At 45.0% G+C, this 72,089-nt stretch overlaps 1 protein-coding gene and 2 pseudogenes across 2 annotated transcripts; 2 read left to right on the forward strand and 1 right to left on the reverse strand.

The window, feature by feature from the left end:
* Positions 1-6,632: 6,632 nt before the first annotated feature.
* LOC136463892 ((+)-delta-cadinene synthase isozyme XC1-like) lies at positions 6,633-12,271 on the forward strand (annotated as a pseudogene).
* A 1,401-nt stretch (positions 12,272-13,672) lies between these two features.
* LOC136494660 (glucose-6-phosphate 1-dehydrogenase, chloroplastic-like) lies at positions 13,673-16,761 on the reverse strand. 2 transcript variants are annotated; one of them, XM_066490834.1, is made up of 8 exons: positions 16,436-16,761; positions 16,188-16,366; positions 16,004-16,098; positions 15,470-15,584; positions 15,124-15,329; positions 14,885-15,034; positions 14,384-14,734; positions 13,673-14,299 (listed from the first exon to the last, which is right to left on the reverse strand). In XM_066490834.1, the coding sequence occupies exons 1-8, from the start codon at positions 16,680-16,682 to the stop codon at positions 13,840-13,842; spliced, it is 1,803 nt and encodes a 600-aa protein (XP_066346931.1). In that variant the 5' UTR covers positions 16,683-16,761; the 3' UTR covers positions 13,673-13,839. The 2 variants fall into 2 exon arrangements, with proteins under 2 accessions (XP_066346931.1, XP_066346936.1); XM_066490839.1 differs by having other exon boundaries at positions 13,674-14,299; positions 16,188-16,342.
* Positions 16,737-19,053, forward strand: LOC136463903 (uncharacterized; annotated as a pseudogene).
* The last annotated feature ends 53,036 nt before the right edge of the window (positions 19,054-72,089 follow it).

Consider the following 72,089-nt stretch of genomic DNA (forward strand, 5'->3'; position numbering starts at 1 on the left):
GAAGAAGAAAGTACTTGCATTTAGTTGAGGTACTAATCAAGCTATGATGGTCATATTGATGTGGAGGATCAAATCTATATTGGACAAAGTGTTGGAAGTGACTTGATGCATTTGGAGTTATTCATATTTGATGAATGGAATCAAGTCACGTGCTCAAGATGGCTATGCTCAAGTGTAAAGATCAATATCAACATGTTGGCAACCTTACTTGATGAAGATTGAAAGAGACGACATCAATTCAAAAGAGATCAACTCAAGCGGTATAAATTCGTTTTTCTTTTGATCTTGAGTTTGATAGGTATGCCGTACTATTAAGAGGGATGCATCATGTTGATAGATAATTATTCATAAGTGCTCATGCCAACCTATGTGAGTTTTAAGTGTTTGAGAGACAAAAGAGCTAACCTATTTTTTGCTGGTCTGGCGTGTCCGATATTGATACCGCATGTGTCCGGTATTTGCCCAGCAATGGTAAAGTTGTTGTTCTCGGGTTGGTTCGTCGGGAGTTCCGACAATGGTTGGGACTTCCGATGTCTTGTGCTTTAACTGACTTAGAGAGTTCACTATCCTGGTCATACCAGACATGTCCGGTATTCATACCAGACATGTCAGGTATGGACGGCCAGAGGCCAACGGCTGGTTTTCAAATGCCTTGAGGGTCGAGAGTTTCGACGTGAGTCGGGAATTCCGACGGTCGAGATTTCTAACATGCGTCGGGAGTTCCAACACCTCACACACTTTAACTTAGTTACCATAGTTTTTAAATGTGCTGAGGGTCGGAAGTTCCGACGTGAGTCGGGAGTTCCGACGGTCGGAAGTTCCGTCATTCACCGGGAGTTCCGACGCCTCACAACGTTACTGTAACTCAGTTACTGTTGGCGCAGTGTAAGCCATACCGGACATGTCCGGTATGGCAACGGCTATAAAATGGCTAGTTTTCCAAGGGGGCTATAAATACCCCCAAGCCTCCACCTTTGGAGGCTACTGATTCTGCTGGTTGCAATACACATTTTTTAGCCTTGCCAACTCTCCCAAACCCTCTCTTAGTGAGTGTGTGATCCAAATCGTAAAATCCATTTGTGGGTTAAGAGAGAATTTGAAAAAGAGAGAAAACCACCACTTGACCACTTGTGCATATTGTCTATTTCATTATTTGCATTTGTTACTCTTGGACTCTTCGGTCCTAGATGGCTAGGCGTCGCCGAAGAGCACCCGAGAGATTGTGGTGTGCCTCGGAAAGTTTGTAACGGTCGATTCCGCCGCCTCAGAATCAACTAGTGGAAGGAGGAAAAGGAGTTGGAAAAGACTCCGGCTAGAGTGACCTTTGTGGTACCCTCTAGGGCTGACCTTTGCTGGGTCGCCCGTAGCCCCCTCAACAGAGAGTAGGACTCGAACGAGTCCAAACTTCGATAAAACAAATATCGTGTCTCAATTCGCATTTCATTTTATATTTGTGTTGCTCTAGCTCTTATGCAGGTTCTCTGTGTATCTTGTCATCTCTATTAGGTACCTGCAGTTTGGTTGGAAGATAGAAATCGAAATGAGCAAGTTTGGGGCTATTCCACTGAAACCGTGTATACCGAACACGTCCGGTATCCATACCGGACATGTCCGGTATTGGTTCCTGTGCCAGGCTATTCTTCAGAACACGTGTGTACCAGACACATCCGGTATACCTACCGGACATGTCCGGTATTTGAGCTCAGTGCTGAATTTATTTGATCTCTGTTCTAACTTTGTGTTGCAGGGTTGTAGCTTCTAGATATATTCTTTATACCTTGTTTACTCTGTGACTAACTTGTGAGGGGTGGTATTACTCTTAATTTGTAGTTTCCATTTTGGAAACTCCCTTTACTAATCATTTCCGCATTTAAAGGTGTTAATTTTCAGAAACGCCTATTCACCCCCTCTAGGCGGCATCCAAGGTTCTTTCACAATACCACTTGAATTTTTTTGAAAAGTGATTTTGGTATTTATCATGGGCTGGCCTTGCTTTTGGTCCCTCAAATTCTCTCCCTTTGGAATCAACCACCAAAAAGAAAGACATTAGTATCACAAGGGAGGGTCAATTTTGTGACCCTTTATATGGAATGGAATTGATCACAAAACTTAACTCTCATATTACATAGACTAAGCTCCCCATATATGTATGCATACATATGGTGGAAGGCAAATCATATGCATAACCGACAATTTAAAGCACAAGGGAGTTTAATCTATATATTGTACGAAGAAAGCATATAAAAATAACAATTGAAAGACAATAAATTGACATCGGTTTAGAGACACCACATGTAGACTCTCAATTTGGCTTGATAGCAATTTGTATGATATGTCATACCACATGAGGATATGAAAATACCACTTGTAAGTGATCATCTATGCTTAACTGCAGGGACTCCATTTTCCTTTCATTGAGACTACTACACACATGATAAGCTTACAAAGAGTGTTACTCTCAAAGATACCAACTTGTAGAGTAACCTCCCCATAAAAGTGTGCATACAAGTGTTGAATATTTGTAGGAGACACCTAGACTTTAAGGTCAAAATACCACTTGAACGATGATACTCACTCTGTCCCTGAATAAATAGAAATCCTACCTCAAGAATTTGTCTACAAATAAATCAGTCTTTAGGAGGTTGAATGGTCCACTAGCCCATTTATTTTTCTCAAAGTCTCCTCGCAGCATTTACTGTACTCCTTCCCATCTTCCAATCCAGTGTTGAGTTTCGACAGTTTGATGCGAAAGGTCCTAAATGGCTAGAGGGGGGGTGAATAGCCTAACAAAAAAATTATAAAGCACTAGAGCAACTTGTTAGTCAACTAAATGGTGATAAAGTGTTTTGCTCTAGCTCTACTAAAAATGCAAGCCACCTATCCAATTCTAATAGCTATGATCTCTAGTTCACACACAAGAGGGCTAAGTTGCTACTTAACTAATTAGAGAGCTAACAAGAACTAGATACAACTAGCTAGACAACTAACTAGCTAAACTACAACTACCACTACACAAGAACATCAACAAATGTAAATACAAGAGGAGTAGTGGGGTATACCGAACCGGGCAAGTGTCCAATATGAAAACCAATGAGACAAATGACACACTGATTTAACCCGAGGTTCGGTTGCTTGCCAGCAACTTACGTCCTTGTTGTGATGATGCACTCACTTGGTGGTTCACGCGCTAATAGGCACACACAAGCCTAGCCATACACAAAGGCAATGTAAGAACCAACACAAGATGAGGGTACACAAGTCATGAGCATTCCACTAGAGTTGCTTTTGGCGCTCCATCGGGAATCAGCACAAGAACCCCTCACAACAATGCCGGGTGTGGCCATGAATAATCACCAACTTGTGCCAAGACTCCTCCACTGCTCCAAGCCATCTAGGTGGTGTCAACAACCAAGAGTAACAAGAAAATCATAGCAAGAACAATCCCCAAGTGCCACTAAATGCAGTCACTCAAGCAAATGCACTTGGAATCACTCAAACTCACTTTGGATGCACAATCAAGCAAGGGGATGAGTGGGAGAGGTTTGCTTCAGCTCACAAGGATGTATCAATGATCAAAATGTCCAAGAGAGTGAGCCCAAGATGGCAAACATCTATTTATAGAGCCCCTAATAAGGCTCCACTAGCCGTTGTGCCCATGAAGGGCCATCGGACTGAGCTCAGGACTCAAAAATCAAGACCTCCGAACCATGCACTATGGGTCCGATGCCTCCTCGCGACCACTGCTCACGCGCCACGCGTCCTCGCCTTTGAATTCAACTGTGCCGCGCTCCAACAGCTCGATGTCGGGCTCCAGAGTAAGCACCGAACCCAGCGGCCGGACCAACCGCCCCTAGGGTTCAGCGTTGTCTAGTAAGCTCATGTGAGCTGAAAACCACACTGGACTTAATTCGGCCTATACCTCCGAACCAAGCTTCACTGAGTCCGGAGCATTTTGCCTACTCTCTGTCTTGCGATAATTATTTGGGCAACCTCCGGACGTGGACGCCATGGTTCGACGCCCTTTTGGCCTGAGTTCGGCGCTCACCAGCTATACTATTGCGCCCAACTAGACCCTCACTCCATGGTCCGTTTGCCCTGGTCTATCAGGGTCCGACGCCTGCGCACAAAGTACCCTAACTTAGGGTTAGGTACTGGACCCGCAGCCCATGGGCCAGCTACCTATCAACCAGGGTTTGGCGCCCCTAAGTCGCCTCCTTTCAACTTCTTTTGTTCCACCCTTGCTTCCATATGCTAGCACCACTGTCTTCCACCATTTGTGCATGTGTGTTAGCATTTTTTCAAAGCATTTTCAAGGATTAAGTTTGCACACACTAGGTCCTAATGCATATGAATGAAATGACATCACCTAGTGGCACTTGATAACCATTTTTCCCATGATTATTCTCTCTTCATAGTACGGCCATTTATTATAAACCCAGCCACACTCTCCGTAGTGTCTTGTCCGGCAAAATAAAAATGGCCCTATTGCATGTACCTTTGCCTTGAGCCTATTTTTGCTTTTCTCTTTCTTCTTTTCAAATATGTTGGAGCAGTTGATTTACCATCTTGTGGCCTTCTCCATCTCCATGAGTGCCATCTAGCTCCATCACTTGGTTTTGGACCAACCTATCTCAAATCCACGACTAGAGCATAGGGTTAGTCCAATAGGTTTTATCAATTAACCAAAACCAAACTAGGGCTTTCAAGATGTGTGTAGTAAATGCTATAGTTAGTGTGCTATTGGAACAATCACTGATCAGTGTGCAACTACTCTAGTTAACAAAGGGTAGTATGATCTTTTCTCTATCATACTAATCTTTCCTAAACTTGCTAGGAATCTATTTATTCAGGGCCTGAGGGAGTATCATATGATGGTGAGTATCACTTGTGGGTGATATTTGGGGAAATGTATCTACCGTTTGAACTTTAGTACATATAAGATTAACCAATTATAAAATGAGCTATGTGTCGCGTGCTCCTAAACAATTTAAACCATGCAAGTTTGCTCCAAGGGTAAGAGTGAACCGAGCAACCCTACCATATGATTTACCTAGCGTATGCAAAACAAGAATTTAAACGTGCACATGTAAACCTAGGCATAAAAGAAACTGATGCTAACTGAATTTGCAAGAATTTAAATCTAATTACCTAACATGAGAAGGAAAATTGGGATCCGACAGTTTTCACAAACCCACTTGACAATGACATTATCCATCATGATGCACCCCCATGCAATGCATCCCAATTTGCTAAGTCTCCAAATTCTCTGAGGTCCATAGTTTTTACTAACCCACTTTGCAATCGAAGGTGGCAGCATACTTGTGGTTCTTGCGGATCTAGCTAGCTATATTGCTGGTGCGTCGACTGGCTCAACTGGCCTCCTCGATGGCTTTTTTTCCTATAACAGAGATGTGCATACGATACCATCTCTATAAATGGTGGTTAGTAGAGGCGTTGAATCAGTGGGGGTGTCTTGCCCGCCTCTATTTACCCTTTGTGACCAACTCTGTAAACTGTTATTGCTGTAGTATACATAATTGTTCCTTAGCATCCATATGACTTATGTAAACCTGTCTAATACACATCTTGGCACACATGTTAGACCACATCATCTACATTGATAGAAGTGGTGGCGAAGCTATGGGGGAAGCCTCCCCCTTTATCTACTATGGTCCTTGCCTAGGAGCACCGCACAGAACTTCATGACAGCTATTGGTCCAAGTGGCCATTACTTACCGTGGTGGTTATTTCATAAAAAAAGCATTCATGCTTTATTATAGTATAGATTATTACATTGCTGTCTAATTGCTATTCTTTATCTCATTTTGACCGGACTATTTTTTGTGTCTTTTATATTGATTAATGTTTAGACCCAATAGCTCTCCTATATACTCCGTATTACCTCGTGTTTGTAACATTTATATTGATGGTAATTAGCATTGTTCAAAGAATTTTCCAAAGAAGAACCCAATATAAATAACCATTGTTTTATTTTTTGTTTCAAGTTATTGTAACTATATTTTCATCATTACTTATTATTTAAGTCAATAATACACACTTATTGCAAGTTCAAAGAGCTTAACCATGCATGTAAATGAAAATTCATTTTTAATTTATTAGCTCCAATAATATTGAACACATATAGCTTATACAACACACATACATATTGTGCTTATACTCAACATATATAATGAATAGCTATAAAGAGAACTTTCCAATTCAAATTTGCATAAAATAAGGCGGCGGAATCTATGCATCTAAAACATTTGTGTAGGTTAATTATGAGTCAGTCCCATAGCTAGACAGTGAACATATAGAGATAGCGTGCTTTGTATATATAGCAAAACTTATTATTTAGATCAATACACCGGTAAGTAGCTAGAGCTGGAGCAAGTGTATTGACTTAAGTGATAAATAATGTGTGACGCATAATAGAATTACACAATCTTACCCGGCCTGATCGTCCGGGCCACCTGCAGTTCCTTTGTGTGTGTGTTTTTCCAACAACGCTCCTGTCCTGTCTATAAAAGGCTCCTAACTAGATAGTGTGAAGCAAACATCGACAGCTCCACCTCATCGATCACTACTAAGGAGCAAGCTTGTGTCCTCGCGTACGTGTGTGAGTGAGAGAGATGGCTGGTGCGAGAGAGGACGATAGCAGCAGCAATATGGGATGCAGAGTGATCGCCCAGGGATACAAGCTAGGTTGTGGACGAGGAACGTCACGCCGTGGACTACCGGCCTAGTGTCTGGGGTGATTACTAATTCATTAAGAACCCTACACTACCACATACCTATGAAGTACACATATATAGAACTCAAATCACTGCACTACCACATATTTTTCATGGAAATTAATTTATACTTTGATCGTTATTTTACCCTAAAATTTGCGGTTCGTTGAGAATATATTTTGTTGTTTTGAACTGAGAACGTTCTTTCCTGCCGTCATATCTTATTACTACCATATTTGCAATATTATTATTGGCGGCTATATATATAGATCTTCCTTGCTCTCACAATGCATGGTGTGTTCCAATTTAATCATATATACTACAGAAGTCGGTGGAATGGATGAAAGAGAGACGCGATGTAGTAATCAACGAAACCAAGAAGAGCTTATTTTGGCCGGCAAGCACGATGATCCCATGGCTGAAATGAAGCTAATCGATGCAGTTCAGCGTCTCGGAATTTCTTACCATTTCCAGGACGAGATCCATGCGTCACTGCAGAAGCTCAAGCCCATGGAGTTCAGCAATGAAAGCTTCCATGAAATATCCCTCCAATTCTGGTTATTAAGGCAAGAGCGGTACCACATGTCTTGTGGTAATAATAAATCTCTCTCCCCTTGCCAGCGCACACACCACACCACAGCACATATATATTGATTTATATATATATATATATATATATATATATATATATATATATATATATATATATATATATATATATATAGGGAGAGACTATTCAGTAGCCGGCTACAAAATAAGTTATTCTGTAGCCACCTTCATTTACCATAATTTTATATACTAATTTACCATAATGTCAATACATATTTACGATAGTTGGGTTACTATAACACATGGAGATATTTACCATAACGTTATAGTAAACCACTTAGTAAGGAGTTACTATAATTTCGTAAATTAATATAGTAATTATCGTAACTCAAAGTGGCTACAGAATAAGTTATTCTATAGCCAGCTGCAGAGTAATAGTTCTATATATATATATATATATATATATATATAATAATAATAATAATAATTTTCAGCATTTTATATAAATGTTCAAGATTATTATGGTTTCTCTCTTTTTTTGAGAAGGTATTATGGTTTCTCTTAAACCTGAGAAATTAAAAGAAAACCCAGCCCATAACTCACTGATGAAGGCCCGCTGGCTGCTATGAGCGGGCTTGGACAAATAAAACCCTGACCATGGCCCAATATTTCTGTCCTGTGTGGGAGCCTAGGCCTAGACATGAGTGCAAGCATGCTATTGTGAACCGAAAAACTGGTTTGTGGCCAAGCTAGCGTTTTTGTCATGGAACCAAGTATCAGCAGTTTGATGCTTGCACGCTAGTTTGAAACTTTGTACAATAGGCTAGCTACTCCAATGTTGTCATGTTATATCATCTGTTATGATTTTTATACGAGTACTATGTTTAAACATATCTTACCGTATATGGTAGAATTAAAACTTGCACACTTTTTACATACAAGGTATGAGAAATAAATAGTATATTGATAACTAAGAAACCACCGGTTTTTAATTGGACGCCAATGCATGAACCATGGCCTAACCAGTTTGACCTCATGTCGGGCTTCTTTTCCATGTCTATAATATGGCGTTGGTCGATATTGAATATCCTAGTGTGAACTGTGAAATACACCATCATATATAGAAGTGATTACAAACAACAAATATTATGTTTCATAAATAAAGAACTAACTTAAAATAAAATTGCTGTTTTTGAGATGTATTCCAAAGTTTCGTGGACAACCAAAAGAACCTAAATGTCAGCTTGCGTAGTGATGTGCGAGCATTGCTTGCACTAGGCACTCCAAATGAACAATTTCTCATTCAAGCTCAAAGGCAAACTGCAAGTCTTCTAAGATCAATGGTTGACCATCTTGAAAAGCCACTAGCAGATAAAGTACGACATGCTGTTCGAACACCATCTTTCCGGAGGATGAAGAGATTGGAGGCAAGACTATATATCCCTCTATATGAAGAGGATAAAGAGGATTGTGATGAATTGATACTTGAACTGGCTAAACTAGATTTTTATTTGCTCCAGCAAATTCATCGTGAGGAAGTCAAGGAAATATGCGAGTAAGTGCATTGCAGTAAATTAAAAATGTGCTCAATATATACGAACTTGTAGACTAGCACATTCCAATAGTTTTTTTGTTAGCTTTGTTGTCTATTTAGGCTTTTGTAGATCTGAATTGAGAAATAGATTTCCAATAACACAAGAGTTTTTTTTATCATAAAGGTGGTACCATGGCTTGGACTCCCCACGAAAATTATTCTACGCAAGACATAGGCCAACAGAAGCTTATTTTTGGGCATTAGGAGTATACTATGAACCACAATATGCCAAGGCTCGAAAGTTGCTAGCGAAGTTTATAGCAACAATTACACCATATGATGACACTTTTGACAACTATGGCATTTGGGAAGAGCTACAACCATTTGCTGATGTGATGCAGAGGTATGTTATTCTATTTTTCGAATAATCAAATGTCACACAATTGTTGTCCTCCATCTTAAACAAAATTGCTCAATTAACCTGATTGTTATTTAAAAAAGATTTGTAAATTATGTGTGTTTGGCCGTGTAATACTAAAAAAACTATTTGCAATATTTTTGTAGTACTATACGTATCTAAATATGATTTTATCTTGTATTTTTTATTGAACACTCCTATAGGTAAAGATGAAAGCGGACGTTCCGTCCGCAACAGTATACCGTATTTTCCCTCCGTTTTTGTTTTTTGCAGGATAAACGGAAACGGTACCGAAAATGGGACGGGATACAATGGGACCGGGACCGAAAATGGTTGAGCGTTTTTTCGTCCGTATTGTCGGTATCCCGTTTTTGACCGGGATATTTCCGTTTTCATCCCGTTTATTCATTTACCGGGACAAGCGTAGAGGGCATTGAGCCGAGCTGTGCCGTGAGCGGGCGGTCAGCCAGACTTGCTTCTACGTTGTTCGGCTGCATGCAGAACATAACGTTACTCGTAACTCGTGCATGTATGTATTTAACAAAAAAAAAAGAGTCTCGTACATGTATGTATATATATGTATATGTTACGCAAAAACATGTGTCAAATGTCTCTTTTTTCTATGTGCTATGCGTGAAAGCTGCCTACCATAAAAGGGTTAAGCACAAAAAGATTAAGCAAGGATATACACGTGTATTTTAGCAAGTGATGTACACGCAAACGTATCTGAAAAAAATGTTACAAAAAATGTTTAAAAATCATCTTAGCATGATATGTCACTTTATCACAAACATAGGAACAATTTACATCATGCATGCAAGTTAGATCTAATAGGATATGGAAATTAGATCTAATTGGAAGATATTTTACCTATTTTGCTAATATATATATTTCTTCATTCTATTACCTCCTAGAAGGTAATATGCGATAAAAATCATCTAAATTGACGGTTTACATTTATTTGGGAGTACCGTAGCAAGCCCTTTGCTTTGTTATACGTGGCATGTAGTTCCGGCTTAAGTTCCCGCATACCGTTCGTTTCCGTCTATTTTTCGATCGTATTTATTTGTTTTCGCATTACCGTTTATCCCGCTACTGTTTCGGCTCCCGATTGTCCGGCTCCTGCTCCTGTTTTTGTAAAAAATTATGAAAATGAAAACGGTAGAGCTATTTTTCGTACGTTTTCATCCTTACCTATAGGTGGGACATGAAGGAAGCTGAGGGTCTCAATGAATGCTACAGTGTTTTGATCGCTTTATGTTCGGTACTAATATTTAAACCATATTAGTGTTGTTTACTCCAAAGGAATCTCAAGACGTTTGAATTTTCTATTAGGGTTGTTACGATTATATTATCAATATAGATATGTCAAATGTTATAGTTAAAATGTATAAATTCATCTAAAGAAACAATTTATATAAATTATATGTCATGGATCTTAAGAAAATATTAGATAATTTGTTAGTATCATTTATGAGTTGTTAAGGGAATTTTTTTCATGATTGTGAACATAACATATATATATATATATATATAGAACTACTATCCTATAGCTGGCTGTAGAATAACTTATTCTGTAGCCACTTTGAGTTACGATAATTACTATGTTAATTTACGAGATTTACAGTAACTCCTTACTAAGTGGTTTACTATAACGTTATGGTAAATATTCCCATGTGTTATAGTAACCCAACTATCGTAAATATGTATTGACATTATGATAAATTAGTATATAAAATTATGGTAAATAGAGGTGGCTACAGAATAACTTATTTTGTAGCCGGCTGCTGAATAGCCTCTCCCTATATATATATATATATATATATATATATATATATATATATATATATATATATATATATATCCCTCATTCATGTATGTGCACTTGATCTCCATGATGGCACAACATGTATGTTTACTGATCGTTTTAATATATTTATATTAATAGAGGGTAACTTAGAAATATATTTTATAATAATAAATGTTGGTAATTTAGATGGAGGTTTGATAGGATATTTTAAGTTTTTAATAATTGTAGCGCATTAGTTTCACATGGTCCTAGGATGCTAAAAATGATTCATATAAATAAGTAGTTTATTTCTTCACAAAAACCATTGAGATGGTGTACCAAGGACTAGCCAAGTGAAATTACTGTTCAGTATTGTAATTGTGTGTATTTGAGTAAAAATATGAAAGCTCTCTTCTCCTCACAAAAAAAAATTACTAGCCAAGTGCACAAAGGGAATTTTTTATAATGTTTTCTTCCTATTTTGTTGGTCTTTTGGGATATATAGATCAATGAAGTATGTAAAGGCTATCTGACTGAAATTGGCTGGAGAGACAACAAGTACATTCCTCCTTTTGTTGTCTTTGAAGAGAATGTTACAGAAGAAATTCTGAAGTGGATGTCCAAATTTCCACAAATTGTCAAGGATTCATGTATTATATCTCGGCTCATGGATATGACATTGTTGCCCATGAGGTAATTTTCTACTACTTCACTCAAAATTCATAACAGACAGTCAATTGTTAATGCAAATAATAAAATAATAGTGCCAATAATCCGTATTGCGATATCTACATGCATATATTTAGTACAGAATATTTAGAAAAATATTTATATGATAAATATTATTATTGAATTAGTTGAAGAGCACTGTACAATTCATATATATGCAATACACCTAGCTAGAATCAGTCATCCTTTTCGTTTTTCCAGATATTCTAATAACCACAATCTTCTTGTAGTTTGAAACAGAGAGAAACAATGTTGCTACAGCTGTAACTTACATGAAAGAGTATAAGACAACAAAGGAAGAAGCAAGTGATGTGTTGTGGAACTCAGTAGAGCATGCATCGAAGAGTATGAATCATGAGTACCTCACTTGGACTTCAATACCATCTTCATTGCTTATTTGTGTAATTAACCTTGCACGAATGATGGAGACGACGTACAAGGAGATAGACGGATACACGGATTCAAAGCTACTGAAAGAGTGGATATCCATACTCCTTGATTAACCGATTCCCCTCTAGGGTACCATCCTATGAGTGTTTTCATCCATCACAATAATAAAAGTATCTGGTCCACAAAAGCAAATTTGGAATTTGGTTCAAGAGCATCAGTTCTTAATTAGTGGCTTATTTCACTGTTGTTCAATGTTATGGTTCATGTTCTTGCAGTTCTGTGCAAGCTGTGCTAGTGTGCTCTAGTATGTGTTATGTTGCGGCTACTACAATTACTCTGTGTCCAATATAATAAATATCTAGTGATTGTTTAGTTTCCCCTAAAATTTAGTCCCTATCACATCAGATGTTTGGTTATACGTATAAAATATTAAATATAGACTAAAAAATAACTAATTGCACAGATTGCGACTAATTTGCGAGACGAATTTTTTAAACCTAATTAGTCCATGATTTGACAACGCAGTGTTACAGTAAGCTACAGTAAACATGTGCTAATGATGGGTTAATTAAACTTAATAAATTTGTCTAACGAATTACTAAAGACTTCTATAATTTGTTTTATTATTACTATCCGAGCACTCTCATGTGACACCCCAATATGACACCTCTAAATTTTAGTCCCTGGATTTAAATACAACCATAGTACTTATTATGTACCGAGTCCCCTTGCCATATTTGTGTTTATTTGATTTGATTGGATTGGATACACTACGTGTCCTGTTGAATTTTCAGGATGGACGAAATACTAGTTGGCTTTTGGTGGTCACCAACAATAAGGCGATGGTAGATTAGAACACAAGGCCAAATCGATAATCAGACGGCAATACTGAACAAGGCTGCTTTTTTTTTTTGTTTTATTTGAAGAAGAATGTTGCATCTAGGGATGAAAACACTCGGGATATATCCCACAGCATTTCACGTCGTTTTATACATTTGACCTGTTCGAATTCTTATTTTTGAACAAATTCGAAATCAATACCAAATACGATATACCAAATTTGAAAACGGTTAGGTGTTGTGCCAACCGTTTTCTACTTTTCCGGTTTTTACTCCGATATCCCGTTTTTGGCCCACTGAAAGTTTAACCTTAGAAAATTTATATATTTTTCACACAATCTCGAATGAAGATTTTTTTATATAAAAGTTGTTGCTCTCGACGAGATCTATAACTTTCTAGATTTTATTTTTTATTTAAGATCGTTAAGATGTTTAAAAAAGTAAATAAAGTTTTAACAGTATATTAATCGCGTACACACATTTGTTGCTTTAGAAAAATCATATCTTTCTTATATGGTGTCAAATGGAGATACTTTTTATATGAAAGTTGTACAACTTATTACTTGTTATGCATTTGGCCATGCACTTGTTAATTGTTATACATTTTGTCCTATGAGTCAGTATTATGTATTGATTTTTTGTATATTGACCATGTTCAACGTAATCCCGTAAGTTCGTGTTCGTTTTCGTCTCCGATTTTATCGTTTTCACTTTTGCTTTTATACTCCAATGTAGAGGTAAAAAAAGGTCGAGGGATTTTTCGACTGCCGTCCGTTTTCATCACTAGTTGCAAACTGCACTGCACAGCTACGAGGTATACGAAGCGTCGCGAATCGATGGATGGATCTTTTCTAGAACTAGAAGGCGCTGTCATCGCTGGTGATGTCTCCCCACCTGACGTTGTAGTTGGCGGCGAGGTAGTGCGCGCCGACGGGGCCCCTGCTGCCGTAGGGGTAGAGCTCCGGCGCCACCTTCTTGTCCTCCAGCTCCCTGAGCACGGGCGTGAAGATGGCCCAGGCGGCATCGAGCTCGTCGCTCCGGATGAAGAGGCGGCGCTCGCCCTCCATGGCGTCCAGCAGCAGGCGCTCGTACGCGTCGGGGATCTCGCGGCGGTAGCGCTCGGAGTAGAGCAGGTTGAGGTTGCTGCGGTCGAGGCGCATGCCCAGCCCGGGCACCTTGTTGTTGATCTTGAGGTAGATCGCCTCGTCGGGCTGCACCCGGAGCACCAGCTCGTTGGTCGCCTTGTCCAGGTCCGTGCCGATGTTCCGCCGGTACAGGTTGCCCGGCACCCGCCGAAACTGCACCCGGATCTCCGCGCTGCAATGCAATGCATTCCGGTCAGTATTTTACAGATCAACTTGCTTGCTTTCAGTTCAGTTCAGCAGCAAGAATGCACCGTACCGTCGTGTGTGCAGCGCCTTGCCGGCCTTCATGAGGAACGGCACGCCGTCCCAGCGCGCGTTGTCGATGAAGAGCGCGGCGGCGGCGAAGGTGGGCGTGACGCTGCCCTTGGGCACGGTGGGGTCGTCGGCGTAGCCCGGGTAGGACCTGCCGCCCTTGGAGTGGTCCTTGTACTGCCCCACCACCACGTCCTCCAGCTTCAGCTGCCGCATCGACCGCAGCACCTTCACCTTCTCGTTGCGGATGTCCTCGGCGTCCAGGCTCACCGGGGTCTCCATGGCGAACAGGGCCAGGATCTGCACCAGGTGGTTCTGCATGATGTCCCGGATGATTCCGTAGTTGTCGAAGTAGCTGCAGACAGACATTCAATCCAACGCCATGAGCTCATGATCGGTTGATCGACCTTCATTGTTTAAAATTGTACTGAACAGTGAACACTGAGTTTGCAATGCATGCATGAACATGATGAACTGAAGAAGGCATTGCAGAGTGCAGACAGACCCGCCTCGACCCTCGGTGCCGAAATCTTCAGAGAAGATGAGCTGCACATTTCGGATGTAGTTCCTCGACCACAGCGGCTCGAAGACGAGGTTGGAGAAGCGGAGGACTGAAAGATTCTCAACTAGTTCCTTGCCCAGATAGTGGTCGATCCTGCAGATCGTTGCAATTATTGTTCATTTCGTACGTTTAGTCCAAGATAAAGTGACGATCAGAAACTGTTCGTCATATGCATCACTTGCCTAAATATTTGCTCCTCGGCTAAGTACTTCTTCAAGGACCGAGTGAGTTCGCCTGAGGACTCCGAGTCGCGGCCGAATGGCTTCTCCACTATAAATCTCGTCCACCCGCTTGAAGATGACGCGGTACGGCTAGCGGATCTTACGACATCCACAAATATGTTTGGTGGGATCGACAGGTAAAACAGCCTGTTCGGTAGCCTGCCTGCCTGACGACACACACACATAGAGTGGCCATGCATGAATTCTTCATAAGCATTAGCATGGTCATTTCACATTGGCACAGAAAGCAGCATCTTCTGACAACCTTAATTAGAGGCCAACTCAGGTGATGTTATGTTGGGATTACCTCTTTTTCTTTAAGCTTTCTGTCTAACTCAGCAAACCCCTCCTCTGAGTTGTACTGCCCAGACTGGTAGAAGCACCTCTTCAGAAACTGTTCCATCTTGTCACCGCAGTTCTCCCTTTCAGTCAGACAGTCATTCATCAAATAGAGTTTGCATCATATTCAGAATACAACTTTCATTTGGTGATTATGAATAATGTATACAAAACCCAGTGTGAGTTTCGAAATTAGTTGGAGGCTCGAGAAGCTTAAACGAATTACAGTACATCGCAGACTGAATCCTGAACTGCATTCCTATTCCTTTTTTAATGACAAAACTACTAAAGCACATTTGAACGCGAAGCTAGTAATGCAATGCCACAGTACAGAGCACCATTTCCCCTATTTAGCCAGCCAATCAGATAACTGATGGTAACATAAAAACTGAGGCATGGCGAAAAATTCTCGTGTACAAATCACACAGCAAGAACTGAACCGTTCAAGTGTAGCTACGCCGAATGAGTAAATAACAGTGCAAAATATGTGAACAGACAGTACCTTTTGTCGATTCGACACGTCAGAGTCGTGCTGATCATGTTCCTGAGCTCTTCGTCGCTCATCTTGCTACGGGCATAACCAAAAACTGTAAAATGCTGCACTGTCCATGGTTACTTGTCTGAAACTCCAAAACAGGCAGGTTCACAGCCGAGCAGCAGAGCAAGCTCAGTGACGACTGACGAACCTCTGGAAGGCAGTCCTCGTAGAACAAGGCGAAGAGGGCCGGGAAGATCTTCTTCTTGGCGAGGTCGCCGGAGGCCCCGACGACGGTGATGCTGACGGTGCTCCCTCCCTGATACCCCTGTGCTCCATCTCCCGTCGGCATCCCATCTAGCACCTCTGCAGCAAGAAAGCAAAATAATCCTGCATACAGTCAGCCATCACGCTCGCACATACAGTAGCTACTCCAACGGCAGGCGAGGCGAGCGATACCATTGCTGGTGCCGAACGAGGCACTGATCTGCGGGCGCCCATTGGAGGACCTGGCCCTGAGAGGGCACGTTCTTCTAGTTCTAGGGACGACGATCCTGAGAGGCGAGCAATGGTGGAGCGGCTGCCTCGTCGTCGCTGCTGCTGCCTCTCGTGGGTGAGCTGAGACTGAGAAGGCGGGCGGGTGGAAGCTCAAGGCCGCCGTGGCGGCCATCGCATCAGTGGAGCGGGAAGGGATGGCTGCGAGCATTAGTCCGTTTGGATCGACCGGAGAGATGGTAGATTTGGATATCGATTTTCAGGGATGGACGTTGATGTTCTTGGCGAGTGCTTTGTGAACAATGGTGACAGTTGGAGGTTGTGGTCCAGCGATAAGTGGTCACGGATAATGCGTCCTCCAAGATATTTCCTTTTTGGGAAAATTACGTTCTAGTCCTTGTTCAGTACTCCAATTATGATTTTGTCCCTATTTTTTAACTTTGTGTTTTTGTCCTTGTTATTTTGAACTGAACTGTCCGTCTGCCCCTGCTTTGGATGTCCATCAGATGCCCATTGAATAGATGAATTAAAAAATTCCAAACCCGAAGAGAAAAGTCCAAATGCCCATGACCCCTTATCCCTTTCTGGCTGTTTCTTAACTCCACCAAGACACCGACGCCATCGTAGAGGGAGCGGGTGGCACGGTTCCAGGCGGCGGAGCGTGCGGCGGCTCGAAGCAGCGTCGGCATTAGGGCGAGCGAAGTAGGTGCGGCATCGAGGCGACGTGGGCGCGAAGCAGCCCGGGACGCGGGGGCGGGCGTTGCGGCATTAGGGCAGGCGGCGGCGGTGCCTGGCCGCGGCTGCCGGCGGCGCCTGGCGACGTGGACGCGGAGCGGGCCGAGGCACAGGGGCGGGAGGAGCGGCATCAGGGCGGGCGGAGCGAGCGGCTCCGGTGCCTGGACACGGCTCCCGGCGGCGCTTGGCCGTGGCTCCCGGTGGCGGCTGGTAGCGGGTCTCCGCGCCGCCTCCTCCCCTCCTTCCTCCGCTCCTCCTCCACACGCAGGCTCCCATGCCCGCCTCCTGCTGCCCCGCTAACGGCGCCGCACCTGGCCACCGATGGGGCCACCCCGAGCGTCGTCGCGCGCCTCATGGGCCTGGAGTCCTGGCCCGCCACCGTCGCGCCGCCCAGACCGCAGAAGCAGAGGAAGGTGGAGGCGTCGCGTTCAGATGGCGCCGCCGACTCGGCGGTCATGCTGGTGCTGCCTACGACCCAGAGTCGTCGCCCTCCCGCACCCACGCATGCTCCGACGGCGAGGAGCCACCATGGGGCCAACCTGTCGGCTCGTGCACGCGGCCGCGGCCAAGCTGCTGGACCCGGGCGCGCGCGCAGGCGCCAGAATGGCACTTGCGTACGCTTGCTCTTCCCCGCAGCACCGCAAGGATGGCCACGCCGGTGCCTTGCTTCATGGCTCATCAGGAATGGCCGACGACTTCCTGTGTTGCTCTGACAGCTTGCCCTTGGAGCATTCCGCACGGCTATAGGTATAGCCTCCTGGTCTTCCCGCGGAGACAGATTGCGACACCACCACTGTCTCGCGTAGGGACGGCCATTGTTCCACCAGCAATGCCGATGCAGCGATCAGTACCAGCACGGTAGTGTTGCCTATAATGGATTTTGGTGATGAAAATAGGAGCAAACGGGGCTATGATATGGAAGCCAAGCACAAGGAGAGTAGAGTAAGAAATGAGGTAATGCGCACTTATGCCAGGGTTAGATCGAGCGGTGCTGCCATTCAAACTGGAGATGAGAGGTTGTTGAGCAAACGGGCAACACCTACTCGGCTGGAGGTTTCTGGGATTACAGAGTCTGGGGGCTTGCTGATTCGACACGCCTAGTTGGACGCGCTCTGCCACTAGGAAGGTTGCACATGGTGGTTCTGGTCCAAGAAGAGAGTTCATGGGATCGATCACTGGACAAGGGAGCAGGACCCGCAGGGATTTGTACAACCAAAATGGATTACCATCCACAAGTAGGATTTCAAGCAATGGATCTGCACTTAAAAGGGGATCAGGGAGGAAGGTGGGGAATGATAGGGCAATCAGTCACAGGGAGGACAGAAATGTAGTTGCCTTTACTTCTAGATCATCTATAAAGCCAGTGGCCAGAGCTTCGTCGCGGAGCAATATATCGAAGAGTGGATCCCCAAGTAGACTAGCACCTGATACAACTCAAGGACATGGGTGCCGGCTCCTGAAAAATGATATATGGAAGCTTCACCATCTATTATGTCTACTTCTGAGAAAGGTGAATTTAGCAGGCTGCTGAAAGCAAAAATCAATGAGCTTGGCATGTCGGATAGGATTGAGTGTACACATGATTCACCTTCAGGAAAATTGCTCGTACCTTTGCTGCAAAATCTGATTTTGCCCTTACAAATGACATGAGCACTTCAATCTCCCAATGTAGCAACTACTCTGGTGTGTCAGCACCCTTCAGTTGCAATGGAAATGTTGACTCCGTCAATCGAGAGCATTGTATATTCTCCAATGCTCAATCACCCAATTTTCAGAAATGTATCAGGTCAGTTTAGAGGCCAGGACCCTTCTTTACTGTTAGTCTGTTACCACTCATTATTTCAGAACTTATGACTTGTTTCTATAGTAAATGCTGCTATGGTCGATCATGATGATTCACAACTGTCTTTTTATTCATGTCATTCTCTTTTCCAATTTAGTTAGTAAATACATGGTGTAGTTTTAGTGCTTGTAGTGTTACATGAACCAACTTGTATGGCAGTTACTTTTGCTAAAAAAACATGTATTGTATGACATTCCTATGTGGTAAGGTACTAAGGTTATCAGTGCATGCATCTACTTATACAGTTTGTTAACCGATGTTCTACATGCATTGTTATACATTGAAGATTTTTGGTCCCGCACAAAAGATTATATCAAAATATTTCTTATGGTGTTACATCTGTCATCATTATGAACCTTTTGGTCCCAAAATTTTGAATATTTATCAATATTAAATCTGAGTTCAAATAATTACAAGTTGTGCCAAATATGTTTGACCAAATTTAATCAATTGTCAGCATACAATAAAAAAGTCTAATTCCAAATCAGGGTAAAATCACAATTAGGCATAACAAATAGGGGCAAAATCGCATGGGCATTCATATCCTTTTGTACAAAGTTTAACACCATTAGGGGTGGATGACAGTGAAAGATCCTAATGGCTAGAGGGGGGTGAATAGCCTAATAAAATTTCTACAAAACACTTAACAAAATAGTTAGACAATTATGAGGCGAAGTAAGTGTTGCACTAGCCTACTTAAAATGCAAGCCACCTACCACAATTCTAATTTAGATAGTGTCGATTCACACAAGAGCTATGACACTACCCTATGTTAGTGTGCTCTCAAAGGCTAACTAAAGAACCACACCAACCAACCAAGCAAGCTCTCACAACTAGCTACACTAAAGAGCTTGTCAACTAGTTTGCGGTAAAGTAAAGAGAGTGATCAAGAAGGTTATACCGCCGTGTAGATGAAAGAACCAATCAAACACAAGGATGAATAACAATGAAGACCAATCACCTCAGAATCAATGATGAACACAATGATTTTTTACCGAGGTTCACTTGCTTACCGGCAAGCTAGTCCTCGTTGTGGCGATTCACTCACTTGGAGGTTCACGCGCTAATTGGCTTTACACGCCAAACCCTCAATAGGGTGCCGCACAACCAACACAAGATGAGGATCATACAAGCCATGACCAATCCACTAGAGTACCTTTTGGTTCTCCACCGGGGAATGGTCAAGAACCCCTCACAATCACCATGATCGGAGCTGGAGACAATCACCACCCTCCGCTCGACGATCCTCGCTGCTCCAAGCCGTCTAGGTGGCGGCAACCACCAAGAGTAACAAGCGAAATCCGCAGCGAAACACGAACACCAAGTGCCTCTAGATGCAAACACTCAAGCAATGCACTTGGATTCACTCCCAATCTCACAAAGATGATGAATCAATGATGGAGATAAGTGGGAGGGCTTTGGCTAAGCTCACAAGATTGCTATGTCAATGAAAATGGCCAAAGGTGTGAGCTTCAACCAGCCATGGGGCTTAAATAGAAGCCCCCACGAAATAGAGCCGTTGTACCCCTTCACTGGGTACAGCACGGGGTGACCAGATGCTTCGGTCCGATCGACCAGACGCTGGCCTTCAGCGTCCGGTCACGTGATTCACGCCATGTGTCCCCCGCTTCAAATACTGTTTGCCTGATCCCAACGGTCAAGAGATGACCAGACGCGTCAATTAGAAAGTGACCGGACGCTGGACCTTAGCGTCTGGCCATTTCTAGTAAGGTTCCAAACGTGGATTTTCACGACCGGACGCGTCCGGTCATGCCTGACCAGACTCACCCAGCGTCCGATCACTCATCATCTCCTCTGTGCACCTCACGTTAGCGTACGTCAGCACTGACCGGACGCACCTTGCTAGCGTCCGATCATAGAGCGACCCAGTGTCTGGTTGTTTGACCGACGCTAGCATCTTTGCTGATACATCTGACCGGACACGCCGGTCCAACCGTGGCCAGCGTTCGTTCACTCCTAGTGACCTCTGTCTTTTCTATCTAGGGCGCCGGTGGAGTTTCTTACCCTTGCTCCCAAACTTCACCACCCTTGATCAAATGTGCCAACCACCAAGTGTATCACCTTGTGCACATGTGTTAGCATATTTTCACAAACATTTTCAAGGGTGTTAGCACTCCACTAGATCCTAAATGCATATGCAATGAGTTAGAGCATCTAGTGGCACTTTGATAACCGCATTCCGATACGAGTTTCACCCCTCTTAATAGTATGGCTATCAAACCTAAATGTGATCACACTCTCTAAGTGTCTTGATCACTAAAACAAAATGGCTCCTATAATTTATACCTTTGCCTTAAGCCTTTTGTTTTTCTCTTTCTTCTTTCCAAGTCCAAGCACTTGATCATCACCATGGTATCATTATCATCATGCTATGATCTTCATTTGCTTCACCACTTGGAGTGTGCTACCTATCTCATGATCACTTGATAAACTAGATTAGCACTTAGGGTTTCATCAATTCACCAAAACCAAACTAGAGCTTTCAATCTCCCCCTTTTTGGTAATTAATGACAACCCTTATATAAAGATATGAAATAAAATTCATTTGAATCCATGTTGCTTGCCCAAGCATATTTACCATGTGTAAAAGGATATGGACAAGTTTCATGAACTCTATATGGTAGCAATTGCTCCCCCTACATATGTGCTAAGAGTTTGGATTGTAGCTTGCACATATGCTTAGATAGGAAATATAGGAGTCAATGTCTACCACATGATGCTAAAGTATAAAAGATGGACCTTTGAAGCGTGATACCAATCGGAGTGCACCAATATACCATCCTTAGCACCATGGTTAGATCAATACCACTTAGAAATATTTGGAAATGAAAGTTATCTAGTGATTTCATTTCATCATTCAATCTAACAACTAGCATACATCACACAAGCATGAACTTATGCCATGCAAGCAAACATATGAAATGCACATTCTAATGCACCATACAAGTTTATGAGCTTGCTCCCCCTACTTGTGTGCTTAAAATTTTAGTTGATCCCTTTCCTTTGTATCTCTCCCCCTATGTCATATATCAAGATATCTTTATGTTTCTCTCCCTTTATGATATTTCTTCCCCTTTTTCACTATCTTTGTTTCTCTCCCCCTTTGTCATCAATGACCACAAAGGTTCAAAATATAGATAGTATTACTTGTAGGGTCGAGATTATCAATGTCAATCAATGAGGTGAGGATCATTTTCCCAAATTTGGTCCAATCTAGATTATTTGCCAAAGATATTTAACTCGATTTGATCCAAGGACAAGCTTCTTCACACCTCCAAATAAGGGTTATCTTATACCATGTTGAGTTAAACACTTAGAGCTCATTTTCTAGATCAAACACTAGGTTTACAAGCCCATAAATATGTCATATGCTATCACTAGATCAAGTCAAGCATAGAAGCAATAGTGAAACCATATAGACATCAAAATCATTTGATTTTCATGAATGAGCCTAATAAAATAGAACCACTTGAAAGGTCCTAATAAAATTGAAAATGTGACTAGATGCACTAACCATGTCCTCAGCAAAGATGTATGTCATGCCAATCAATTTTTACCTTGGATTGCTCGAAGGAGAGGCATGTCATATGAGAGGGGGTGCATCAACACATATTTGAGAAATCTAATATGTTCAACTCATTCCTTAGCTTACAAAACCTTTTCTCATCCAATGGCTTGGTGAATATATCGGCAAGTTGATCTTCGGTGCCTACACTCTCAATGCAAATGTTCCCTTTTTGTTGGTGATCTCTTATGAAATGGTGGCGGACATCTATGTGCTTAGTTCTTGCATGTTGAACCAGATTGTTGGTTAGCTTGATTGCACTCTCATTGTCACATAGCAATGACACTTTCTTAAACTTGATTCCAAAATCACTCAAAGTGGCCTTCATCCAAAGTACTTGAGCACAACAACTACCGGCAGATATGTATTCGGCTTCGGCGGTTGATAATGCAACACTATTTTGCTTCTTTGATGACCATGAAACAAGTGATCTTCCCAACAATTGACATATGCTAGAGGTGCTCTTCCTTTTAACCTTGCATCCCACATAATCTGAGTCGAAGTAACCAACTAGCTCAAACTTTGCTCCTTTGGGATACCATAAACCAACATTTGGTGTATGCTTCAAGTACCTCAATATTCTCTTTGTAGCCTTCAAATAACTTTCTTTTGGTGAGGCTTGAAATCTTGCACACATGCATACGCTAAACATGACATCCGGCCTTGATGCGGTCACATAGAGTAGGCTTCTAATCATAGACCGATACAATTTTTGATCTACCATATTGCCACTTGCATCACTATCCAAGTTGCCATTGGTTCCCATTGGTGTGCTATTGACTTTGCTATCAATCATGCCAAACTTCTTGATCATGTCCATGATGTACTTGCCTTGACTCACAAATGTACCATTATTTAATTGCTTGATTTGAAGACCACGGAAGTAACTCAATTCTCCAATCATGGACATCTCAAACTCATTAGCCATCATCTTTCCAAACTCATCACAAAATTCTTGATTGGTTGATCCAAATATGATGTCATCAACATAGATTTGCAATATAAATAGATCTTTTTCCAATCTTCTTGATAAAAAGAGTGGTGTCAACTTTGCCCATCATGAACCCTTTAGAGAGGAGTAAGTCCCTCAATCTCTCATACCATGCTCTAGGTGCTTGCTTTAAGCCATACAATGCCTTCTTCAACTTGTACACATGGTCGGGCTTCTTATCATCTTCAAAACCGGAAGGTTGCTCAACATATACTTCTTCATTGATGTAACCATTGAGAAATGCACTCTTAACATCCATTTGATAGAGCTTGATGTTGTGGGCATAAGCATAGGCTAGCAAGATTCTAATTGCTTCTAATCTAGCAACCGGGGCATATGTTTCTCTGAAGTCAAGACCTTCAACTTGAGTATAGCCTTGTGCTACCAATCTTGCTTTGTTCCTTACTACTATCCCATCTTGATCTTGCTTGTTTCTAAAGATCCATTTGGTTCCAATCACATTGTGTCCCTTTGGTCTTTCTACCAACTCCCATACTTGATTTCTTGTGAAGTTGTTTAGCTCTTCATGCATAGCATTGACCCAATCAACATCCTTCAAAGTTTTATCTATCTTCTTTAGTTCAATGGATGACACAAATGAGAAGTGTTCACAAAATGATACCAATCTTGATCTTGTTTGTACACATCTAGAAATAACACCAATGATAGTGTCCAAAGGATGATCTCTTGCAACATTGGTTGGTTGGAGGATTGGAACTTGATTGCTTACACTTGCTTGATCATTGGGTTGAGATGATGTACTAGCCACTTGATCTTGTTCATTGTCATGAGATCTACTTGCACTAACTTGATTTGTATCATCTTGCACATTTGAGTTAGAGAGCACTTGCACTTGATCATCTTCATCATCATTCGCTTGCCTAGGCCTCAATTCACCAACATCCATGTTCTTCATGGCATTTGAAAGTTGAATGCCTCTAACATCTTCTAAGTTCTCATTCTCTACTTGTGAACCCTTGGTTTCATCAAATTCAACATCATGAACTTCCTCAAGAGTACCATTATCTAAATTCCAAACTCTATATGCTTTGCTTGTGGTGGAATAGCCAAGTAGGAATCCTTCATCACATTTCTTGTCAAACTTGCCCAATCTTATGCCTTTCTTTAAGATATAGCATTTGCAACCAAAGACCCAAAAATATGTAATGTTGGGCTTTCTACCATTTAAGAGCTCATATGGTGTCTTTTCTTTCAATCGGTGACAATAGAGGCGGTTGCTACAATAGCAAGCTGTGTTGATAGCTTCGGCCCAAAAGGATTGACTCACATTGTACTCACTAAGCATAGACCTTGCCATATCAATGAGTGTTCTATTCTTCCTCTCAACAAGGACATTTGATTGAGGAGTGTACTTGGCCGAGAATTGATGTCTAATTCCTAATTCATCACATAGCTCATCAATTTTAGTGTTCTTGAACTCACTACCATTGTCACTTCTAACTCTCTTGATGGTTGTTTCAAATTCATTGTGAATGCCTTTGACAAATGATTTGAATGTTGCAAATACATCACTTTTGTCCACTAGAAATAATACCTATGTGTATCTAGTGTAGTCATCCACTATCACAAAGCCATATTTGTTACCATCGATACTAGTGTATTGTGTTGGCCCAAACAAATCCATGTGCAATAACTCAAATGCTTTACTAGTGCTCATCATGCTTTTCTTAGGATGGGTGTTTCCAACTTATTTGCCAGCTTGACAAGAGCTACAAAGCTTATCCTTTTCAAACACAACATCTTTCAAGCCTCTAACCAAGTCATGCTTAACCAATCTATTCAATTGTTTCATTCCAACATGACCAAGCCTTCTATGCCATAACCAACCCATGCTAGACTTAATGAACAAGCATGTAGATAATTTAGCTTCACTAGCATTGAAATCAACCAAGTATAGATTTTCATATCTAAAACCTTTGAAGATCAAGTTAGAGCCATCTACATTTATGATCTCTACATCATCTACTCCAAATATGCATTTGAATCCAAGATCACACAATTGAGCCATGGATAGCAAATTGAAGTTCAAGCTTTCTACTAGCAACACATTTGATATGCTCATGTCATTGGATATTGCAATCTTACCAAGCCCTTTGACCTTGCCTTTGCCATTGCCACCAAATATGATACTATTATAACCATCATTTCCATTGGTGTTGATTGAGTTGAACATTCTTGCATCACCGGTCATGTGTTGAGTGCACCCACTATCAAGAACCCAATGCCTTCCTCCGACTTTATAATTGACCTACAAAAGAAGATCAATTCTTTTTAGGTACCCAAACTTGTTTGGGTCCTTGAAGGTTAGTCACTAGGCTCTTTGGTACCCAAATGGCTTTCTTCTTTGAGCCCATCCATGGTTTACCAATGAACTTAGCCTTCACACCATTTGTACCCTTAGTAAGCATATAGCATGAATCAAGCTTAATAGAGGATACATTAGCATTTTTGCTCTTGTTTTTGCATTCTTGCTCTTTATGACCAACTTGCTTGCAACTAGTACAAAACCGACCATTATTCTTCACAAAACTAGTCTTGTGAGGAGCAAAGGTCGCCATGCCTTTTTTGGGGGTATAGCCCAATCCCTCTTTGTAGAGAAGCTCTTTGGCTACCCAAGCACATAAGCAAGTGATCCTCACCACCATAAGCTTTAGCTAAGGTGTGAGTGGGCTTATTGACCTCCTTCTTGAGGTTCTCATTCTCAACCACTAGTGAGGTGTCACAAGTGAGACCATCACTACTAGATGAGGAGAAAGTGGAAGTACTACAAGAAGGGTTAGTAGAAGCAACAATGATAGGCATAGATAATGATTCATCAATTATATCACAAGTTAAACCTACATTGCAAGTTTCAACATGCTTCTTTTTATTTTGCTCTTTAAGAGAAGAAGAATGAGCTTTTTCAAGCTTTTTGTGAACTTTGCCAAGCTTCTCATGGGCTTCCTCTAGCTTCTCATGAGTTACTTTGAGCTCATCAAGGGCTTGCTTAAGGGCTTTTACCTCCTTATTCAAGCTCTTGCATTCCCTTCTCTTAATGTCAAAGTGTTCTTTAGCATCTTCTAGCATGTCAAATAATTCATCCTTAGTAGGTTCATTATCATCACTATCACTATCATTTTCATGTTCATTATCATCAACATGTTCTTCATCACTTTCATCATCACAAGATTGTACCTTAGTGGCCTTAGCCATGAAGCATGATGAAGATTCAAAGAGAGAAGGCTTCTCATTGATAGCAATGCTTGCAAGAACCTTCTTCTTGGTGGTCTTGTTATCATCACTATCATCATCATCATCACTTGAGGAAGCATCACTATCCCAAGTGACTACATATGAACCACCCTTATTCTTCTTGAATGCCATCTTGTCCTTCTTCTCTTTCTTTTCCTTCTTGTCCTTCTTGTTCTTCTTGTTGTCATCATCATTGTCACTATTGTATGGGCATTGAGCAACAAGATGATCTTTGCTTCCACACTTGAAGCACCTTCTTGACTCTTCTTTATTCTTGAATGAAGATTTCTTTCTTCTTGCACGGTAGCCCTTCTTCACCATGAACTTGCCAAATCTTTTGACAAAGAGAGCCATCTTTTCATCATCATCATCATCCCAAGATTCATCTTCTTCACTTGATGTCTCTTGCTTAGCTTTGCCCTTTGATGATATAGCTTTGAATGCCATGCTCTTCTTCTTGTCATCCTTCTTGTCATCTTTCTTCTCCTTCTTTTCTTCCTTCTCATCATCATCTCTATAAGCATCATCGGTCATGATATCTCCCAAGATTTGGTTTGGTGTCATTGTGTTCAAACCAGTCCTCACTAGTAAGGTGACCAACATGTCAAATCTTGTGGGCAAACATCTCAAGAACTTATTGGAGAAGTCCTTGTCCTCTATCTTTTCACCAAGTGCCTTGAGATCATTGACAGTCACTTCCATCTGATGGAACATGTCCGGCACACTCTCATCTTCCTTCATCTTGAAGCTTGCAAACTTCTCTTTGAGAATATATGCCTTTGCACCCTTCACGGCTTGAGTACCCTCAAATGATTCTTCCAATTTCTTCCAAGCTTCATGAGCCATCTCAATATTCTTGATTTGCTCAAATGTTCTCACATCAATTGCATCATGAATGGTACTTAGAGCAATGTCATTATTTTGGAGAAGCACTTCTTCGACCACGGTGGGATTTTACGGATCATCAATCTCAATTTTGGTTTCTACGACCTTCCACACCTTTCTATTGATTGCCTTGATATGTGTGGTCATCTTTGTCTTCCAATAAGAATAATTTGAGCCATCAAATTGGGGTGGCTTCTTAGTGTTGTTGATTTGAGCCATTTTAACACCGAAGGTTGTTAAGCCTCAAATAACGGTGACTTTGGCTTTGATACCACTTGAAAGGTCCTAATGGCTAGAGGGAGGGTGAATAGCCTAATAAAATTTCTACAACAACCCTTAACAAAATAGTTAGACAATTATGAGGCGAAGCAAGTGTTGCGCTAGCCTACTCAAAATGCAAGCCACCTACCACAATTCTAATTTAGATAGTGTCGATTCACACAAGAGCTATGACACTACCCTATGTTAGTGTGCTCTCAAAGGCTAACTAAAGAGCCACACCAACCAACCAAGCAAGCTCTCACAACTAGCTACACTAAAGAGCTTGTCAACTAGTTTGCGGTAAAGTAAAGAGAGTGATCAAGAAGGTTATACCACCGTGTAGATGAAAGAACCAATCAAACACAAGGATGAATAACAATGAAGACCAATCACCTCGGAATCAATGATGAACACAATGATTTTTTACTAAGGTTCACTTGCTTGCCGGCAAGCTAGTCCTCGTTATGGCGATTCACTCACTTGGAGGTTCATGCGCTAATTGGCTTCACACTCCAAACCCTCAATAGGGTGCCACACAACCAACACAAGATGAGGATTACACAAGCCATGAGCAATCTACTAGAATACCTTTTGGCTCTCCACCGGGGAAAGGTCAAGAACCCCTCACAATCACCACGATCGGAGCCAGAGACAATCACCACCCTCCGCTCGATGATCCTCGCTGCTCCAAGCCATCTAGGTGGCGGCAACCACCAAGAGTAACAAGTGAAATCCGCAGCGAAACACGAACACCAAGTGCCTCTAGATGCAAACACTCATGCAATGCACTTGGATTCACTCCAAATCTCACAAAGATGATGAATCAATGATGGAGATGAGTGGGAGGGCTTTGGCTAAGCTCACAAGGTTGCTATGTCAATGAAAATGGCTAAAGGTGTGAGCTTCAACCGGCCATGGGGCTTAAATAGAAGCCCCCACGAAATAGAGCCATTGTACCCCTTCACTGGGTACAACGCGGGGTGACCGGACGCTCCGGTCCGATCGACCGGATGCTGGCCTTTCAGCGTCCGGTCACATGATTCATGCCACGTGTCCCCCGCTTCAAATACTGTTTGCCTGATCCCAACGGTCAAGAGATGACCGGATGTGTCAGTTAGAAAGTGACCGGATGCTGGACCTCAGCGTCCAGTCGTTTCTAGTAAGGTTCCAAACGTGGATTTTCACGACCGGACACGTCCGGTCATGCCCGACCGGACTCACCCAGCGTCCGGTCACACATCATCTCCTCTGTGCACCTCATGTCAGCATACGTCAGCACTGACCGGATGCACCCTGCCAGCGTTCGATCACAGAGCGACCCAGCGTCTGGTCGTTAGACCAATGCTAGCGTCTTCGCTGATACATCTGACTAGACGCGCCGGTCCAACTGTGGCCAGCGTTTGGTCACTCCCAGTGACCTCCGTCTTTTTTGTCTAGGGCGCTGGTGGCACCATCGGACTATCCACACTCTATGGGCGGACAGTCCGCCGGTGGAGTTTCTTACCCTTGCTCCCAAACTTCACCACCCTTGATCAAATGTGCCAACCACCAAGTGTATCACCTTGTGCACATGTGTTAGCATATTTTCACAAACATTTTCAAGGGTGTTAGCACTCCACTAGATCCTAAATGCATATGCAATGAGTTAGAGCATCTAGTGGCACTTTGATAACCGCATTTCGATATGAGTTTCACCCCTCTTAATAGTATGGCTATCAAACCTAAATGTGATCACACTCTCTAAGTGTCTTGATCACTAAAACAAAATAGCTCCTACAATTTATACCTTTGCCTTGAGCCTTTTATTTTTCTCTTTCTTCTTTCCAAGTCCAAGCACTTGATCATCACCATGGTATCATCATCATCATGCTATGATCTTCATTTGCTTCACCACTTGGAGTGTGCTACCTATCTCATGATCACTTGATAAACTAGGTTAGCACTTAGGGTTTCATCAATTCACCAAAACCAAACTAGAGCTTTCAGACAGAGCAGGGGCAAACTGGTGCTTTGTTTTGAAATCATAGGGGTAAATTCACAAAGTAAAAAAACAGGGGCAAAATCACAATTTCGATACAAAATAATGGTATAAACGCAAGAGCCCCTTCTTTTTTCCCTCCTGCTTCCTCGATGGTCTAGGAACAGGGTAGTGCTAGAATCTAGAGGGTCTGGATAGGGTAGCGCTGGAGCCCGGATGGTCCGGACGGACGTGTGTCCGGACATCGATGCTACACTCTATTTTCCGCATGCGCCGCACTTCACACCCGTGCTTGCGCCAGCATGACTCCGCCCGTGCTCCCACGCAGGGCCAGCGCCGCCCGGACGTCATGTGCTCCGCCATGCTGCGCGTGGGGACCGCTCATGTCCCATCCTGTTTTCCATGTGCATCCCCATGTGCAACACACAATCTACTTTTGAAATATTCAGATGCAACACTTGCAACATATGTCTAAAACAAATGAAATACTTGAAACATGTTTGTGAAACATTTACAAAAACACTTAAAAACCATTGTAAATATACACAACACCCAGATAAAACACTTGCAACATATGTGTAAAAATATATGAAACATCTAGATAAACACACTTACAACATATGTCTAAAAACACATATGTCTGAAAACATAGATAAAACATTGGGAACAGATGCTTTCAGCATATGTGTACAACCATTGCAACATATGAAACATCCTAATCTACTTTTGCAACATCCATCTGAAACACTTGCAACAACGGCCTTGTTCGCTTGTCTTATAATCCGTACTTTTCAGCTTATTTTTTCAGTCGAAACAGTGTTTCTCTCACAATAAATCAACCGGAACAGTATATTTCGGCTTATTTTTTTAGCGAAGCGAACGGGGCCGTTAACATCGAAATACTTGAAACATACACTTGCAACATCCATTTTTCAACCTTTTTCTGTATGGCGCAGAGTAGAGTGAGGAACAGCCGGTTCCGACCAGTCGGCAGCCGAGGATGGTGGCGCGGCATGGTAGCGGCCAGCTGTGTCTGCGCCTAGCCTAGGCCTGGCCAGCAATGGCCCCTCTCCTGGTCGCCTGGCCACACGCAACGTCCGGTTGCCTACACGACTGTTGCTAGGTTGGGCCGGTAAGCTAGTGGAACCGGCAAGCGGCTAGACCCTAGCGGAGGCGAGGAGGCTTGCCGGCTCATTGGAGATGGCCGCGGCAAGCAGGTAGCACAGGTGCGGTGGTGGAGAACGCAGCGAGGTGGAGTGGGGAAGTCGTCGAAGCGTCTAGTTTTTTAAAGTCATAGAAGTTATTTGGCATGCTTGTTGACCGGTCCTCAGGCCTAGGTAGCAAGTGTTTGGGCGGACAGACGTCCTAACTGTAGCATTAATGTTAGGAATAAGATAAAGATACTCCCTCCACGGGGATAAATTGAAGGCCTTCCGTGCGTTCGGCTAGTGTTCATCACTGTGGCTGACATGATCTTTTTCTCAGTTTTTTTAGTTTTTCTTTTTTTTCTTTTTTCCTTCATGAAAAATTGGTTGACGTGTAGAAAAAGCCAGCGCAGCGTAGCCCGCGCGCCGCATCATTTCGGTTTTCAAAGGATGGACGACAAGATTAAGGATGGACTAGTTCTAAGTGTCGTTTGGTGTTGAAGAGACACTTAGGGTAGTTTAGGACTTTATTTTTCCTTTGACCATACTATTAAGGGGGGGTATGGACTAGTAGCTTGACCTAGATGAGTCTAGTGGGTTAGGTGTGGTGCACACTTGTGAAACCTAGCACTAGGTAGCTTAGGAGTAGCCCTAAGATCAATTGGAGCAAACTTCATTCACATAAAATTTTGAGTTGGAAGTGAATGGAGAGTTAAATGATTGATCGGACGCTAGTCTGGTTGTGACCGGACGTTGGGTGCCTATGTCCGGTCAACTCTAGAGAGGTTCCAGAGAAGGATTTTCTTGACCGAACGCGTTCGGTCAGTGCTGACCGGACGCTGGTCAGGATCCAGTAACTAACCAGACGCTGAATAGTGAAGTGACCGGACTCTGCGTGCCAGCGTCCGGTCAACATCAGTAAGGATCCAAAGAGCGTTTTTCTTGACCTGACGCGTCCGGTTAGTGCTGACCGGATGCAGGTCAGAGTCCGGTCAGAACTTAACGGCTCTTTGTGGGTATAACTGACCGGAGCGTCCGATCACCCTGATCGGAGCGTCCGGTCACCCCGCAGAATGCTGACTTAGCCTCCAAATGTTATGTTTTGAATGAGGGGGTATAAATACTTACTCCACTCATCCAATGAAGGTCTCTTGCATATTTGTTCAGCTGGGAAACACCTTGAGAGTGCAAGGAAGAGCAAGAGCCTAGTGAGGTGATTGAGATTTGAGAATCCAAGATTAAGGTCCTCATTAGTGCAAGGAGAGTAGCAAGTGTGCATCCACCCTTCTCATTAGGCTTGTCATGGTCAAGTGAGAGTTTATGCTCGTTACTCTTGATGATCGCCATCACCTAGATGGCGATGTGGTGATTGAGAGTTTGGTGATCATACAGCGGAGCTTGTGGATGACCCAACTCAAGTTGTGAGCGGTTGTGGGTGATTCATCGTGATGGAGTGTCAAAGAATCAGTCCGTAGAGAGCACTTGATCCTTGCGCGGATCAAGGGGAGCTACACCCTTGCGTGGGTGCTCCAACGAGGACTAGTGGGGAGTGGCGACTCTCCGATACGTCGGTAAAACATCGATGCGTTCCTTTCCCTCTCTTTACTTTAAGCATTTACATTCGAGCAATTCACTTTATGTCTTTACATTCTTAGAATTACCATGCTAGAGTAGGATTGGAACTTAGGGTAAAAAACTTTTGTGCGGTAGAACAATAGAATCACATTCTAGGCACAAGGGGTGAAGTGGACTAAGTGTAGGGCTTAATTATTGTAAATAATTTAGAATTAGCCCAATTCAACCCTCTCTTGGGCATCTTAATCCTTTCAACTCCACAACCGACATGTAACAGTGTTTTTGCATCTTCTGAATTGCCTGATCTAGGCCATCTTCAACATTGTCATCAACTAATGGGTGTAATCTTGGTCAACTAGTCTCTTTCTGACACAGATTGTCTGGAAGTCTTGTTGGGTGGTTTCATCAAGTTCTCACCATCTTCCCCGTGTGTAGTCCAACTCATATAGTTTTTGTTTTCTTTTGAAAATCCCTGAAAAGCAAATAATATTACAGGAGCTCAATGTTGCGAAACTACTTCTGATTCTTGCAATCAACACATGAGGATGTATACAAAATCATCATCTCACAGATTGGCTGGGTTGTACACTAACCTATTTTTACTGGCGCCATGTTCCACCGCAGTGCTAAAGGCCAGTGAAAATCGCGAACTTCACGGGTGTCTTCTAGAGAACCGCCACTATAAATGATTTACACTAGCCGTTTTCTTAAGAAAACCCTCAATACAAATGATTTTCAAAAATTAGAAACTGGGCTAAAAAAATAGCAATTTTTTTTATCTAAGGAGGATCGCGCACAAGGCAGCCACACACGGTTCAGAATGTCTTCATTCATTTTCGCAAGAAATTCATGCTTATGCGACCCCTAGGAATTGAACTCAGCACCTTACGCACCTAACCACTACACCCCAAAGCCACTTGCGACTAAATAGTAGAAATATACCCTAAGTATTCACTACCATAGATTTCAAATTTTGAGATTTCAAGACCTAAACGGATTCAAATGAAAAAAGTTTCAACTACAAACTTTTAGATTCGTCGAGATCTACAACTTTTCTTTTGATCGTTTTCTTATCAGAGGCCATTTGAGAAATTCAAAAAATATAAATTTCAAAATCATTAATCTTAAAACATAATTTCTGCGCCTAAATGATTTTAAATAAAAAAGTTGTCAGCTAGAAAGTTGTTGATCTCTTTGAATCCTACAACTTTTTTTCAGACCATTTCTCCATTTGAGATCATTTGAAAAAAAGTCAAAAAAATAATTTCAAATTATTTGTAGTTTCGCTAGGTTATGAAAACCGCCACTATAAATATATTTCTACGGACTGTTTTCTTAATGCTACCGCCAGTAGAAATATTATATTTTTACTGACAATAAACAAAAATAAATTTACACTGGCGGTTCATGGTTGGACCCATAGTTTTATTTCTAGTGACGCCAATACATTACGATCCGACACTGGAAATATGGCCATCACCAAAAGAAATCGTCGTTGTACTAGTGGTACTTGTACACCTTAGGTGGTTCACAAAAGAATCTACGCCATTCACAAACTCGTCGATAGTCGTTCTAGTATGCTATAAGCCTTGCACCCATCCTCAATTCTTGTGTATGAACGACAAAATAGGTATGGCAATGGATAGAATTAAGATTCCATAAATATGCACAAACATAGGAGGTGGTAATTCAAATTTTAAATTGTTGCATCCATGAGATATTTTGTGAAAAACCGACATGTTCGTTTGGACTTATCAGCCCGACTTATCAGTCATAGTCAGCGTTTTTCTCTCACAACAAAACAGCATCAGCCAGTTTATCAGCCACAAAATAAAGAAATTGTCCTCTCTTTTTGAAATGTTTTTTTTTCTTGCAGGTAGCTCGTATATCCTAAACATGTATATGTAAAGTTGGTGTGAGATTTATGATGATAACTGAGAAGACAAACATTTGTTGCGGTAAACGGTCTACATGACAGCTACGACAGCTACCTACCTACACGATGACTTTAACTACTACTCCGTACTAAGTTTGAGTTGGCGTTAAGAGCAAAACTAATAATACAGTCAGCCTGTTGTCTGTAAAGTTCTTTACGACCTTCTCTTAGTCCACCATATAGTAGTTGAGTCTGTCTCCGTGGCAGGTGACCGATGGTCACGTGATATACATGTAATGTTCCATAGTACATGATGTTCTACAATGTTGTGATGTTCACATAGTATACTTGTGATATTCTATGGTGTTTTTGCGATGTTCAAGTGATACACATGTGATGTTTGGTTATGTTCTGTGATGTATTTTAATGTTCTGTGATGTTCTCATGTGGCTGCTAAAATACATGTGATGTTCTGTGACGTATTTTATAATGTTCTGTAATGCATTTTGTAATGTTCCGGCAGTATACATGCGATGTTCTGTAAAAATTGACCGATAAGAAAATAAAATATCAGACAACTGCTTTTGAGTAAAACTCATAGTAGTTAGCTCTTCATTATTAACCAGTAAATATGTCTGTGCGATGCAACGGAAGAAAAAACTATCAAATGTTGATGGTAAACGATGACCGTAATCTTTGATTAAAATTAGCAAAGAGTTAATTTGTACGGTGTGAAGGATTGATCTCTTTTTTAAAAACCTTTTAACGTCGTCAGGAGCACTGAAATATTAAGCAAGCCTTAAGTGGGCACGTGCTGACTGCACTCTCAGACACAGACAAGACTACCCGAGCAGTTTCGGATGTTTTTTTAATACCGTCAGGCATGTAAGAACTCAAGTGGGCACCCGTGCTGACTACACACTCGAACACGGACGAGACTGCCCGAGCAGACTCGGAACATGTTACATGCCTACCAAGCACAGCTCACACACACTACACACTATACACTAATCGACACATGTTTGGGCCCCCTCTGGGAAAAACCCCTACAACACCTTAGTTCGTCCCAAACAGGAATCAAACTCAAGCGGGCTAGCTACACGACTATATATGCAACCATTGCATTACACGACTATATATGCAACCATTGCATTACAAGCGCATTCGCATCAAGGATTGGCAGACGATCACGATTATACACTTTTCTCAAATTTGAACATGGCAACCCTTGTTGGGGATTGCACAAATACATTTATTTAGACTGAATTATACTATAAATGTTGTTTAAGATTTAGTTTATTTATCTGAACTATTAGGTGATGCAGATTTTAATAATAATAAGTTTTTGTTTCTAATCATAATCACTTGATGGTGAAAATCTTTAATTTTTTTAAAAGTTCAATGGTCCAAAGGTCCATCATCAACAACTTTGGTGGTTAAAAAAATGTTTTTAGAAAGGGTCAATCGTTCAAAGAACTGTAATGTTCTATTTTTTATTATTTATTTGTCGGGTTCATAAATCCGGGGTCCCTCATGGATCGGCTTCCCAGCAAAAGGCTCGGCCTAGCAGATAACGTTGCGAACAACGCACAACTCTTGGGCCGCTCCAAGTACCTAAACGACAGGCCAGAAGGGCGATCCGATCTTCGACCGGAAGGCCTGGCCGAGGAGAAATGGCGCCCGCTTCCGACTCCGGCCCACCTCTCCGACCGGAGCGCTCGCTTCGGTCTCCAGCCTGTCTTCGGACGGCCTCTCCGACCGGAAGGCCTGGCCAAACACCACTTCTGACTCCGATCCGCTTCTCCGACCCGAGATGCGCCGAACCCCTGCTTACAACTCCTCTCCGACTGACGCAATCAGAGCCGACTGGGACCAACCGATTGGGGACGTCCACTCGGTAAGGACCGAGAAACAGACAGAGAAAGCAAGGCAGGGCACTCAAGTCAATCGCAATACCGAGGACCGTACTCTGCACACCTGCAGGACAGTACCCTGCGGCCTCCCTGGCATGACAGAACCCAAGCAGTGTTGTAGGCGTCGACATTTCCCTTATAGTGTTGTGGGCGCCATCAACTCCCATACCGGACAAACACGGTAAGGCTCCCCCACATGTCTCTGGGGCATGAACAGTATTGTGGGGGCCGACATTTACCGTATCAGACGAACATGGTAAAACACCCTGCATACCTCTGGGTATCAACAGTGAGGCAGGCACAGATATCTGCCATAGTAGAAGAAGACGACGCAACCTCCCACGTGCATCTGATGTTAAACAGTATTGTGGGCGTCTACCATCATCTTGTACCCACCGACATGGGCAACAAAACTTAGTAGCATACGTACTCCCTCCCTCTCACTTGTAAGGCCATCCCCTTCATCTATAAAAAGGGGATGCACTCTCTCCCAAAAGACAATTCATTGAGATTGATCAATTCACCTACATTAATTCACCCTCTGTAACTTTAGACACTCTAAAGTTGTACCGAGCACACGCTCGAACACTTAGCACATAGCGAGGCTCCCATCACTCTCGGCCCTTCAGACCAGAGTCCGACCGGACCTCTTATACCCCCCATCTTTCTCCTTCTTGTTTGTAACCCCACTACAAACTTCAAGCACCTGGACTCAGGAATAAAGTCACCGACCGACTCAAACTGAACGTAGGGCACGTTGCCTGAACCAGTATAAACCTTGTGTCATTGAGTGCTAGGCCACCTCCGATCTCAACGTATAGCAAAACTACAAATATTTACGTGTTAGTCACTTTCTGCACCGACAGTTGGAGCCGTCCGTGGGGAAGATGTTGTACGTTCAACACTTTTTGGTCATCCGATGGCCCACTTTTCCACCACCTTCGCCATGGCGGGCTCAAGTGATACGACTCGCTTTGGTTCACTAGAGTTTCCCGTACTCCCACCTGCTAGAATACGGGCTCAACCCATCTTTGAGCCATCCCAGGCCTTCCTCTTTGGAAGCGTGGACTTCTTCACCGACCGGCTCGGCGTACCACACCTCCGCGAGGAGGCACTTGTTCCGGCGACCGTCGGAGGGGCACCCTCCCTCGGCTTTGGGACGCACGATGACTTCAATAACAAGGCACCTGCACTTCATTCCGAGCAAACTCTCTGCTCAAACCCCGCTGTGAGTAATGTACATACTATTATTTACTCACTATTTGCTATCTTCCGCCGATTGTCTGGAGGGACCCCATTGTCCCTACCACGACCGCCATGTGATCGGTTCCCCTATGGCATCGCGTCCCCCGTGGATGCATACACCTGAGGGCTCCAAAGGATGCTGGTGCCACCCCCTCTCACGTCCGAATTCATGGGGATGGCGAGCTATGCTCCCACTTGTTTCCTCGACCTCATGGATGACGATGTTGAGAGTGACGGTGCCAGCATCGGCGATGTGGCACTAAGCCACCGTTTGTCCTGGGAGTGCGCTATGATGGACGCTCTAAGATAGCAGCCGGTGGTAGCGGAGTCTTTGCAGACTCACATCCCTCCGAACCCTCATGCGGGGACCCTCGTGTTCACATGAGATCACGGCGAGGAGCTACGACAACGGTGGCAGAATGAGCCGCCACCTGCGCCAGCGCGCTTGGCGCACCACACTACGCCCCGTGCGCATAAACCGGCGAGCGGCGCTGGGGGTCATGCCCCGCCAGGTCCAGCGCAACATCAGGGATGGGGGAATGATCCCCCATAGTTTGCTTGGGCTGACCAGAACATCACTGCTGCGGCAATGTTTCTACGTGGCCTTCCCGAGCTGAACGACCCCAGGAACAGGCGATCCACCGGAACCTCCAGGCACTGGTGGAAACCACCACCGTTCAACAAGCAGAGAGTTCCGCATCACGACACCGACTCGTGGCCTCTCTCCCTACCAGGAGAGTGGGGACGCACCAGATGAATCGCTCCACCCGCTCACCACTACATCTACCGAGCGTGGCACAGGCGGCCACATCTACGCCTCGATTTCACCTGGTGCCCGCTCTACACCGACCGCCTGTACGCGAGCGGCTTAGGCCGAACCAAGATGCTCGCAGCGTCCTCAGCAACTGGCGTCGGTCCCAGCATGATGATGACGTCCATCGAGCAGCAATGATGGCAGGTGACACAGACCTTGGCCGAACCATCATGAGGAGTGGTGAAACACACCCCAGGCACGGTCGCCGACTGGACGACCGGAGTCCTAGCTTAGATGGCCTGGGACCACAAGCCTTTGCCCGACGCATCCAGAGAGCACCGCTCCCGCATCGCTCAAACAGAGGTCGGGGCAAAGCCAAGACCAAGCGCGAGGCTCAAGATGAAGGCCTCTGAAAGGTCCTAATGGCTAGAGGGGGGTGAATAGCCTATTAAAAAATTCTACAACAACACTTAACAAACCGGTTAGATAATTATGAGGCGAAGCAAGTGTTGTGCTAGCCTACTAAAATAGCAAGCCACCTACCACAATTCTAGTTTATGTAGTTTCTATCCACACAAAAGCTATGACACTACACTAAGTTAATGTGCTCTCAAAGGCTAACTAAAGAGCCACACTAACCAAACTAACAAGCTCTCACAACTAGCTACACTAAAGAGCTTGACAACTAGTTTGCGGTAATGTAATGAGAGTGAACAATTTGTTTATACCGTTGTGTCGAAGAAGGAGCCAATCAATCACAAGAATGAATACCAATGAAGACCAATCACCTCAGAATTAAATAATGAACACAATGATTTTTTACCGAGGTTCACTTGCTTGTCGGCAAGCTACTCCTCGTTGTGGCGATTCACTCACTTGGAGGTTCATGAGCTAATTGGCATCACACGCCAAACCCTCAATAGGGTGCCGCACAACCAACACAAGATAAGGATCACACAAGCCATGACCAATCCACTAGAGTACCTTTTGGCTCTCCACCGGGAAAAGGTCAAGAACCCCTCACAATCACCACCATCAGAGCCGGAGACAATCACCACCCTCCGCTCGATGATCCTCGCTGCTCCAAGCCATCTATGTGGTGGCAACCACCAAGAGTAACAAGCGAATCCTATAGTGAAACATGAACACCAAGTGCCTCTAGATGCAAACACTCAAGCAATGCACTTGGATTCTCTCCCAATCTCACAAAGATGATGAGTCAATGATGGAGATGAGTGGGAGGGCTTTGGCTAAGCTCACAAGATTGCTATGTCAATGTAAATGGCTAAGAGAGTGAGCTTGAGCTGGCCATGGGGCTTAAATAGAGAGCCCCCACGAATAGAGCCATTGTACCCCTTCACTGGGCACAACACAGGGTGACCGGACGCTTCGGTCATATCGATCAGATGCTAGACCTCAGCGTCCGGTCACGTGATGCGTGCCACATGTCCCCTCTCTTCCAATGTTGCTCGCCCGATCTCAATGGTCAAGAGACGACCGGACGTAGCAGCTCAAAGTGATCGGATGCTAAACTCTAGCGTCTGATCATTTCCAGTAAGCATCTAGAGACGACTTTTCATGACCGGACGCGTCTGGTCATGCTCGACCGGACACACCCAGCGTCCGATCACTCGGTGACTCCTCTTTCCACTGCCACGTCAGTAGGACTAGACGCACCCTGTCAGCGTCCGGTCACTGAGTGACCCAGCGTCCGATCAGAGACCGACGATGCACGCCCTTTGCTGCCACTGACCGGACATGCCGGTCAAACCGAGACCAGTGTCCAATCACTTACATTGACCTCCGTCTTTTCTGTCTAGGGTGCCGGTGGCACCGTCGGACTGTCCGCACTCTATGGGCAGACACTCCGCTGGTGAAGTTCCTAACCCTTACTCAAATGTGCCAACCACCAAGTGTGTCACCTTGTGCACATGTGTCAGCATATTTTCACAAACATTTTCAAGGGTGTTAGCACTCCACTAGATCCTAAATGCATATGCAATGAGTTAGAGCATCTAGTGGCACTTTGATAACTGCATTTCGATACGAGTTTCAGCCCTCTTAATAGTACGGCTATCAAACCTAAATATGATCACACTATCTAAGTGTCTTGATCACCAAAACAAAATAGCTCCTACCATTTATACCTTTGCCTTGAGCCTTTTGTTTTTCTCTTTCTTCTTTTCAAGTCCAAGCAGCTTGATCATCACCATGGCATCACCATCATCATGTCATGGTCTTCATTTGCTTCATCACTTGGAATGTGCTACCTATCTCATGATCACTTGATAAACTAGGTTAGCACTTAGGGTTTCATCAATTCATCAAAACCAAACTAGAGCTTTCAATCTCCCCCTTTTTGGTAATTGATGACAACCCTTTCACAAAGATATAATTAAAATTCAATTGAATCCATGTTGCTTGCCCAAGCATATTTACCATGTGTAAAAGATATGGACAAGTTTCATGAACCCCAAATGGTAGAAATTTCTCCCCCTATATATGTGCTAAGAGTTTGGATTGTAGCTTGCACATATGCTTAGATAGGAAATATAGGAGACAATGTCTACCAAATGATGCTAAGCTATAAAAGACAGACCTTTGAAGCGTGATACCAATCAGAGTGCACCATTATACCATCCTTAGCACCATGGTTAGCTCGATACCACTTGGAAACACTTGGAAATGAAATCACTAGATAAACTTATGCATGCTAGATTTTTATTTCATCATTCAAACCTATAACTAGCATACACCACACAAGCATGAATATTGAAATTTAAAACTTGTGCCATGCAAGCAAACATATGAAATGCACATTCAAATGCATCATACAAGTTCAAGAGCTTGCTCCCCCTACTTGTGTGCTCAAAATTTTAATTGATCCCTTTCCTTTGTCATATTTGTTGCCATATCACTCCTCCTATGTCAAGTTCTCCCCCTGTCACTTATATCTTTATTTCTTTCCCCCTTTGTTGTCTTTTCACCATCTTAGTACATTAATATCTTTGTTTTTCTCCCCATGTACTAATTGTACTAATATCACTAATATCTTTGTTTTTCTCCCCCTTTGTCATCAATGACCACAAAGGTTCAAAAAGTAGATAGGTTGAGATTATCAATGTCCATCAATGGGGTGAGGAGCATTTTCCCAAATTTGGTTCAATCTAGAATACTTGCCAAAGATCTTTAACTCGGTTTGATCCAAGGACAAGCTTCTTCACACCTCCAAATAAGGGTTATCTTGTACCATGTTGAGTTAAACACTTAGAGCTCATTTTCTAGATTAAACACTAGGTTTACAAGCCCATAAACATGTCATATGCTACCACTAGATCAAAGTCAAGTATAGAAGCAATAGTGGTACCATACAATCATCAAATTCATTTGATTTTCATGAATGAGCCTATTAAAATTGAGAGATGACTAGATGCACTAATCATGTCCTTAGCAAGGATGTATGCCATGCCAATCAACTTTTACCTTGGATTGCTCGAAGGAGAGGCATGTCATATAAGTGGGGGAGTGCATCAACACATATTTGAGAAATCCAATATGTTCAACTCATTCCTTAGCTTGCAAAACCTTTTCTCATCCAATGGCTTGGTGAATATATCGGCAAGTTGATCTTCGGTGCCAACACTCTCAATGCAAATGTCCCCTTTTTGTTGGATGATCTCTTATGAAATGGTGGTGGACATCAATGTGCTTTGTTCTTGCATGTTGAACAGGATTGTTGGTCAACTTGATTGCACTCTCATTGTCACATAGCAATGGCACTTTCTTGAACTTGATTCCAAAGTCACTCAAAGTGGCCTTCATCCAAAGTACTTGTGCACAACAACTACCGGTGGATATGTATTCGGCTTCGGCGGTTGATAATGCAACACTATTTTGCTTCTTTGATGACCATGAGACAAGTGATCTTCCCAACAATTGACATGTGCCCGAGGTGCTCTTTCCTTTCAACCTTGCATCCCGCATAATCTGAGTCGGAGTAACCAACTAGCTCAAACTTTGCTCCTTTGGGATACCACAAACCAACATTTTGTGTATGCTTCAAGTACCTCAATATTCTCTTTGTAGCCTTCAAATGACTTTCTCTTGGTGAGGCTTGAAATCTTGCACACATGCATACACTAAACATGACATCCGGCCTTGATGCGGTCACATAGAGTAGGCTTCCAATCATAGACCGATACAATTTTTGATCCACCATATTTCCACTTGCATCACTATCCAAGTTGCCATTGGTTCCCATTGGTGTGCTAATGGCCTTGCTATCACTCATGCCAAACTTCTTGATCATGTCCTTGATATACTTGCCTTGACTCACAAATGTACCATTCTTCAATTGCTTGATTTGAAGACCAAGGAAGTAACTCAACTCTCCAATCATGGACATCTCAAACTCATTAGCCATCATCTTTCCAAACTCATCACAAAAGTCTTGATTGGTTGATCCAAATATGATGTCATCTACATAGATTTGCAACACAAACAAATCTTTTCTAATCTTCTTGATGAAAAGAGTGGTGTCAACCTTGCCCATCATGAACCCTTTAGAGAGTAGGAAGTCCCTCAATCTCTCATACCATGCTCTAGGTGCTTGCTTCAAGCCATACAATGCCTTCTTCAACTTGTACACATGGTCGGGCTTCTTGTCATCTTCAAAACCGGGAGGTTGCTCAACATATACTTCTTCATTGATGTAACCATTGAGAAATGCACTCTTGACATCCATTTGATAGAGCTTGATGTTGTGGGCACAAGCATAGGCTAGCTAAGATTCTAATTGCTTCCAATCTAGCAACCGGGGCATATGTTTCTCCAAAGTCAAGACCTTCAACTTGTGTATAGCCTTGTGCTACTAATCTTGCTTTGTTCCTTACTACTATCCCATCTTGATCTTGCTTGTTTCTAAAGATCCATTTGGTTCCAATCACATTGTGTCCCTTTGGTCTCTCTACTAATTCCCATACTTGATTTCTTATGAAGTTATTCAATTCTTCATGCATAGCAATTCACCCAATCAACATCCTTCAATGCTTTCATCTATCTTCTTTGGTTCAATGGATGACACAAATGAGAAATGCTCACAAAATTATAGCCAATCTTGATCTTGTTTGTACACCTCTAGAAATATCACCAATGATAGTGTCCAATGGATGATCCCTTGCAATATTGGTTGGTTGGAGGATTGGAACTTGATTGCTTGCACTTGCTTGATCATTGGGTTGAGATGATGTACTAGCCACTTGATCTTGTTCATTATCATGAGAGCCACTTGTACTAAGCTTGATTTGTATCATCTTGCACATTTGAGTTAGAGAGCACTTGCACTTGATCATCTTCATCATCATTCACTTGCCTAGGCCTCAATTCACCAACATCCATGTTCTTCATGGCATTTGAAAGTTGAATGCCTCTAACATCTTCCAAGTTCTCATTCTCTTACTTGTGAACCCTTGGTTTCATCAAATTCAACATCATGAACTTCCTCAAGAGTACCACTATCCAAATTCCAAACTCTATATGCTTTGCTTGTAGTGAATAACCAAGTAGGAATCCTTCATCACATTTCTTGTCAAACTTGCCCAATCTAGTGCCTTTCTTCAAGATATAGCATTTGCAACCAAAGACCAAAAATATGCAATGTTGGGCTTTCTACCATTCAAGAGCTCATATGGTGTCTTCTCTTTCAATGGGTGACAATAGAGGCGATTGCTACAATAGCAAGCCGTGTTGATAGCTTCGGCCCAAAAAGATTGACTCACATTGTACTCACTAAGCATAGACCTTGCCATATCAATGAGTGTTCTATTCTTCCTCTCAACAAGGCCATTTGATTGTGGAGTGTACTTGGCCGAGAATTGATGTCTAATTCCAAATTCATCACACAACTCATCAATTCTAGTGTTCTTGAAACTCACTACCATTGTCACTTCTAACTCTCTTGATGGTTGTTTCAAACTCATTGTGAATGCCCTTGACAAATGATTTGAATGTTGCAAACACATCACTTTTGTCCACTAGAAAGAATACCCAAGTGTATCTAGTATAATCATCCACTATCACAAAGCCATATTTGTTACCACCAATGCTAAGTGTATTGTGTTGGCCCAAACAAATCCATGTGCAATAACTCAAATGCTTTACTAGTGCTCATCATGCTTTTCTTAGGATGGGTGTTTCCAACTTGTTTTCTGGCTTGACAAGAGCTACAAAGCTTATCCTTTTCAAACACAACATCTTTCAAGCCTCTAACCAAGTCATGCTTAACCAATCTATTCAATTGTTTCATTCCAACATGACCAAGCCTTCTATGCCATAACCAACCCATGCTAGACTTAGTGAACAAGCATGTAGATAATTTAGCTTCACTAGCATTGAAATCAACCAAGTATAGATTCTCATATCTAAAGCCTTTGAAGATCAAGTTAGAGCCATCTACACTTATGATCTCTACATCATCTACCCCAAATATGCATTTGAATCCAAGATCACACAATTGAGCCACGGATAGCAAATTAAAGTTCAAGCTCTCTACTAGCAACACATTGGATATGCTCATGTCATTGGATATTGCAATCTTACCAAGCCCTTTGACCTTGCCTTTGCCATTATCACCAAATGTGATACTATCATAACCATCATTGCCATTGGTGTTGATTGAGTTGAACATTCTTGCATCACCGGTCATGTGTTGAGTGCACCCACTATCAAGAACCCAATGCCTTCCTCCAGGCTTTGTAATTGACCTACAAAAGAAGATCAATTCTTTTTAGGTACCCAAACTTGCTTGGGTCCTTGAAGGTTAGTTACTAAGCTCTTTGGTACCCAAATGGCTTTCTTCTTTGAGCCCATCCATGGTTTACCAATGAACTTAGCCTTTACACCATTTGCACCCTTAGTAAGCACATAGAAAGAATTAATCTTAATGGAGGATACATTAGCATTTTTACTCTTGTTCTTGCACTCATGCTCTTTATGACCAACTTGCTTGCAACTAGTGCAAAACCGACCATTGTTCTTCACAAAACTAGTCTTGTGAGGAGCAAAGGCCGCCTTGCCTTTCTTGGGGATATAGCCCAATCCCTCTTTGTAGAGAGAAGCTCTTTGGCTACCCAAGCACATAAGCAAGCGGTCCTCACCACCATAGGCCTTAGCTAAGGTGTGAGTGAGCTTATTGACCTCCTTCTTGAGGTTCTCATTCTCAACCATTAGTGAGGCATCACAAGTGAAACCATCACTACTAGATGAGGTGGAAGTAGAAGTACTACAAGAAGGGTTAGTGGGAGCAACAATGATAGGACATAGATAATGATTCATCAATTATATCACAAGTTAAGCCTAAATTGCAAGTTTCAACATGCTTCTTTTTATTTTGCTTCATTAAGCAAAGAGGAATGAGCTTTTTCAAGCTTCTTGTGAGCCTTACCAAGCTTCTCATGGGCTTTCTCTAGCCTCTCATGAGTTGCTTTGAGCTCATCAAGGGCTTGCTTAAGGGCTTTTACCTCCTTATTCAAGCTCTTGCATTCCCTTCTCTTAATGTTAAAGTGTTCTTTAGCATCTTCTAGCATGTCAAATAATTCATCTTTAGTAGGTTCATCATCATCACTATCACTATCATTTTCATTTTTGTTATCATGTTCTTCATCACTTTCATCATCACAAATTTGTACCTTAGTGGCCTTAGCCATGAAGCATGATGGAGTGTCGAAGACAGAAGGCTTCTCATTGATTGCAATGCTTGCAAGTGCCTTCTTCTTGGTGGTCTTGTCATCATCACTATCATCATCATCACTTGAGGAAGCATCACTATCCCAAGTGACCACATATGAACCACCCTTCTTCTTCTTGAAGGTCATCTTGTCCTTCTTCTCTTTCTTTTCCTTCTTGTCCTTCTTGTTCTTCTTGTTGTTGTCATCATCATTGTCGCTATTGTATGGACATTGAGCAACAAGATGATCTTTGCTTCCACATTTGAAGCACCTTCTTGACTCTTCCTTGTTCTTGGATGAAGATTTCTTTCTTCTAGCACGGTACCCTTTCTTCATCATGAACTTGCCAAATTTCTTGACAAAGAGAGCCATCTTCTTCATCATCATCATCATCCCATGAGCCATCATCTTCACTTGATGTATCTTGCTTTGGCCTTGCCCTTGGATGATGTGGCCTTGAATGCCACGCTCTTCTTCTTCTCATCCTTCTTCTCATCTTTCTTCTCCTTCTTTTCTTCCTTCTCATCATCATCTCTATATGTATCATCGGTCATTATATCTCTCAACACTTGGTTTGGTGTCATGGTGTCCAAACCACTCCTCACTAGAATAGTGACCAATGTGCCAAATCTTGAAGGTAAGACACTCAAGAACTTGTGGGAGAAGTCCTTGTCCTTTACCTCTTCTCCAAGTGCTTTGACATCATTAACAAGCACTTGAAGCCTATGGAACATCTCCGGCACACTCTCATCCTCCTTCATCTTGAAGCTTGCAAAAATCTTTTTGAGAATGTATGCCTTTGCACCCTTCACGGCTTGAGTGCCCTCAAATGATTCTTCCAACTTCTTCCAAGCCTCATGAGCCATCTCAATATTCTTAATTTGCTCAAATGTTCTCTCATCAATTGCATCATGAATAGCACTTAGAGCAATGTCATTGTTTTGGAGAAGCACTTCTTCGGGCGCGGTGGGATTCTCCGAATCACCAATCTCAATTTTGGTTTCTACCACCTTCCACACTTTTCTATTGATTGACTTGATATGTGTGGTCATCTTTGATTTCCAATACGGATAATTTGTGCCATCAAATTGGGGTGGCTTCTTGGTGTTGTTGATTTGAGCCATTTTTACACTGAAGGTTGTTAAGCCTCAAATCACGGTGACCTCGGCTCTGATACCACTTGAAAGGTCCTAATGGCTAGAGGAGAGTGAATAGCCTATTAAAAATTTTCTACAACAACACTTAACAATCCGGTTAGATAATTATGAGGCAAAGCAAGTGTTGTGCTAGCCTACTAAAATAGCAAGCCACCTACCATAATTCTAGTTTATGTAGTTTCTATCCACACAAAAGCTATGACACTACACTAAGTTAATATGCTCTCAAAGGCTAACTAAAGAGCCACACTAACCAAACTAACAAGCTCTCACAACTAGCTACACTAAAGAGCTTGACAACTAGTTTGCGGTAATGTAATGAGAGTGAATAATTTGTTTATACCGCCATGTCGAAGAAGGAGCCAATCAATCACAAGAATGAATACCAACGAAGACCAATCACCTCAGAATCAAATGATGAACACAATGATTTTTTACCGAGATTCACTTGTTTGCCGGCAAGCTACTCCTCGTTGTGGCGATTCACTCACTTGGAGGTTCATGAGCTAATTGGCATCACATGCCAAACCCTCAATAGGGTGCCACACAACCAACACAAGATGAGGATCACACAAGCCATGAGCAATCCACTAGAGTACGTTTTGGCTCTCCGCCGGGGAAAGGTCAAGAACCCCTCACAATCACCACGATCGAAGCCAGAGACAATCACCACCCTCCGCTCGATGATCCTCGCTGCTCCAAGCCGTCTAGGTGGTGGCAACCACCAAGAGTAACAAGCGAATCCTGTAGTGAAACATGAACACCAAGTGCCTCTAGATGCAAACACTCAAGCAATCCACTTGGATTCTCTTTTAATCTCACAAAGATGATGAGCCAGTGATGGAGATGAGTGGGAGGGCTTTGGCTAAGCTCACAAGGTTGCTATGTCAATGTAAATGGACACTCTGCCGGTGAAGTTCCTAACCCTTGCTCAAATGTGCCAACCACCAAGTGTGTCACCTTGTGCACATGTGTTAGCATATTTTCACAAATATTTTCAAGGGTGTTAGCACTCCACTAGATCATAAATGCATATGCAATGAGTTAGAGCATCTAGTGGCACTTTGATAACCGTATTTCGATATGAGTTTCACCTCTCTTAATAGTACGGCTATAAACCTAAATGTGATCACACTCTCTAAGTGTCTTGATCACCAAAACAAAATAGCTCCTACTATTTATACCTTTGCCTTGAGCCTTTTGTTTTTTCTTTCTTCTTTTCAAGTCCAAGCGCTTGATCATCACCATGGCATCACCATCATCATGTCATGGTCTTCATTTGCTTCATCACTTGGAATGTGCTACCTATCTCATGATCACTTGATAAACTAGGTTAGCACTTAGGGTTTCATCAATTCACCAAAACCAAACTAGAGCTTTTAGCCTCCCACACAGAGGGGCAAAAAGAACAGAAAAGATCACCGCCGACCGGCCAACTCCGCGTTGGTCACCACGGCTGATCACACGAGCAAGCAGCCCCAGCAGTGCCTTTCAGGCCACTTCAATGAGCTCATGGAGAGCCCGTGCACCAACCATGCCTACCCGGGAAACACCTCTACAAGGACTATGAGCTCCTCAAGCGCCTTCTACGATAGGCCGATGGGCCAAAGGAAGAAAAACGCGAAGAAGCAGCGGCCAAGAAAGAGGGCATAGTGGGCAAGGATCTGGACAACTGAAGGTCGAGGTGATCTGACCGGACACCTATCGACTGAAGGATGACAACGACAACATTCTCACCAATGCTTGGAACAGCTATGTCGTTTCTTCCTCTAAAATTCAGCTTTACCATTGTTTACTTAATATTTGCTCCTATAAAAGCGCCCCGACCCAAACACTTTTGGCTCAGGTCGCTTGGGGGCTCCATGGGGGTGCACTACCACCTCTCTTTTCGTTTACTATCATATGGTAAAACTCCTTCCTACCCGAACAAAAGGGTAGTTCGTTCCTTTAAATTACCTTATGTAGCTTTGATTTAAATATTCCGACCAATCGCACCCCGCCTCTACCTACGGTTACGAGCAGCTAAGCCTCGCAGGCCACGCCCGGGCTCCTAAGGTTGCAGCCTATGGGATGAACGGGCAAGTGCCAAAAAGAGAATAAAAAGACAAAACAATGCTAAGGTAAAACCAAGTAACGAATGGGACAAGCTTCCCTGAACAGAGTGATTCCATCACAAAAATGAAACTGATTGTATTCATTGAGTACACAAGAACGTTTACACAGGGGCTCCCCCATGAACTTAACTTTTTACATCTGCTAAACTACTTATACTTTACAAGCTCTTTTCTGTTGTCGGTGCGACTGGCGAAGGCACGGGTTGCTCGCTCCCCGGCTGGACGACATTTAGCTCAGTTGAAGGTGGGCCGATGTCCACTTCTGACCTAGGCTCCATGCCATCTGCAAGCTCTCCCCGAGCGATTGGATGTCCTCCAAGCTCAAGCCATTGGCATACCCGCTGCAGATGGCGGTGAAATCTAGGTTTGGGTGGTACATCGCCACCGAAGTCAACACCCCCGACGCTCCGTAGAATAGCCCATGGGTGATGAGGGTCCGAACCTCATTTGAAACCTTCGCTAGCCAGATAGCGGGTGAGCTGGTACTTGGCGTCGACCCAAAGACCTCTGATATGACAAGCTGGGCAACATTGCGGATCTAGTCAAGTTCCCCCTCGAGAGAACGTTGCTCTTCCAGGGACTTGGCCAGCGCCTCCGCATTCTAGCCAAACATCGCCTTGGCCGTCTCTAGGTCCCGCTCCAATGACTCCACCTTTCCACCTAGCTTTGGAAGAAGGGCGACAAGCTTAGGAACAAGCTAAAGAAAGAAACCAACACATCGAGAGCAGAAAAGGTACTTACCAAGGTGGGTGGTCTCGAGGATGGAGAGTCCCTCTGCCTGCCGAGTCACCTGCTCACATAGCCGGGCGTTCGCCTCCTCTATCCCCATCACCCAGCTTCGGAGCGCGAGCACTTCATGGTCGGCCTCCGACCGGGCCTTTTGCTCCGACACCAGGGTGCTCCTCTCTACCTCCAAGGTCTCTAGGGTACCTTGGAATGCTGCCTCGGTGTCCACTAGGGACTTCCGCAGTGTCTCCTTGATCTCCACCTGGCAGGCCTTTGCCACCTCAAGCCCCCGCTTGGCGGTGGTCGCCCGCTCCGCCGCCTGTGCCTTGGTCGCCTCCGCCACCCGATCCTAGGACTTATGGTAGGTGGACTCTAGCTAGCGCTAAACCTCAGCCATCTAGGCGTGCTCCATCTAGAGGAAATGGGACTTGTGGAACGACATCTCCTGCAGACCCTACAAAAATGAGAAGCAAGCATGCTGAGGCAACCGACGAGAGACCAAGGGGTCAAAGACAAGTGTGGAAAACTCACCTCTGTGGCGTGGCGTAGGACGACCTTAACCAACCGCTGGATGAACTTAACCCGCTCCTAGGCATCCTCAAGCTTCACCGATAGCTTGGCAAGATCGGACTCCATGGCGAGTCCTCTCCCCAAGGATGTCCTAGAGCTGACACTCCTACGAATCCCAAAGGATGAACTGAACCTTCGATGGGTCCTCAGGGTAGGACCACACTAGGTCGGTCTCCACCAGCTTGTTGGAGGGCCTAGCCTCCGATCAGACCACTGCCAGCTCCCATGACAGCACCGGCTGCTCCACCTCATCATCTGCTTTGTTGTTGGAGGTGATCTCCACCACCTCGGTCTCACAGGCCACCGACAGGCATTCTGGCTCTGTCCTGGCTGCATCTCCCCCCGGCACCACTAGTGCTGACCGGGAAGGTGAGCTGTGTGGCCCTCCACCTGGCGAGGCAGGAAGCCCGGTCTCCCTCTCCTCTTCCGCCGTAGCTAGTGGAGGAGGGGCCACGAGGGACACCTCCAACACAGCCTCTATCATCACCACCGGGATCGCTGCCAGCACCACCGTCGCCGCTGTCGTCATACTGGCAACCGACTAGGGGAGCACCACCCTTGGAAGGGAAGGACTCACCGCCACCACCCTGCTCTCCCCGCCGCTCGTCGCGGTGCGCTACAAGGTGGGCCTCTAAACCTCCTACATGGGAGTTGGGGTGATGCTCAACCCCGTCAGCGTCCGGCCGATGTCAAAAAGTATAGGTCAGTCATACTCCAAAAAGACTCAATAGCAAGATCAAAAAAACAAAGAAAGACATACCAGGATGTAAGCGGTATGACTCTGAAACCAAGATCCAACGTCGATGGGCCATAGGGCAAGGACCGCTCCTAGGCTATGACCCGCACCCCCTCACTTTAGCCGGGGGTGGAGTCGACCCAACCGGCTCCTGCTTGGCCCATGAGTCACCATGACCTTTGGCTCGGGGCATGCCGACCGGAGCAGCAGTAGGGCATCCTCTTGCTATGAGTCACGTGCTGGCGTCGGCCCTGGCGACGGGCGGGTGTAAGCCCGCTCCTCTGACCACTTGGCTTGCTCGGCCGTGCCCACGGTAGGCGGGGACGAGACCAGCGACGCCACCGAAAGGAGTCCTCTTCACCTCCCATTCACCGACGGTGTCCACACTCACAGCGCGCTTCCTCAGTGTGGGAACATCACCGTGCCTCTCTACCTCCAACCCGCTGTGGCAGAACCTCCTAAATTATAGGACCCACATGCACCTGTCACTGTCCAACGACCTCTGACGACTATGCATATGTTCCTAGTAACTTAAGAAGACTGTCGGGTGTCCTCGGGGAACCCCGAATCATCCACGTTTTCCGAGCAGGATCCCATTACAGAGTCATTGCAGTATTACAACAGTTTATTCAAATACATACATCAGAGTAATATAGCGGAAGTCTTACAATAACTTAGTTTACAAAACATTTATTTCAAACCTTTCAAACTAAGTTCGATTAATAATACAAACGGTAGCAGTGGAGTGGCATTATAACATAATACAAAACACACAATAATACTGCCCTGCCCAAGGGCCACACATTTACTGGTCATCATCGGATCGAACAACCGTCATGCAACACGGCCCAAAACAGACCTGCTCATGAGGCTCACCTGCAACAAGGGTCAACGAACCCTGAGTACAAAAGTACTCAACAAGACTTAACCGAAATAAAAATTAATAAAACACAGGAATGCAGGTTTAGGGATTCAAGGTATGGCTTTAGCAATAATCAAAGTTCTTTTGCGTAAAAGCTCTTTAACAAAATTCTTTATTTTAACATGTAAAACTTTATAAGATCATATACAAAGCTGACACGATCCGTATTGAGATCATGAAACTTCATATCCAACACCTTCTCAAATTTCAGTTATTAAACTACGATGATGAACAGAGAAGTGAGTCTCCATAACCGAGGAGCAACGACGATTCGAACCAATTATAACCCAGCTGGGAATTCCAGACCACACGACATATGCAGGTCCCCGACCTACATATACCAACCTACCCTCAGATCCTCTAAAACAAGAACGGGTCCGCGCCACCCGAGAATACAGTACTCCACCAATCCAGCCCATTGCCACGTGGGTACACGCTATTCCCGCCATCTCTCCACTCCCAGTGCGCGAGTAGCCATTCTCGTAATAGAATCGCCAAGTTAAGGCTTACCGGAGTATGTGGTTAGTACTACAAAGTCTCACCGCACACAGTTCAACAACGGTACGGACCTTAACCGACTCAGGCGGAAAGAACCCGCTCACAAGACATTACCAGGTCTTGTGGCTCACACACACCGAGTCCGCCCGGTCTAGATTTATTACTCCACATTCCCATATCACATAATAACATAAGTAACCAAAGTTCCATTTAAAACTCGCAGGTGACAGGTAATCACCCGACCTTTATTTATCTAAGCATGACTAAGCATAACTAGCCATATACGAATTAAAACGATTAACAAGGTAGATAAGGAAAACAAGGTTGGTCATGCATCAATTAGGTTTTCACTTAACTCCTAATCACTTAATGCAGTATATGAAAGCAAAAGCGAAATCAATTTGTAAAACACAAGGTAGGGTTTAAATGCATCCGGGGCTTGCCTTGGTCGGCAGAAAAGGTTAGTTCCACAGAGAGATGATGGAGTTAGACTTGACAGCATCACCATTGATGGATGAACCTTCTCCAACACTTGATCAACGCGAGCACCATTGAATGATGACACTCATCTGAAGATTAGTCAACGCGAACCTTCTCACTCACGTATGCACTACACGTAAATAAATAATGCATGCTTTAGCATGATGGATTGTATGACATGATGCATGGAGGTGCATTGGTGAAAGCATAAAAGATTAACTAACTTGAATACAACTTTCCTTCACGGTACAGTTACAAGTCAAAACTAACTAAACCTTTCCAGAATACTAACATCAATTGCCAAAGATCATTACCAACTAATGATGGACATCACTCAATCAAAAATTCAATCAAAACCTAAGTCATTAAGGTTTACTATTTAATTAACATCACACAACTAACTATAGAGAGTAAGCACATCAAGCATGACACAAGTTTAACAAGGTCACAAGTATCATAACTTGACCATCGACAAGGGCATAAGCCACACTTAGCAACACATGGAGTAAACAACCATAACTAGCATATGTCTATCTCTGGACTGGAAAACAACAGGTTCATGTTTGGATCATAACTAGAGTTATACAAATCCAATAGCCATGCAACAAGACATTCTGGAAAGCTTATGAAATTTTCTACAACTCATCTTTAATCATCTTAGCATGATTCTCAAGTTAACTAAGTCAAATATACCCATTTACAGAAACTGGTCCCCAAATGACAGAGAGCAGCCATTTCTGAAACCCAACTTTAAACAGGCATAACTCACAAACTACTTAGCCAAATACCACCAAATTTTAACAGCAGCTAGATACATGAATTATCTACAACTTTGTTATTAACAAGTTTCTCGAAAAACATCATTATCATGATGTAATCCAAACAGTCCCAAAAACTGTCCCGAAACGACAATTGCAAGAAAATAATTATTAACTTATGTTGCAAACACATAATTGGGCAAAACCAACTTCACAAACATTTCACACATGACTAAAGAACACCAGAAAGCATAGTGCTCACCTCTAAATAAATTTTCTTAAAGCATTTCTTAATTTATTTAGACATCAAGGTGTATTTATGAACATATACCAAAAATGCACAATAACTTCTACAAAAATTACAGTAGCTCATATATCCTCTCAATAGTCTACTGTACAAATTTCATACCATTTGCATAAGTATAGCTGCCTCTATGAAAAAGACAATTTGCTATTGCAAGAAATCATGTGAGAGCAAGATAAACCAAAAACTCACTCATACTTCATCCAATATTCATGAAATTTTTACCACACATCAACTATCACATGAGTAGCATGCCACAAAAATTTCACTTCATTTGGAGCCCTAGATTTGCAGTTATGGAAAATAACAAATTCAACTAGCATTACAACCTTACTGCACAAATCTATTTTTACATCTAAAACTTTAAACTAAAACATACCATATTATAGATCTACTGCATAGACAATTTCACAAGGATTCCAAAAAGTCCTCATTTGCTATTATACGAATTTCCTATGAATTACTATGAATTTTCAAAGTTCCAGCCGATTTCAAAGCAAACAGGTCCAAACGGCACTATTTATATGAGTCTGCGGTTCACAGAAAAGCCCCTCACAAATCTCGAATTTGAAGACGAAGTCCCTGGTCGCGATTTTCAGAACAGAGGATGCCGGAGAAACGCGATTTTCGGCCGGCTGATGCTCGTAGGCGGCAATTGAAGGGGTGGTCAAGCGACGGGGTGGCGAGGCGAGCGTAAGGGTGGTCGCAGCTCGGCCAGTCGTGGCCCGTGACGGCCTGGCCACGCGAGCCCGCTGCTCGACGACGGAGTGGCACGGCGGCATGGCTGCTGGTCGCGGCGCGAACGGCGGGCGCGGCCGTTCTAGGTGAGGCGAGACGCTCAGGTGATGCGCAAGGGAGAGGCGAAGCTTTCTACGCGCTCAATTCGGCCAGAGGACGAGCGGTGGACGTGCTGTGCGCCGACAAGAATGGACGACGGCGACGACGAACAGAGAAAATGAAAAGGAGGAGAACGGCGACGGCACAAGCTATATATGACGGCCAGGAAGCAAGAGGAAACCACGTAGGAGTCTTCTCCGCGCCAGCACGACGCCGAGGGCGGCCACAGTTGCGCCTGGAAGCTGATCGAAGCACGCCGGCGATGAGGTGTCTGCCGCGGGCACTGTTCACCAGAATTACAGATTTGCCACTCGCTTAAAAATCCCAAATTACTCCCAAATTTGTATAACAACTCAAAAATCTCCAAAAATAAAAGTTGTTCAAAATTTAAAGTTCTACAACTTTGCTTTTATAACCATACCCAAATTCGGTCTACATTTTGAAATGCAAATTTAAATTCAAAAAGGGAATATTTAAAGAATCACGCCTTTTCAAATTACTTCAAATTTCATAAAACAACTTTGAAAACTCCAAAAACAAACTTTGTACCTCATGACAAACTCTACACTTTTGTTTTTAGGCTCAACCCCAAAATGTGCTTAGATTTTGAATTAGGTTTTCCGGGGTCAACTTTAAATGCTGGAAATTCGGGTTTTCGGAAATCCAATTAAACACAAATGTTTTGAAATTGATTCATCCATACAAGTCAACACATATCAAAAAACAATATTCAGACCAAGCATTGCAACAAAAATTATTAAACTTTTACTAAGGAAGAATTTGAATTATTTAATAGAATTCACAAAGTTTCTTAATCACTATTATTTCATGTAACATATAACACACTTCATAACAACATTTACATGCTATAAATTAAACATGAAATGCATTCATGAGTTAATACATGATGATTATGCATAATGATGACATGATCACCTTTTAAGTACTTTATAACATCAGGGATGTTACACCCGCTGGTGGCGGACACGACCGTAGGATCACGACGCTCCACCGAGGTCGCAACGACCTCCTAGCTTTCCTCCTCCTTGGAGAAGATTGTGTCATCCCCCACTTTTGTGGGGTCCTCCAACTCGAGCTCTGACTCGATGTCGCTCCTATTTTCCCTGGCCTTCACATGCCGGGTGATCTCCTTCTCATACTTCCATCGAGCCTCCTCGCCTTTCTTCTTCTTCTTGGCATCCACCGCCTCCTTTTGGGTGGCCTACCGAGCTGCGCCCTCTGGCCCCTTCGAAAGGTGCGGCCAGGACTTCTAAGCTTCAAGTCTCTACGAAACAGGCAACTCACTCAAAAACAGGAGAGCAAAGGGGAAAAGAACATGGAGTAAAGAGAGGGAAGCATACCAGTTTGGACACTACCGAGGCATTGAGAGGTCCAGGCTTTCCATCGACCTTCTCTTTGGGCTTCAGCTACAGCACCCGGTCAAGGTGACTCCAGACCTCGTCGTTCGGCAGCTCCTCCGGCAACGCACGGTCGGGGTCCGTCAGGCCGCTATACTTCCACATCGACTGTGTCATCTCCACCAATGGAGCAACCCGACAGCGGAAGAGGGTGTGGAACTCCCACACCCCATCAAGGTCACGAGCACACAAGCTTCTAGAGCTCTGCCTCGATGATCTCCACCTTCTTCTTCTGCTGACTAGCGGAGCCCCATGACTAGCTCTACAACTTCTCCAGCCTCCTACCAGTGAAAGGGGGAACGATGCCTCCACTGGGTTCTTGATGTAGAACCATTCCCCGTGCCACCCCCAATTAGAATCACAGGGGATGTACATGGGGTACGAGCTTTGTCAGATTCTTCTGCAGCGTGAAGCCCCCACCGGTGTGATCTCGAGCGAATTCCCCACCGACAAAGCTCGCTCGAGGAGCATCTATCGGAAGAAATCCATGTGTGGCTCCATCCCAAGGAAGGCCTCACACACCATGACAAAGCCGGCAATATACAACACCCTAGTCGGATTAAGGTGCTGTAGCTCCAGACCCTACTCATTGAGGAGCCCACACAGGAACTAGTGCATGGGGTATCCTAGGCCATGCTTGTGGAAGGCAAGGAAGGAAACTACCTCATCGGGCCGAGGTTGTAGGAAATCCTCCCTCCCGAGAACCCTCTAGTGCGCCACCTCCTTCGATGGCAGGAACCACTTCATGACGAAGGCTTCCAGCACCGACTCCCTCACGATGGATGACCTCCAGCTCAACATTTCATTCCGAGTTTATGAATGAAACTATGAGTTTTCACCTCTCCCTCGCTCTCCCCTTTTCTCTCCTAGAAACCACCGTGGCACTCAAACGCTCTCGGCAAGAAGGAAGATGAGAAGAGGCGTCAGATGAGGAATAGGTGAAGGAACGGGGCGAAAGCCCTCTCCCTTCTCCTACTTAAAGGAGGAGGCATAGCAGTTGGAAAAAGTGTGGCGATCGGGGAAAGGTGAAATGATAGGGGCGAAAAACCCTCTCCTTTCCCCATTCAATGCGGATGGGATACGATGGGACGTGCCCTGACTGATGAGACACAACCTGCACGACGGAATGGTGCCTGGTCAGACAAGACATGGCCTGGGTATGGCCCACCACAACCGTACATCGGGCGCGAGAAACAAGGCACCACTGCGCGTAGGTGGCCCTCTGCCTTTCCAGGCGGGACTTGGAAAAACCCAAACAACGAGATCTCCGCCAGGAGAGACCATCAGACTTCCTAAAGTCTATCGAACGGCTCAAGAGAACGCTGAGAGATAGGTAAGGAGCAAAGGGACGCCCCGTGTAGGCCATGTTGACTTCGTTACGAACGACAAGCACAGGTCCCGATCAGACATTTTCGATTGGAGCTCTTCAAACCCCGTCACTCGAGTCATCAAGGTAACATTACCAACCCTTGTTCTTTCTTTATAATCATTCATACATCCATGCACGCATTCATTCCATATGCCTGTGCCCCCTGAATGATTCTACCCGAATCACCCGGGGGCTCTGGAACTAAAGCATCGCACATGCGGCTAAATGCATCACAACGCTCCGTGTTGTGTCATGAAGCAGTAGTTGCCTTATTCCAACATGAGCAACGACTGACCGGGGTTCGAAGGTCGGCCCACGAAGGGCTTAAGGCCACATCGCGTCAAATAGAGCCAGGGGAGAAACCGCAGATGAGCCCTGTGCGGCCCTCGCGCCAGTCTGCCCTGAAGCGGATAGGGTCATCTCAACTATCTCGTTTGATCCTAAGCCTTTGCCAAACCCATAGAATCTCCATCGAGGGGAGGCCAGCAGGCCACCCGAGTCGGTCTCTGAAATGACCCAGGCATCTACCGGGTTGCAGGTAAAGGAGCAGTGGAATGTCATAAGAGGGCTATGCCAACCCCATCACGAACAACGGACCCGGATTACACTCGATCACACCTGTTAGCGAGCTCACCGAGCGCGTCGCTCGAGCCCGAGCGATTGAGGCAAGCGACAAAGCTCCGCCCCTCCGGTTGTGAGAAACCGAGGATGGGGTAACGCACAAAACTCAAACCGACCCCTACCAAAGGCCAACAGGGCTCTGGGGCTCAAGACACCAAAAAATGCCTTGGCTGCGTAGGCTGCACCGATGTCAGGATCCGCGAGCTCCGTCTCGCCCGATCCCTAAACTAAATTGCCTCGGCTGCGCGGGCTGCACCAACGCCAGGATTCACGAGCTCTGACTCACCCGATCCCTAAACTAACTGCCTCGGTTGCGTGGGCTGCACCGACGCCAAGATCCACGAGTCCGTCTCACTCGATCCCTAAACTAACTGCCTTGCCTGTGCTGGCTGCACCGACGCTAGGATCTGTGAGTCTGTCTCACCCGATCCCTAAAAGTAATCGCCTCGGCTGCGCACGGCACCTTGGTTGATGACTCTATCTCAACTAAAATGCACGCACACACGCCCGCAGACAAAACCCCCCCATGTGATCCTGCCCGAATCGCCCGGGGCTCGGGGGCTACACCCGCGGGTGCGCTCGCATGCACCCGCTGACAAAATAAAACTTCTCCACTGGCAACATGAGAAACCCCCCTAGGCGATTCCACCCAATTCGCCCGGAGGCTCGGGGGATACACCCATGGGTGCACTCACGCGCACCCGCCGTCAAGACAAAAATCTCCTAGACGATTCTACCCGAATCGCCTGGGGGCTCGGGGGCTCCTGTCGGGTTCATAAACTTAGGGTCCCTCATAGACCGGCTTCCCAGCAAAAGGCCCGGCCCAGCAGATAATGTTGCGAACAACGCACAACTCTTGGGCCGGCCCAAGTACCTAAACGATAGGCCAGAAGGGCGATCCGATCTCCGACCGAAAGACCTGGCCGAGAAGGAACAGTGCCCGCTTCCGACTCTAGCCCACCTCTCCGACTGGAGCGCTCGCTTTGGTCTCCAGCCCGCTTCCGGACGGCCTCTCCGATCGGAAGGCCTGGCCAAATACCACTTCCGACTCCGACCCTCTTCTCCGACCGTGGATGCGCCGAACCCCTGCTTACAACTCCTCTCCGACTGGCGCAATTAGAGCCGACGAGGACCAAGCGACCGGGGACGTCCGCTCGGTAAGGACTAGGAAACAGAAGGAGAAAGCTAGGCATGGCACTCAAGTCAACCGTAATACCTAAGACCGTACCCTGTACACCTGTAGAACAGTACCCTACGACCTTCCTGGCATGAAAGAATTCAAGCAGTGTTGTAGGCGCCGACATTTCCCTTACAGTGTTGTTGGCGCCATCAACTCCCATACCGGACAAACACGATAAGGCTTTCCCCACATGCCTCTGTGGCATCAACAGTGTTATGGGCGCCGGCATTTATTGTACCAGGCGAACATGGTAAAACACCCTGCATACCTCTAGGTATCAACAGTGAGGCAAGCACCGACATCTGCCATACAAGAAGAAGATGACGCAAACTCCCGCGTGCATCTGATGTTAAACAGTATTATGGGTGCCTACCATCATCTTGTACCCGTCGGCATGGGTAACAAGACTTAGTAGCATACGTACTCCCTCCCTCTGACTTGTAAGGCAATCCCCTTTCATCTATAAAAGGAGATGCGCTCTCTCCCAAAAGACAATTCATTGAGATCGATCAGTTCACCTACATTAATTCACTCTCTGTAACTTTAGACACTCTAAAGTTGTACCGAGCACACGCTCGAACACTTAGCACATAACGGGGCTCCGGTCACTCTCGGCCCTTCAGACCAGAGTCCGACCGGACCTCTTGTACCCCAATCTTTCACCTTCTTGTTTGTAACCCTACTGCAAACTTCGAGCACCTGGGCTCAGGAATAAAGTCACCGACCGACTCAAACTGGACGTAGGGCACGTTGCCTGAACCAGTATAAACTCTGTGTCATTGAGTGCTAGGCCACCTCCGATCACAACGTACGATAAAATTATAAATATTTACGTGTTGGTCATTTTCTGCACCGATATTTTTTTAAATGTTTTTGATAAAAAAACAAAAGAACACCAGATCAGTGAAAATCATTATGGAAACCGAAGGAAAAAACATCGGACAAATACTAAGCTGAGTCCAGAGTCCGAACAGAAAGTAGCCAAACTTAGTTCGAAGTTCAAAAACACATATATTAATTTTTACTATTTTTAACTATTTATTTATGAGAAAAAGGAAATTTGGACGGGAAGGTGAAAACAGAAGGAAAGCTAATGCCAAACGTGGAAAAGGAAATAGACTCACGGAAGCAAACCAAGCGGACTCACAGAAGCCAACCAAAGCAAGACGACTCTTCAAAATCTGACTTAGGAATTTATTCTCTCTCACAACTAAAAAGACTAAAGATGAGATATCGTTTTGGTGCGATAAAAACTTCGCCTCGCCTTCCTGCCCTCCCCCGTGCGATAGTCTCCTCCCTCTGTAGATACAACCGGTCATGGCTGGCAGGTGGGACCTTCTGCAATCGACGTCCTCCCCGCATGCGACGTCAGTAGGAAACTCGTGGAAGTCACGCAATTGACGTCATCCACGCGAAGGAAAGCGCGACAAAGATCCCGCGTCCTCGCACAGCCGTCGCAGATACCTCGCACCCGACGTCGTGCGCCACCCACCATCGGCGCCGCCAGTACCAACCTCGCCCTCGCCCTGCAGTCCGCGGAGCCTACAACATATCGCCAATCGTGGAGCACCCCACACTCACTGTACAATCAAGCACGAACAGATCGACGATCATCGCCATCTCTAGGCTAGGCGAGGCCGTGGCGAGGCGAGGCCAGCTGGTGCGGAGGATCTCGCGAACGGCGCGAGAGAGCCAGAGGGCCCCCGCCGGAGGTTGAGGAGGAGCCGCCGCGATCGGCGACGGCGAAGCAGGAGGAGGTGAAGCGGCGCTGGGGTCGGAGGGTTCCCGCCCATTCACCATGTGGGAGCTCCTCGGAGCTCAAGGAGGACAGCGAGACGGCAGCCGGCGGCAGCAGCGTTGGATCCGCAGATGCCGAGGGCTCGTCCTACAGGTTTGTGCTTATTCGCATCATTTAGATCTCACCCCATGTATTGGATAACAGATCACTGTGGCCTGGTTAGTTTTGTGGCATTACGTTTTTAGTTGTACCTTATGTGGCATTGCGTTTTTAGATCTTTGTAATTTTTATGCCTATTACAGGAAGTTCGAATTGAGAAACTTGGGTACAAAATGGCGGATACTTTAAGGTATTCTGATTCAGGAACTAATGGGCAGCCAAAGGGTGTAGAGATAAGCCATACTTTGTTCATTCAGTCCCCTGCAAAAATTGCCATGAAAATGGCTACGGTGAGGATGATGTATGATATTAGGATCCAAGTACCGTGAAAATAATGTTGCCTATGTCATTAATAGATTTGATGAATCACCAACATAATTTTAATGTTATGTTAATGACTTTATGCAATTCGATTTCAATTACAAGAAACAATAAGTGTACGACTTAAAATACTTTGCCTTTGTTGGTCTGCAGGTTTACCTACATATAGCACCTCTGTGCCGTATCGGAGGGATCTCCTCATGCATGGCTATCCTGATGGCCAGAGGTTGCCATGTCCTGGTACTGAATTTATGCCAAATCAGCCTTTAAGGGCACTCCCAATGCAGAAACCACTATAGTTTCTATGGGCATTAATTGTACTGCCACCTAAGCATTTTGCTGATGTGGCAAGGTAGTTATTGAAGAGAGAGAACAAAAATCATAAAAAAACGGGTCTAAGTTAGAAACCATGTCTACACGAGAACCAAGACACGAAGGGATGTGATTGGTAGCGAATGGAGAGAGAGTGTATGTGATTGGATAAAAAGTTGTTCTGTAGAAACTATCCATTGAAACCATGGTTTCTATACATAGTGTCTATAAAAATTAATAGATATAAAAATTATACGTAGTTTCTAGCATTGGGACTGCCCTAACGCCATCAAGGATCAAGGAGTGACTTCTTTCATCACTGTCCCTGCGATCATGGCTGGCCTACTGTCCTATGATAGGTATGAGATAGCGCTCCAGTTTTCTAAAATCCTAGGAGTGCGCAGCTGTTGGTTCATTTACAAATCCTAGCAGTGCACAGCTGTTTAGTTATTGACTTATTGTCCATTATATAGGACGGTAGACTTTGGTACGATGGCAACGATTTCTAATTATTACCAATGTGATTAATCCCATGTGATGCTAAAGGCTATGCCATGCTCTGAACTCGTACCGCTCTGAATTGGTTAGAGTTTAACCAAATTTAGTATCAAATTTACATTACCAAAGTTGCACCTGTGCTGTTGCCCTATTCGCTTGAACTACTTCAGCAGTATTTTTCAGCAAACGAACAGTATTTTTCTCTCACAACAAATTAGCATAAGCATCAGCATAAGTATAGATGATTCTTGTCTATGCTTTGGTTGGTGCACACAGTGCCTGCTTGTTGCTGGCTTCCTGCAGAGTGCAGAACATTACTGCAGAGCAGGAGGGAGATCGGTGCTGGCAGGAGACCACATGTGAAGAGGCTCAAAATAGATCTCTGACAATAGAAAACCAATTCCTAGAATCATAGATCATTCTCCTTTTTAAGTATAAATTGAAAACGAGTGAATTTTGCCTATAGGCATTAATATTATATGGTGTAAATTGAAAACGAGTGAATTTTCCTGATAATGTAAATTTAAAACGAGTGAAACCAATTCTTAGAGGCATTAATATTATGCTGAATTCTTATTTTAAGATAGGCCATTGAGTACAATAAATATTAGTACCAATTGTTGTTCTGTACATTTTTTAGGTTAAGGTGCACTTATGTACATTGTTCATTAATTCTTCAGTACACGTTCAGTTCACCTTCAGTAAACAAGTAGCTGGGTCTCTGTTCTAACCACATGGATTAACAGAACATGTTTCTAGGCCTCGTGGAATCAATAGCTATGCACCGAACATAGCTAGGCCCCTGTGCCTGCTGGACCGAGTGGAACGTGTATATCGTGGGGTTTGGAGGCCACAGAGGTTATATGGAGCATGACACAATTTATTAGTAAATTTTTGTTCTTATCTCGAAACAGTTTTGGGATTACCAGAAGATGGTTGTGTCAACTGGCTGACACATTTGTAATAACCAATGATCAAATATAATAGATTGATTTAGATTTAGCATGTTTTTCAAATTGGTAATGATAAGTTCTTTACCAAGTTTATTAGTAGAGTTCGTGAGCCTGCGACGCCACGCTCTCCATAATTGTATTAATTTCATGAACTTTGCTTTTTATATTAAATGTCACTTTAGCGTCGGTATTTAATTTCACAGTATTGTTATCGTGCGATCGGTATGTTTTTAGTATAAAAATTTAACTGTTCCATAGCAATGCATGAACACGAACCTAGTAAAGATAAACGGAGATACTTTATTAGGAAAAGAAAAAATAAAAACAACGCAAAAGCACTGGAGGGAATAGACGTCAATTTCCTTAACGTATCCAATACCATGAGCGGGAGACGGAAACAAGTCGGAGAAAAAAGAGATGGAAACGGGAAAAAAAGGACGAAGAGGAAAAATAAAGGTACGAAGGATTGGACTTGATAAAAAATGTTTAGCTCTTACCCAATAAGTTTTGAAATCGGACTAAGTATCATGCTAGACAAGAGCTATTCCGGGTTATTATATATATAAGTTCGAAGAAACTCTCCATCGTCCGGTAGTTAGGAGATAGACGAAAAAAGAGATGGACAAAAAAAACAGTCGAAAACTTTGCCTCTTTATTATAAAGATATAGATATAGATATATGGTCTATTTATCTTTCTCACAGAGTTTTTTTTTGTTCTTATACCTAAGCAGGCTGTAAGTGTATAGTTCGCTTCTCCTCTTTCTCTTTTTCTCTCTTCTCCACCGCACTACCAGAAACCTCAAATTTACCGAGTGTTTTTATGTTTGCCGAGTGCATTCCCTCGGGCACTCGACAAACAAATTCTTTGTCGAGTGCTATCCTAAAAACACTCGGCAAAAAAAACACTTGGCAAAGATAGGGTTTGCCGAGTGTCAAACAAAAAACACTCGGCAAATAGGGGGTTTACCGAGTATCACAAAAAACACTCGACAAAAAGGGAGGTTTGTCGAGTGTCCAAAAATAACACTCGGCATAGCAAGAAAAAGGTTTTTTTTGTGTTCTTGCCCCTTACTTTGAAGTGCAATTGTGATTTTGCCCTCGTTTTTCTAACTTCGTGACTTTGCCATTCACTATGAGCAAGTCAACGCGATTTTGCCCCTAGTCTTTGTGAATTTGCCCCTGCCTTGACCGTTGACTAGGGGCAAAATCGCATTGACTTGCTCATAGTGAAGGGCAAAATCACAAAGTTAGAAAAACGAAGGCAAAATCACAATTGCACTTCAAAGTAGGGGCAAGAACGCAAGAGCCCCCAAAAAAACCCACCCGTCCCTCCCCTCCCTCATGCACACACCCCCTCCTCCCGCACCCGCCCCTCCCCTCCCCAGCCCCCACACCTGCCCCCTCCTCCCGCACCCTCCCCTCCTCCCGCACCCGCACCCTCCGTCCGCCACCGGCCCCTCCATCCGTCGCCCCGCGAGATCCCCTCTACCGTCGCCGCCCCCTCCCTCCCTCCCCTTCTTCTTCCCCGCTGAATCTGGCCCCTCCCCTCCCCTCCTCTCTTCTTCCCCGTCGGATCCGACCCCTTCCTTCTTCCTCGTCGGATCCCGCCCCTCCCTTCTTCCTCGGCTCCCCCCTCCCCTACCTTCTTCCCTGGCGAGATCCGGCGACCGGTGCCGCCCCCTCCCTCCCTCCCCCAACGGCGAGATCCAAGGGGGAGGCCCGGCGGCGACGCACCCCAGGCGGCAGAGGGGACGGCAGCGCGGGCCAGGGGTGAGCTGTAGCCCCCTGGCCGAGAGTGGCGGCGCGGTGGCAGGGGGCGTGGTGGCGGAGGCGGATGCGGCGTGGTGCGAGCGGCGGCGGCAGGCGTGGATGGTGGCGGCGGCGTGGATGGTGGTGGTGGCGGCTGTGCTGGTGGTCCGAGCGTGGTGTCGGCGTGCCTTTTTTTATTTTTTTTAAAAAACAGTTTGCCGAGTGTTTTTTTGGACATTCAGCAACGTCTTTGTCGAGTGCCCGACAAAAAACACTCGACAAACTAGCGTTTGTCGTTAAAGGGTTTGCCGAGTATAACACTCAACAAACCCTTTGCGAGTATTTTTGGGGCTTCGCCGAGTGAGCTCGTACCCCTTAGTCACCTCAGCTTGTTATTATATTTGCTCTGACGGGATTCTCTGGGGTGTTCATGGTCCAACGAATCGTCTGTCATTGTAAAATCTGTGGTCATTGGTTTCCCACTTCAGGCCAATTATTAGCGAAAAGCAAAGTAAGCAATACTCCTACCTGCAGGGGGAGGTGGGGGCCACGTGGACTGGACTAGGTCATAGGTCATTAACAAACAAGTACCATAGAAGTGTCATATTAGCAAGTGATGAAATACGCCCCGTCTTGCACGCCGCCCCGGCCCGTGTTGGTACACAGCACAGCTACTAGTACACAGCACTAGACTGCCCTCGAGGACCACGGCTGCCACCTGCTTTGCAAGCTACTAGCATCCATCCGAGATATTTTCTTGAATATGGGGCTGTTCGCTGGTCTTAAGAAACCAGCCAGCCAGCTGGTTTCCCCTCACACGGCACTATTTATCCATTCAGCCAAATAATGTTTCTTTCTCACACAAACAGTATTTCATTATAGTAAAGAGAGATGATGTAGTATATATTAGTTTCACAAAGATAAAATTAGTTGTAAAGCTGAGTTAGAGAGGTCCATTTCATCCGACCAAGTGTAACAATCTCTTGCATTGTACTAATTCAATGCTTTCCTATGGTTAGCTTATTAAACCGTGAATTGAAACTATGATGCACTGGAGAACTTGTTTTATTCGTCAATTAAAACTTTTTTCTTTTCTTTTTTTGTATGACATTAACATAGCGTCTCACTCAGAATGCCTTCCGCTTGCTGCTCTATCAAGTGTCTCAGAACTCAGATCCCATCTGAGCGTACGCGGAATGGTTGGTTGTGTGTGGACGCGGTTGGCGTCAAAGTCTAGGTCAGTCCTCGGCACAGCAGGGCCCACCGTTTACTCCCACAGTCCGCGTTGTTCCGGGTTCCGGGTTCCTAGGATGTAGCCAGCCAAGTGTGCATATATAAAGGCAAGTGTGGAGCAGCCAAGTTCACCCACCTCTCGCCGCCCGATAGTGCTGTGCCCGGTGTCCACCGCCTCGCTCACCCAGCTCTGCTCTGTGCTCAGCATCAGCTTCACAACTGACGGACTACGTCGCCCGCCCATGGCGAGCGCTACTGGCACCAGCAGGGCCGCGGCGCTGCTCTTCTCCTTCTCCGCCGTCGTCCTCTTCCTCTTGCGCCTCCCGCCACCGGGCCTCGCCGTCGCCAACCTGCTGGTCTCCGCGCTCGACCGCCTCCTCGACGGGCGCGGCGGCCTGCTGGAGCTGGCCACGCGCAGGAACATGATCCTGCTCTGCCACGCCATCCTCTTCCTCATCCTCAGGGACGCCGGGGTCCTCGGTGCGCCCGCCCGCCGTCGCAGCCGCAGCGGTTGCCCGCCGGGCGAGGCAACCTCCGCCGTCGCCGTCGCCGTCGCCGCCTCTGGCACAGAAATCGCCTGCTCCGCCGCACCGACTCCGGCTCCGGCTCCGGCTCGGCCCCACGCCACCAGGAGCGCCGTCATCTGGCGCCGGCGGCCGCGGAACAGGGCCGTGCATCGTGTGTCCATGCACGAGCACGATGCCGCGGGTCGTGTCGTCGTCGAGTGCCGGCCGGCGATAGAGGCGGTGGCGACATGGGCGGAAGAGGCCGCCGCCGTGGCCACCAAACAGATCGTCCTCGTGGAGTCGCCCAGGAATGACGACGACGACATGCTCGACCACCATGATCGCGCGGCTGTCGTCGAACCACTTGAGCATCCCACCACAGCGATCGCGGCGGACGGCGAGAGGGACGACTGCGACGATCGCCGCATCATCGCCGCCGACGACAAGCGCATTGACGACACGGCCCGGGAGCAGCAGACGGCGGGAATGGAAATGGAAATGGAAATGGAACTAGCCGACGACAGGACGTTCGAGGAGTTCATCGAGAGCCAGAGGAGGCAGATGCGGCAGGAGAGCCTGCAGCTGGTCAGGGTCAGCTCAGGCTACCACTACCAGGCGATAGCATCATGTTATTAGTTGCTACCATAACCATAATAACAATCGGTGTAGAAGTTGCGCAGAAAGAAACCTGACAAGCTCGACCGACGATCCGCGCGTCGCCTAGTCCTAGATAGGTAGCTGCCTTCCATGGCTACTCCTTCGAAACATTTCCTGCTTGTTGTTCATGTGAGAAGGGAAAAACATCATTTTTAATGGCGTTTGCCTGTTTCCCTGGATTCGATCATGGTCATGACATCGCTAAACAGTTGGTGATCGTTTAGCTTACGTATATAAGACTATGGTTGGCAGATGTATGTGATCATGCATGTATGTAAACGTTACCGCAGCACCAGAAGCAGAAGCAGAAGCAGAGGGCGATCGGGATCAGAAACAGAGCTCTCTCGCTCTCAGCAGTGAGGCAGTCGCCGTCGCTGTGGACTCGGGAATCAATCAAGTCAAGGTTGATTACGTACGTACAAAATATCCGCCAAAACACGACGAGTCAGTGGTAATAGGAGACGGGCATAATTTGGACTTGGACACTGCCAACGCAACGCTGCCTAGTATAACCGTGTCTAACTCTGGATAAGCTTTGCCCTGAGACCGTGACTTTCGGGGTTCGTCGTCGTGTGCTGCTCGGGGGCCCAGTCTGTCTGTGCTGCTCGGCATCAGCTACACAGCTTGAGATTGCTGAGCCGTTGACGTTGAGCGATTCAAGTCGTGTTTGATTACTTTGAAGTTTCTTCTTACTAATCTCCAAATCTCCCCACTTTTTTTTTTGGTCCCCCGAAAGTTGATTGGTTTGATTAATTTGTCCAGTGCGTGCGTCCACACGACATTCCTGCTTGCTCATTGCTCTAGTGCTGTGCTGTTAGCTTGTTACTGATGTGTACCATCCATGGCTCCATGCACATGCAGGAGAAGGACGTCGCCAAAAAGTTCCAAGCCGCGTACGTCCCGTTCCGTATTTCAGTGAGTGGGCCTCGGCCACGACCACGACCAACGATTACATACAATAAGCCCTGATAGTCAGTCATCAATGAGCAGTTTTAACTGAAGCTAAAGCTACACATGGGTCTCGGCCTGCATGCATGTGACGGCCTCGGTTTTCTGTGTGTAACGAAGCCGCCACGGTATTGCAGTGAAACTTCTTCACTGTCTGACGACCCAAATCATCGATCGTCATTGATTTGCTAGTAGCTACCACCCGCTTGGTTGTCCAGCCGGCGGCCGGTGACGCGTAAACGAACCCTGCGCGGGCCGGGCCGTCGACTTTGATCTGGTGTCAGGTCTCCCCTCCTTTTTCATCTGTCGCTTCCGCGTTCCGTCCGGTCCCGGACAAGCCCGATTCCACATTCCACGCCCTGGACCCTCGAAAATGAAATATGAGATGAAGCATTGATGTTTGTAAGAAGATCTTTTGGGCAAAGATTCACCGCAATGTATTGGTTGTTGCATAAATTCCATTGAATTTGGAGGTCGTTTTAGATTTGGATTAAATCCGCTTTTGGCCCCTCAACTATTAGGTTCGTCTAAAACCGTCTAGTGTTGATATTTCAACTGTCAAAACCGTTCACTTTTGACACCTGAGCGCGGGTAGGGCTGTTTTGTCCTATGTGGAGCGGATTTGACTACGCCACGCTGGCGTTGACCGCCACGTAGGATGCTGTCGGTGCAGAAAGTGACTAACACGTAAATATTTGTAGTTTTGTCGTACATTGTGATCGGATGTGGCCTAACACTCAATGACACAATGTTTATACTAGTTCAGGCAACGTGCCCTACGTCCAGTTTGAGTCGGCCAGTGACTTTATTCCTGAGCCTAGGTGCTCGAAATTTGTTGTGGGGTTACAAACAGAAGGAGGTAAGATGGGGGTTGCAAGAGGTCCGATCGGACTCTGGTCTGAAGGACCGAGAGTGACGGGAGCTCTGCTATGTGCTAAGTGTTCGAACGTCTGTTGTTCGTTGGAATCCTTGGTCGTTCAGATCATTGGAGTGTGTTTCAGTTGTCATCTGATTGATCGTCGTGTGTGTGTGAGTGAGCTGATCAATCTCCTCTATTGGGAGAGAGCGCGTCCCTTTTTATAGATGAAGGAGACGGCCTTATAAGTGTGAGAGAGAGAGAGAGTATGTATGCTACTAAGTCTTGTTGCCCACGCCGTCGGGTACAAGATGATTGTAGGCATTCATAACACTGTTGATGTCAGACGCATGTGGGAGGTTTTTACCGTGTTCTCCATGTAGGGCAAATGATTGCGCCTATAACACTGTTGATGCCCAGAGACAGGTGGGGAGAGCCTTACCGTGTTTGTCATGGTATGGGATTTGATGGCGCCCATAACACTGTAGAACAAAACGTCGGCGCCCACAACACTGCTTGGATTCTGACATGTCTAGAAGGTTGTAGGGCACCCTTCCGACATGTCCTGTCGGTTCTGTTCTGCAGATGTACAGGGTACGGTCCTTGGTATTGCGGTTTGACTTGAGCGTCCTGTTTTTACTTGCTTCGCCTGTTTCCTGGTCCTCACCGAGCAGGCATCCCCGATCGGTTGGTCCCAGTCGTCTCCGACTGCGCTAGTCGGAGAAGAGCTGTAAGCAGAGGTTCGGTGCATCCTCGGTCGGAGATGAGGGCCAGAGTCGGAAGTGAGCGACGTTCCTTGGCTAGGCCTTCTGGTCGAAGAGGCGGGCCGGAGTCGGAAGCTAGCGTTGTTCCTCCTCGGTCATGCCTTCCGGTCAGAGAGGCAGGCCGATGTCGGAAGCGAAGCCTTCCGGTCAGAGAGGTGGGCCAGAGTCGGAAGTGGGCGTCGTTTCTTCTTGGCTAGGCCTTCCGGTCGGAGATTGGATCGCCTTTCTGGCCTGTCGTTAGGTTTTAGGGCCGACCTAGGAGTTGCGCGTCGTTCGTGACGTCGTCTGCTAGGCCTAGCCTGTGTTGAAAAGCCGGTCCATGAGGGACCCCGGGTTTATGAACCCGACAGGAGCCCCTAGGTGATTCAGGTAGAATCGTCTGGGGGGTTTTGTCTTGACAGCGGGTGCGCGTGAGCGCACCCGTAGGTGTAGCCCCTGAGTCTCCGGGTGATTCGGGTAGAATCGTCTGGAGGGTTTTCCATGTTGCCAGCTGGGGAATTTTTTGTTTCGACAGGGGGTGCGCGCGAGCACACCCGTAGGTGTAGCCCCCGAGCCCCTAGGTGATTCCGGTAGAATCATCTGGGGGGGTATTCATAAGCGAGCATGTGTGTGTGTACCTTAGTGGGCGTAGCCTCTTCTTTTCCTGTTTCTGACCCATCGTTTCCGGGAGCATGGTCCCAGGTGTTTGGTCGAGGCCGAGGGGTTGGGCGAGACGGAGTTTCATCAATCGGGGCGTCGGGCGCGCTGAGGGTTCGGACGAGTCAGAGTCATAGATCCAGGGATTGGGCGAGTCAGAGTCGCTAACTAATGCGTCGGGCATGCCAAGGGATTGGACGAGACGGACTCACGGATCCAGGCATCGAGCGCAGCCGATGCACAGTCGAGGGATCGGGCGAGACGGACTCGTGGACACAGGCATCGGGCATAGCTGATGGACAGTCGAGGGATTGGGCGAGATGGACTCATGGACCTAGGCATCAGGCGCGCCGAGGGATCAGGTGAGTCGGAGTCGTGGATCTAGGCGTCGGGCACGTCGTGGGATTGGGCGAGTCGGAGTCACGGTCCCTGGCGCTGTCGAGGCATTGGGCATAGCCGATGGACAGTTGAGGGATTGGGTGAGATAGACTTGCAGACCTAGGTGTGTAGCTGAGGGATTGGGTGAATCAGAGTCACGGATCTAGGCTTTGGGCGTGCTGAGGGATCGGGCGAATTGGAGTCGTGGATCCAGGCGTCGGGTGCGCCAAGGGATCAGGAGATTCGGAGTCGCAGATCCAGGCGCTGGACACGCCATGGGATCGGGTGAGTCGGAGTCACGGATCCAAGCACAGCCAAGGTGTTGGTCGTCTTGAGCCCCTGAGCCCCGTTGGGCTCGGTATGGGTCAGTTTGAGTTTTGTGCGTTACCCCGTCCGTAGTTTCCGCAATCAGAGGGGTTGAGCTAACGTCGCTTGCCTCGATTGCTCGAGGGACGC

This window comes from Miscanthus floridulus, chromosome 1 (assembly GCF_019320115.1).
Source record: "Miscanthus floridulus cultivar M001 chromosome 1, ASM1932011v1, whole genome shotgun sequence".
NCBI classification, from domain to species: domain Eukaryota; kingdom Viridiplantae; phylum Streptophyta; class Magnoliopsida; order Poales; family Poaceae; genus Miscanthus; species Miscanthus floridulus.

Coding starts and splice junctions, on each gene's coding strand:
- LOC136494660 (XM_066490834.1), bottom strand. CDS start 16,682: ATGCTCGCAGCCATCCCTTCCCGCTCCACTGATGCGATGGCCGCCACG. Junction 15,585..16,003: donor ACGTGTCGAATCGACAAAAG/GTACTGTCTGTT, acceptor TCTGACTGAAAG/GGAGAACTGCGGTGACAAGA. Junction 15,035..15,123: donor GCCGAGGAGCAAATATTTAG/GCAAGTGATGCA, acceptor AACGATCTGCAG/GATCGACCACTATCTGGGCA.